The 72,089-nt window shown below is 36.6% G+C and overlaps 4 protein-coding genes and 2 pseudogenes across 4 annotated transcripts; 1 reads left to right on the top strand and 5 right to left on the bottom strand.

The window, feature by feature from the left end:
- Positions 1–25,382: 25,382 nt before the first annotated feature.
- Positions 25,383–25,775, bottom strand: LOC143554008 (ethylene-responsive transcription factor 13-like). Its single transcript, XM_077043876.1, has one exon. The coding sequence runs from the start codon at positions 25,773–25,775 to the stop codon at positions 25,383–25,385; it is 393 nt and encodes a 130-aa protein (XP_076899991.1).
- Positions 25,776–27,804: 2,029 nt separating this feature from the next.
- Positions 27,805–28,290, top strand: LOC143554007 (uncharacterized). The gene has a single exon (XM_077043875.1). The coding sequence runs from the start codon at positions 27,805–27,807 to the stop codon at positions 28,288–28,290; it is 486 nt and encodes a 161-aa protein (XP_076899990.1).
- Positions 28,291–34,288: 5,998 nt separating this feature from the next.
- Positions 34,289–37,042, bottom strand: LOC143554005 (protein ARABIDILLO 1-like). Its single transcript, XM_077043874.1, has 10 exons — positions 36,947–37,042; positions 36,799–36,879; positions 36,597–36,728; positions 36,385–36,512; positions 36,219–36,306; positions 35,991–36,088; positions 35,712–35,775; positions 35,207–35,379; positions 34,540–34,840; positions 34,289–34,465 (listed from the first exon to the last, which is right to left on the bottom strand). Exons 1-10 carry the CDS (start codon positions 37,040–37,042, stop codon positions 34,289–34,291), a joined length of 1,338 nt encoding a protein of 445 aa, XP_076899989.1.
- LOC143553988 (protein ARABIDILLO 1 pseudogene) lies at positions 36,830–38,433 on the bottom strand (annotated as a pseudogene).
- Positions 38,434–43,424: 4,991 nt separating this feature from the next.
- Positions 43,425–45,094, bottom strand: LOC143554004 (protein ARABIDILLO 1 pseudogene; annotated as a pseudogene).
- Positions 45,095–49,400: 4,306 nt separating this feature from the next.
- Positions 49,401–69,907, bottom strand: LOC143554003 (protein ARABIDILLO 2-like). The gene is made up of 12 exons (XM_077043873.1): positions 68,828–69,907; positions 65,907–67,280; positions 51,671–52,978; positions 51,425–51,583; positions 51,261–51,338; positions 51,058–51,189; positions 50,900–50,980; positions 50,660–50,754; positions 50,395–50,458; positions 50,121–50,293; positions 49,760–50,033; positions 49,401–49,687 (listed from the first exon to the last, which is right to left on the bottom strand). Exons 1-12 carry the CDS (start codon positions 69,905–69,907, stop codon positions 49,514–49,516), a joined length of 4,992 nt encoding a protein of 1,663 aa, XP_076899988.1. The 3' UTR covers positions 49,401–49,513.
- Positions 69,908–72,089: the final 2,182 nt, after the last annotated feature.

The following is a 72,089-nucleotide window of genomic DNA, read 5'->3' as shown; positions in this document are numbered from 1 at the left end:
AGTCGCCTCTCGCGCGCAGGCATTATTATTCTCAAAGCTCATAAGACGCCTCTCGCGCGCAGGCTTTATTATTCTTAGCTCGTAAGACGCCTCACGCGCAGGCTTTATTATGCTACAGCTCGTAAGACGCCTCTCGCGCGCAGGCTTTATTATTCTTAGCTCGTAAGTCGCCTCTCGCGCGCAGGCATTATTATTCTTAGCTCGTAAGTCGCCTCTCGCGCGCAGGCATTATTATTCTTAGCTCGTAAGTCGCCACTCGCGCAGGCTCTATTATTATAGCTCGTAAGTCGCCTCACGCGCAGGCTTCATTATTTTTACAGCTTGTCACCATCATGGGAAAAACCTCCCAAAACTCAGACAATAAAGACAAGGCCAAAGAAAAGGGAAAAAACCGCCTCACACCTTATAAAGTCCAGCGCTCCACCTAGACGCTTGCGCGCCCAGGAGCAACACTGGACTTGGGGGGCTTGTAGGGGTATGGTACTAAAACCCGGTTCTACGACCCTAAATCTATTATGTTTGGCTTATTTTATTACATGGACTAATACAACGTTATTGGGCTGAGGGGTTTTGTGGAGGTAACCCTAATTGGGCTAGGCCCATTAGGGTACCATGATGGTGGCCATGAGACTCTCTATATAAGGAGGTCTCCACCTCCTTATTAGGGGTCATGCTCAATAAGAGCCACCACCACTTTTTGTGTCTGTGAACAAGAAATCCTCAGGATATCTTAGCAGTCACCTCCACACCCCCGAAACCATTGCAGGTTTCAACATTGCAGGTCACAGGCGCAGCCGCAGAAGAAGAAGATCAAGACGTGGTTCGTTCATCTCGAAAATCCGTGGAAACATCGTCATGGATCAGGTAAGATTCATTTCGTGCTTCGACAGTAACTAAACACGAGAAAATGTGTCTTAAAAACCAACACACATTTATTTCATTTGCATTTGACACTTTTGGTTTCTTATGCTTGAGGTTGTGAAGCTACTCAGTCATTTCAAACACTGCTAAACCATACTCATTTAAATTTAAAAAAAATCTTATAATCAAACTTTAAAACACAAAAAAAACTGTGATCAATTACAAAAGGAAAAGTATTTACTATTCAATTCTACAATTCTAATACCACAATATTTGTACATATAAATAATATATTTCTTGGAAAAAAATTGAAATATAAGAGTTGTCTTTTTATGATGATGGTGATATTACAATTAGAACATGGGGGGAAACGTAAACAATTATTTTATTCTTGGAATCATAAAGTTGGCGACTGTGGAGTCAGCCAGACAAAAGAATTTGTATTAGTTAACCCACATGGGTTTTAATTTTTGTTTTAGGAAAATAACAGCAACACATGGTACGTATAATTTATTAAATAAATTCGGGTGGCAGACACAAACCGAAATCAATCATTTTAAAGTTAATACATTTCACTGTTACCTGAGTTTGTCCGAAAACACCGAACATATGTTGTTACCCCCAGAGGTGTACATTCAAACCGGTTCCTGGAACCGAACCGGTGGACCCGAACCGGTTCCTACCCGATTTTTGTAGGAACCGGACCCTATCTGATTCAACCCGATGATTCGTGACCGGTTCTTGCATTTCTGAGTGTGGGCGGGTAGGAACCGGAAACGGTTCTGGAACCGAACCATCCGGAACCGGTTCCTAACCGGTTCTAGCCGTTGGATCGAATATAGCCGTTGGAAATCGTTTTTTTGGCCATTTTTTGACCGTTGGGGTCAAAAATAGCCGTTTTTTTGGCTCCCCCAAGCACCCCACTACTAGTATAAATAGGTATTTGGTGTCCTGGGTTCATCACAACACTCAAAACGCAAACCCGAACGCAAAAAAATACAAAAAAAACGCTATTACAACGTTTTGAGTTCTCTAATCTCTTGTTTTCTCTTCTTCTATATTCATATTTGTTGTTATGGCTACCTCACAATCATTGGTTGGTCAAGGTTCCAACGCCGAACCAAGTTTCGTTCGTATTGTACCTCATAATCGTAATCAAGAGATTTGGTGCAATTGGGATTTTGTTGAATTGAGTGACCATTCATTCAAGGCTCGGTGCAAGTTTTGTGGGATTTATTTAAACACACTTTCGAATTCAAATTTGAAGAAACACATCGAAAAACCGCATTGCAAGGCGTTGAAAATGAACGTCGATTCGCAACAAACGCAAATGGATAGTGAAGGCGGAATATTTACATACCAAATTGATCGAGTTCAAGATCGTATGGCGAAGTTTGTGATTCAAGAAGCTTTTCCGTTTAGCCACTTCGACAACCCTCGCTTAACCGCCATGATTCGAGATACGCTTCAACCACAATACACTCACGTAAGTCGTCATACTCTTAAACGTTATTGTTTAAAATTGTGGAAGAAGGCCAAAGAGGTACTAATTGCATATTTTGAAAATATAAATACGGGAATAAACTTAACTATTGATGTTTGGTCGGCTCCACATGGTCTACCCGAATCTTATCTTTGTGTCACCGCTCATTGGGTAGACCCGTCATCGTGGGAAATGATGAAACGTACCATTGCTTTCGAACTCTTTGAGTATCCACATACGGGAGATAATTTGTTTGAAATTTTAGATTATGTTATAAAAACTTATAAACTAGAAAATAAAATATTTTCAATGGCATTTGATAACGCGTCGAATAATACATCGGCGGTTGATAAATTAAAATTAAAATATACGCCGATTTGCAATGGTGTATTTTTTCACTCAAGGTGTGTTGCACATATCATTAATTTAATCGTGCAAGACGGACTTGCTTCGGATGAGGTTACATCGGTTATAAACGATTTTAGACTAATGATACATGAAGTTTTTAAGAAAAGTACAAAAAGACAAATGGAATATAGAAAATTTTGTAAAGATACGGGAAGAAAAGCTTTGGGAGCTAATTGGGATGTACCTCATCGATGGAATTCCACTTGCATAATGTTTCAAAGTGCTTTGAAACAAAGAGAAACTTTACAAATGTTTCATTCTAGTCTTGCCGAGAATGATTTGACAATCCCCTTTTCAAATGAGAAATGGGAAATTATCAATGACTTATCGACTTTTCTTGAAGTTTTTAAAACATCAACTACGAAACTATCGGGAACGTATTATCCGACAAGTCCCTTGGTTCTTTCGGAGTTATTTTTAATCGTTAACAATCTTAAAGAATTTGAAAATAAAAGTCCAATGTTTTCAAACATCATATTACCAATGAAGTTTAAATTAAAAAAATACTTTCTTGAATTGCCACCGGTTTTTACTTGCGCCGCCGCTTTAAACCCAATGTTAAATGTTACGGGGGTTGAATGTGTGATAGACGAAATTTTTTCAGCCTTAGATATGCATGAAGTTGACCCAAACTTTTCAACAGAGGCAAAAAATGATTTTAACTTGAATTTTAAATTTATGTATGACTTTTATTTAAATAAATATGGGTCAAACATACACATGCCTATGCCGGGGGGTCTTCATCAAGTTCAAGTGCTACTAGAGTACGAGATCCCATTATTAGCCTTATGAACACCGTTCGCAACGTAACGGCTAAAAAACAAAGGGGTAACACCCCTTCAAGCGAACTAGGAAGGTATAGTGCAAATGATTACTCTACCGGTTTATCCGAAGAGGAATATGACACTTTTGATGTTTTGGCTTGGTGGAAGGTAAAGGAAACCGAGTTTCCGATTCTTGCCACCATGGCCCGTGATTTACTAACCGTCCAAGCTTCTACGGTAGCTTCGGAATCCGCTTTTTCTCTTAGTGGCAGGGTAATATCGGTGAGAATAACAAGACTAAATTCGGAGTCGGTGGAGATGTGCATTTGCTTAAAGGATCACTTGGACTCAATCGATCGTATTCAACACGTAACCACTCTCGAAGATGAAACACCACTTGATGTTCGAGTGCACGACGAACAAGAAGGCATTTCTACAAGTAATTCCGAGGAAGAAGTCGCCGCTCAATAATTACGACGAACAAGAAGGCTTTTCTAGAAATAATATGTCACAACTTTATATTTATAAGTTTAATGTTTTGTTAATTTGTTTTTGAAGATTTTAAAACATGTCACAACTTTATATTTATTTTTATGTTAATTGTTTTTTTTTTATTTTTCATGTTATACAAATACGAATCGTAGTTTAGAATCCAAATCGCAAAGGAAAAACGAAAAAAAAATAAAATTTTACACTGTAACCGGTTGGAACCGGTTACGGTACAGGAACCGGTTTAGGAACCGGTAAGAACCGGTTAGATAGGTTAGGGGTCCGAGGGTGGGAGAACCGGTTCGGTTCCCTAACCGGTTCGAGCCTGGAACCGGTTTAATTGAGGGTTTTGAATATAGGAACCGGTTAGGAACCGGTTCCGGTTCCTAGTCCCAAACCGTTTTGAACATGTCTAGTTACCCCTTTAAAAGAAATAGTGATCGATCACACTAGCCTATCATCTTGGTCAGCTTGCGAATTCATCCCGATCAAAAAAAAAAATATATGGATGAACGGTTTTTGCGTTATTTTGTGAATTATAGCTGTAACTTAACTTGCAATAAAAAAACGGATGACTGGTTTTTGTGTTATTGTCAGTTTTGAAGTAAACTCAATTCGGACATTTGTGAATTATAACTATAACTTTTCATTTAATTATTTAAGAGATGATGATAAGCGGTTTTAGACAAGGCAACATAAGAGATGCCCCTTGGGTGGATATCCCAAATCCAAGACTGACTAGCTAGGGGAAGTAATAGCTTTACCGAGCATGATGATACAAATACTAATGCATATCCAGGTGCGAGCCATACCTAGCTAGATCCTGGTTCTGACTCCGTTCACATAGCTTTAGTGTTGGGGAGTGGTCCTAATACTATAGAGTTCCCAAGAAACTGGTAAGTTTAGTTGGTGTTTATTTGTTTACATGTTTAGTGTTATATTTGTAATTTAATGATTAGCGTATTTGACAAACTTTTGTAAATTATTTGTACCCACAAGTCACCTCTATATCTAAGGCCTCATTCCATGGTCCTTGGATGGTTGAAAGGAGCCCCTAAACTGTTGAGCACCAACACATATTCAGTCTTTTTTGTAAGAATATAATTAATTTGATTTTTTTATTATTGCATGCCTAGTTTTTATACTTTATCAATGATTGGTTGCATGTGTAGGGAGTAGGGACTAATTTATCGATTAGTTTTGCATATCATGGCCAAAAGGTGGTTGTACGATTTTCATTTTTTCCTACTTTGTACTCTTACATTTGTATTTGATTAATAACCAACAAGTTAACGTGATGATTTTCCTCCACTTCCATTGAGCTCTATTAAAGAACCCACTTTAGAAATAGGTGGGGATTAATCTTTGGCATTGCCTATGGATTCTCCTCATTACGTTTATTTGAAATCGGTTAGGTTATATGTAATAGAGAGATAAAAAATAGGAGGGTTTTAATGTGTGACGTCACATCAGCAGAGGGCAATTTTAATTTTAGGGATTTGTAGCTCAAAAATTGCCTCACTTATTTTATTATTATTTCATTTCTACAACCGGTGACAAATCTTATCACCCCCACTTATCGCCCACATATCGCCCGAGAGGTGGGGGTGATTGTAGACTAATTTCGCCCAAAATAACTTCCCACATATCGTTCACTACACAGTCTTAGAGGGGAGATACATTTTATCTTGTGTGCGTTACTTGATGTTAACCATAGTATTAATATGTATTCCAATGCATTCTTTCAAACCATGAGAGAGGTATTCTAATATTTATGAAGAAACATATATAGAGACCAAACCCTACCGCTAGCGCTAGACCTACAAAGGGCGCAAATTGTTGTAATATGAAGGAAATGAGCTCGCTTTTTTGTGTTTAGGACCACTCATGGTCCCACTATGGCATTAGTGTTGACTCCAAGTTGTAGCACTATGAGATCTTAGGCTCATAGTTCTTCTTCGAATGTTTGTTTAATTTAAGTTCATTATTATTTTGTTGTCAACAAAAATAATATAATGCTTGTGTATTACTTCATGATTAGTTTGCAATGTCAGTTGTTGAACCCAAGGCCGTCTCAACTCTGTTGGAGGCCTAAACTAAACAAGAATAGGGGGCTTTTTTCGAATTTTATTGTTACAAAAGCAAAATAACCAACCAAGAATATTTTGTCTTTTCAAATAAATTAAGGGTCATTTTAATTATTTAGTATGTTATTGTTCTAACTTGAACACTTATCCATCACCTTTATATAACCAACATAAATATTGGAGGCCTTATTCATGTGGTGCCTAAAGCCCTAGCTTGTTTTTACTCCACTTATAGACGACCCTGTTGAACCTTTTTCAAGAGGACTCTTACTAACAGACGTCATCCTTCTACAAGGATCCAAGGAATTGTCAGTTGACGGATCTCTCAGTTGCTCAAAATTTCTTTGAAGTGATGTACTATTCGACGAATAATCTTTTTTGGAGCTTTATTGTTGTTTTATGTGTTAGATAGCTCGTTTATTGCCAACATATTATAGATGTCATAGCGAATTAACTGGAGTTTTTTTTACCAAAATGGGTGGATGGAAAAAACTATTTACAAAATAGGTGATTTTAGAAATATTTACCAAAATAGGTTTTTTTATTCTCCTTTTAACTCATATCTCAAGGAAACTTGGCCCATCGTTTAGTTCTGTTTATAATTCAAAATCCATCGTTACAGTCATTTGCTGTTTAATCGCATGATTGATTTCGTTTTCAATAGCTGGTGCATCATTCGCAGGTTCATTGTTTGGTTTTGTTCAACTTACGTGTTTCTGTCTATTTTCACACACGACGTCACTCGATTCTGTGGTGTGTTTCTGTCTATTTTCACACACGACGTCACTCGATTATGTGGTGTTTCAATCAAATTTCATGCACATCTTCAATCGAATTCTTTTTCTTAAATGATTGCCGAAGCAGGTGTCCGACATCTAAAGTTCTGTTAACCACCATGACATAGTTATGTTCCGATTCACAGGTCCGATTGAAAGTTTTTCATACACGAAATTGGTTGTTCTTGCTGTTGGTTTGATTCTTGTTGATTCACAATGCTTAAGAATTAAGGTTTCTATCATCTTTCTTTTATCAGAATGCATCAGATCATGGTTCCGTACCCGATAAACAAACCCGACTCGAAGCTACGGGAACACCGATTTTTAAGAATAAATATATTTTATATATTTATTTATATGGCCATCATTATCATTTATATAATAATAGATCAAAATAATTAATTATACCTTATTATATATTAGCTTGGTAATTGTTGATGGACCATATTACTCTTGATAGCTAATAAAGGGTTTCCCCTTGGGTGTATATATAGAGAGAAAATAAATTAACATCATAACCTAATCACACACATATAACAATTTTGTGTGCCTCCTCTCTCATAAAACCGGGTTCCTCTCAAGAACCCTAACACCATCCTTAACTATACATCCTAAAGGGGAACTCGACCAAGCTGACAGCCATGTCATCTACATCCTTCTCTGTTGCGGTTACTACTCTTCATGCTGTAACAAGTTCATAGGTTTAATATTTATCATGTTTTATATTACTTACATGAAGAACTGATCAACATGTGGTATCAGAGCGATGTTGATTAATCAGTTCTTCATGTTTTCCGTAAATCTGGAATTGAATCAGAAGACATGGACTAAAACTTGATAAATCCTAATTTTTTAGGTTTCTTTTTTTTCATGTTCTATTATGAAAACAATACATGAAACTGTTTAAAATCGCTAAAATTCATATTTAGTAAACTCTAAATTTTTGAAATCTGTTAATTTCATGTTTAAAGATTTCGATTCCAAGTTTTTTTTATGTTTAATTATTAAAATTTTCGATGATGTTCATCGTGTTCATCATTATTGTCGAAAATTATACATATGTTGGTTCAAAATCTAGATTAAAATTTGTTAATGATTATTTAAGGAAATATTTTTTTCAAATCTTGGATAACTTAGAAGTTTTAATATTTTCTTAAAAGATTTGAATCCCCTTTAAATAGGAACCAAATATAATTGTTAATCATTAAAAAGATTTGAATCAAATCTTATCATTATTAATTAAGTTAATAAAGATCATGGGTTAAGGGCTTAAACCAGTTTACGGGTTCACGGACTATATAAAAATCATGTATTATGGGCTTAAAATAGTTTGTGTTCTAAGAGTTTATAAGTTTCTAAAATGGTTTGGGGTCATAACCCATAAACCCGAAAACTCACTAATACCGCAATAAACATTTTCCATAAAACTCCATAAAATCATGTAAACACCCAAATACTAAGAAACCCACTAAAAGCTGGAAACTGGCAATTCTCGGGAACCCAAAATTTCCGAGAACTAATTCCGCAAAATAAGGTCTTACCGGAAACTTAAAAATCCTTAATCTAAACATTTTCCACTATTAACTAATTAAATGTTTTGTAAACCTTAAATATTATAAAATTTTACAAAACATAAAGGCTTAACTTGAATGAACTTTTGATGTAACACTTCTGCCCAAAGGTGATGAGTTACATTTACCCTATTATTCAAGTATAACTGAAAAGCTTTGTTAGTTTTGCCTAACATGATACAAATGTCTCACTTCTGCCCAAAGGTGATGAGTTACATTTTTATTTAGCAAAACTAGCCCGTGCATAATTTAAATAATTGTCTCACTTCTGCCCAAAGGTGACGTGTTACAATTGTTTTGCACATATACTTAAATAAATTTTAATTATGCCCAAAGGTGATTGATTTTTTGTTTAAGTAGAACTATTAATTATAGTCTATTAGTTTGATGTTAATAATAGGCATATCACATCTTCAATAAAATATAGTGATCCTCATATTAATGATCCTTCATTAATCTAATGATCATAAACTTTAATCTATATTATTTTAATATCCCATAATATTACTCACTATACTTTCTTCCATAAATAACGATCTCATCCAAATCATCCACTCTAATCTTAATATACAAATGAATTTTGTCTCATAAAGAGTTTTAATAACATTTAGCTCTTCTCAATTTTAATTATTCATTAAGACATGATATGACTATCCTACTGCTCTTTCTAATAACAATCATTATATTAAAAACTAGAGCATAACAAATGGGATGCGTCAATCATAATGTCTCTTATAATAATGATAATCAATAATTTATTTAAATAAATGCTATCACTAGAGTTATTCTTGATTTAGTTTTTCCTAAGAATAATCAAAATAACTCATAAGATGCATGCATTCTTTCTTGAAAATTCTAACTATAAGGTTAAATGACATTACCGAATACATCATAATGTAAAATACCATGACCCATAAAATTAAGGGCTTACACATAGAAATAAATACATTTTTTAGTACCTTACATACTAAAATTTTTAGCTGTACAATTTGGTGGCTTACGAATCAACTATAACACTCAGAAGTAACAAAGGAAAATGAGTGTGTTGATCAGCAACATATGTACACGAAAAGAAATGTCTGGTGCTAGAAATAAGATGTTATTCAACTCACTACCACTAAAACCTAAAAGAGGATAATTCTAAGGTTCATAGACAAAATACAAGTATTACTTCCAGCTTTAGGTTTCTTAAGGAGAAGTCCCATTGTAAAAATATGCCATTAGATTAGGCATAGACATTACAAGACTATCCATAATTCAAAAGAACAACTGGCTAAAATTGATAGTTGCATAATAATGATATATAAGTCTGCTAATCCTAATATTCCCATTAACACATGATTTGTTGAGTCTAGTTCTATATGTTTACCCGAAATCAACAAATAACTAACATGAGTGTTAGTGACAAATTTAAATGTTAAGGTTATTAGAACCATGATAAACTGTCTTTTAATTACACTTTATGATACCTTAAATATTCTGAAGATTAATCAGAATTTAGTATCAATACTTAAGTTACATTATGACAGTTATAAGTTTTGCATAGCCAACATAAAGTCACTCTTACCTTAAACTCTTATATTATTTGTTATCAATATCTGGATTGAAACATTTATAAAATAGAACTAGATGATAATGTATACTTTCACAACTTTTGTTATAATGCAAATAAAAATTTAACGAAAGAAAAATGAGACCTATAATACTCATCTATTAAAACCAAATTTCATGAGAAATCATGACATAGTTGATGAAGGTGATTTTTCATATAATCTCATTCTTAGTGATTTTAAATCATGTGTTAAATGCCCTAAACATTACTTGGCTTAAGGAATAAGTATGGGTCCACCATAAGTTATACTTCACTGACATTCGTGAAACTTATTCAAACGGAATATTCAGACATAATTCTTTTATCATTTAAAATGTTATTTACTTGTATCTAATCAGTATTTTATGGTCCGCGGTCTTAAAGAGATCTGTTTATATATACTTAATGCGATTTCTTCTAAATATGTCCTTTAAGTTTATTATGACATCTGGACGTTAATGGAATCAAATCAAGTCTAACATATATATGATAGATTCCCACGTCATGTACATCATTGAAACTTCTCTTGTATTTTTCCTAGAGATATTAAAGATCAGCGGGAGCCTTAAGTGCCCCAATCATAACTTATAAGATTTGCAAGAGGTGGGGAAGTGAAAGCTTGATATTATCTCAAATACACCTCTTGTACAAGACACTGCTCTATCATAACACTATTCCATCAAAACTTATATCTTTAGAATTTACTACTACTCTTACAAAAGTTTCATTGTTGCTTAAACGTGGAAAAATTCAGATTTCTTACTAAATTAATTCTCACAAAGAGAAACTGCAACAACTTATATTATTAACTTGTTTCTCTGTTAGAATCTATTGGTTTTTAAATACTGACCCTAAGTATGCTAATTTCCTAAAGGTTTCTAAGGTCAGTGGGAGCAGTAAAAGTCTTTATAATGACTTGTTAGAAGTACAAGAGGCAGGGGGAAGAGAGATATTAAATTTTACTCCAATTACACCTCTTGTACACCATACTGCGCCAAATCTTACACACTTAGAATCCTGAAAATGATAGAAACCTAACTAAGAGCTAATCCATAAAACTGAGACTTTTAAAATTACCCAATAATCAACTTAGGAGGCCATCTAGGTTTTAAAACCTACTAAATTTGATGCTTAAGTAACCTCCCTAACTAAAGTTGAATTAGATGTTGGAAAGTTTAATGATCATACCCCTTATAATTAAACCATTATCATCAATCATAATTGACTCCATAAGTCGCTAACGTTTTGAGATTTGGTAGAATCACCTAAAGGTGTTCATTATTAAACTAAATCCTAACACAAACGTTAAGACACTAAGAAGCATATTTGATTATTAAAGGTTAGATTCAAAAGGGAATAAATCATCAAAGAATCTTATAACCTATATTATAAAACATTTCTTTGAGGATCATCACTGTTCAAGTAGCTTATAATAGTTAAAGAGCTACGTTAGAAGAACATTAAAACAACTTTCCCTAATAACTGACTTACATATCTACATGCTCATAAAACAACGTAAATGTTATAAACTGAAGGTTAATGAACATTTAGTCTATAAGTCAATAAAATCCATATATGGGTTAATGCAAACATCAAAATTTGATGAAATATTTATACAATTATTTTCATCAAAAACCAAGTGGATTAATGTACCTACCTCAAGATGAGTGGGAGCAACTAAAAACAAACTTGTCCTTATATAGATGACATTCTTCTGACAAGTATATGTTACATAAGTCAAAGCATTGTTCACACACTTTGATATGAAATATCTCAAAGATATCCCTTACATAATAGATATCATAACATTCTAAGATAGACCCAAAGGGACATTAGTTTTGTTCTATAAGTTTTATCTTAAATGGGTCCTTACACATGTAACAAACAATATTGCTCTATTTAGAGGATAATAGGATCATTGAGATTATTACCTTATGCTTCATTAAGTAGAAGCCTTATGTAGGTTCAAGTCTATACTCGTTCAGATATTACTCAAAATTGTAACACACTAGATATGCCTAGATTAATGTAAAATATCTAAAATATTAAAATATCTTTAAAAGAAACGAAAGACTATAATTTAAAAGAAGAAGTGAGAATTCAAACCGGTATATTACTCTAAACTTTGTCATATTCAGAGATAAGAAAATGTAATTTTCGGGATATATTCTTATGTCTGTAGATAAATCTATCTCATGGAGGAGTCATAATGAACTGATAACAACATCCTAAGTCATAACAACATAATATGTTGATTAATTACAACATTGTTGTCAATAAATGTTGTTGAATATTTATTGGTGGACTAATAAGTTTTATTAAACTCCAAATAACTTATATATTGAAGACTAATTGTGATAACGTCAGCTACCATATTTTCTCAAACAGTAACAGTTTGATAGGTGCTGCATTAAATTTTGATATGAAATTAATTATTCGTTTATGAACGAATTGAGGAATCTAAATTTTCATATCTAATACATTCATGATATGCTTAAGGATCCTATAACTAAAGGTCTATTACCCATAAGTATTATGAAAGCGCTTACAATCATGAGGGGTTTATTAATGACCACGTGCAACTGCATATCGTACTATGAATGATTAACTATTAAATTTCCTCATCAGTTTTGATTTTGTACGTCTCTTAATATGTTCTGCATGCATAATGACATATAGACAAATTAAATATACAAATCAAACGTTCTGAATGACTTACTTGAAAATTTTGATCATAACTACTTAGGTTTTAAATAAGGACTGCAGCATGATTAATGGGGGTCTTGAGCTGATGTTCAATTCAATGACTGTATTTCTCTGCTCCAGTTTGAGTTTAAAACTAAAATGAGTGTTAACTCCTGATCAGGCTTATCTAATACTCATAATAAATGATTACTCGGCCAAGTAGGAGAATGTAAGAATAAATATATTTTATATATTTATTTATATGGTCATCATTATCATTTATATAATAATAGATCAAAATAATTAATTATACTTTATTATATATTAGCTTAATTGTTGATGGGTCATATTACTCTTAATAGCTAATAAAGGGTTTCCCCTTGGGTGTATATATATATAGAAAATAAATTAACATCATAACCTAATCACGCACATATAACAATTTTGTGTGCCCCTCTCTCATAAAACCGGGTTTCTCTCAAGAACCCTAACACCATCCTTAACTATACATTCTAAAGGGGAACTCAACCAAGCTGACAACCATGTCATCTACATCCTTCTCTGTTGCGGTTACTACTCTTCATGCTGTAACATGTTCAAATGTTTAATATTTATCATGTTTTATATTACTTACATGAAGAACTGATCAACACGATTACGCAGTATCTAAATTACCAAGCCCGGCTAACAACAATAACTCGGTTAGACCCATAATTGACACCGTACATGAATAAATCAGAAGATCTAGAATAACTCAGACCCATTTTCCCATAATCATCTCCTGCAAATGTATGATCCAAATTTATCTCCTGCAAATCCAAATGTTAGTCATACTATTAATTAAATTTGTGAGGCTTGGAACCTTCTGCCAATCCCAATTTTAGTGAAAGAAGAATATTTGAAAAGTTTAATTACTTGTTAAACCCAAATATCGATCACCAACATTGGGTCGGTATTCAGAGAATATGTTAAAATCAAAAGGCCTCAATTGGATAAAAAAAAAGAATAATAAAAAATGATAGTAGTAAATATTTTGTTGAGAAAAAAAAAACTATTTTGGTACATATTTCTAAAATCAACTATTTTAGTAAATAGTTTTTCCCATCCACCTATTTTGGTAAAAAACTCAATTGATTGAATGAACTTTATTCTCTCAAATGAATTGTTTATTCCACCACACAATATTTTGAGGAAAACTTTTTTTTTTGTTTGAAAAGCCAAATATATTAAAAAACCAAAGAGAACCACTTACAAGAGGCAAGTAGCCAGCAAATAAAGGAAAATAAACCGAAAAAACTAAAGAACAATACAACAAAGGCAAGCGACGACCCACTATAATGGGAAGTTAACGAAATTGAACATACACCACTTCTCCCAATCCAAGCTTTGCCTCTTGCTCCTTTGTTTAACCCATAAGAAAGACGCCGATTTGATCTCAAATACCATCTTAGACATTGAGAATGAGATGTTATTAAAAATTCTATCATTCCTCGACAACCATATCATCCAACATGTTGTTGCCAAAATACACTGAACCGCCAAACAAGTTTCATTGCACTTGATGATTTTACTTTGAAATTCCATGATTTCTTCAACCGACTCAAAATTCGTTCGCCTAGGAAGCTTCACCCAATCAAAGATTATTGCCCAAATATTATTGAAGCCTTTACAATGTATAAATAAATGTCGTGTGGTCTCCGGAACTGAACCACACAATGCACAACACAAATCCCCCACATTAATACCCATTGTGCTTAAAGCGTGTTTGGTAGCAATACGATCCAACAATAGGCGCCATATGAAACAGTTTATTTTAATGGGTAACCACTTGAGCCAGAAGGTGTTTTGTCCTTGTTGATCCGCATTATCTAGTTCCCACCGCAACGATTTTACCGCGTAGTTTGAACACGTACCGTCCGACTCCTTCCATAACCAACAATCCGGATTCAAAGAAACAGCAACCGAAGATATAAGCCTGATGCAGTTTCGTAAATCTACCTTGCGGAAAGTTGCTGTTGAGAACTAGGGTTGTTGAGGACTCAAAGAATCAGCAACCGAATATATCTTGTTATTCAAAGAAACAGCAACCGAAGATATTGAGGAAAGTTGCTGTCGAGGACTAGGGTTTTGTCCTTTGGACCACTCTTTGGTTGATGACTTTGATGATGAAGTATTCAATTATAATATATCTTGTTATATTCCGTTAATCTTTTCTTTTAACAATGTTTAGAATTATCTTAATACCTGAGTGATTATAAGTCTTCATGAAACGGGATGTCAACCGTTCATATTATTTTAATCTAACAAACAAACAGTTTGTACGCCATTCACTCGAGCATGCATGACAACTAGGTTTAGGCATGCTTTTAACCAAATGAACAATTATACACCTAGCTGAGTGACATAATTAATGCTGATGGTGAGATATAAGTTACTGTCATCTTTTTCGCCATGCTTAATTGGTATTTGCATCTCTTACATGGTGTCATCATCTAAGTATATACAACTGTATCCAGTATATCCCATGCACAAATAGCACAAAGTTATTGGTAGGGTATATGAAGGGTGAGATGTAAGCAAACCTTACCTCTATCCATAATGATTGAGAGACGGCTTTCAGAGAGACCCCACGATCCCAAAAACCAACCCATACGAACATGTACCAATAACAAAACAAATTATGCAAGGGTGACATGGTAAATGCAAACACATACAACATTGTGAGACACATATAGACAAAAATACAGGAATTCACATGCCAAAATATATAATATGTTAAATTTTGATCATCTAAGTATATATACATGCCAAAATAGACGTTTTGCTTCTATATAATTCTTATGTTTGGATTTTGAAGATTTCACACTCTATTGTTAGGATTAAGATTTCACCATATTATATAGTATTGGTGTAGAAAGAAAGTACTTATTAGTGAGATTATATAAAGTGACATATATATAACGCTAATGCATATATTGATGTCTAGCTTTTTACATAATGTATACGTATGGAAACTTAGATATTACATATACCCACGTACTTTAACAAAAGCCTTTATTGATATTATCGTCTCGTGAACATTATCTTTAAGCTAACGTAACATATAATTCGGTCTATGTTAATTGATGTTGATTATGTTGTTTCATCGATTTCTTTGTTGGTATATTCATGCTACAACTTTATGACCGTTATCTTGTGCATTCCCATCTGATTGATAGGGGTGTGCACAAAACCGATAAAACAACCGAAAAAACCAAACCGAATTAGAAACCGATGGATCGGTTTTGAACTTTAGCAAATACCGAAATATCATGATTCGGTATTGTATTTTGTTAAGAACCGAAAAACCCCGCTAATAGAAAACAGTCGATTTCCCACAAAAATTTCCTAAAATTTTCCAATGACAAGTAGTTCCAACAGATTTCTAACAAAAAAAATAAACTCTAACTTTGCTACAATGTTATCTAATAGACATTATGTTAAGTAGAAATAATTATTGTAGGAAAATTGTAGGAAGTTTACAACTACATGTTTTTGTAGCAATTTTGTAAGAAAAGTTTTATCGGATAACTGTTGAAAACAATTTTCAAACATATGTTTTTTCAACGTAACTTTTTGTTGGAAAATTGTTAGAAACTAGATTTTCCGACAAATTACCTACGAATTCAGTTGTAGTAAAAAATCTCTTTTTCTAGTAGTGCCCGAGCCGAACCGAATTAACCCAAAAATTGAAATAACCATAATATCTTATCCGTAACCATTAAAACAAAATCTACCCGCTATCCGAATTTCAATATCTTAGATAAATTTTTTTTTGTCCAAAATGTTTTGACTCGATGAGCAAAACCGAAAAATCGCATCCAAAACCGAACCCAAAACCGAAAACCAAAAAACCGAAACCGAATATTTTTAAAAAATCATAAAACCAAAAGTTTTGTTTTTATTTCGGTTATAATGAAAAACCGCACCAGACACATTAAGTCATTAAGTGAGCGGTTAATTAAAGCAGCCAAACTAAAAAAAACAAAAAAAAAACGGGAAACTGACAAGCTAGCAACACTGAAAACTATAGAAATGTCGGCTTGATACGCATAATTCGCTTTTTATTATTAAATTGTAAAAGGGACACACATTTTTAATGAATATTAAGCATGACTTAGGCTGAGGGGTGTGGGGGGCTCCAACGGGGGCGCGAGTGGGGGCTCCAGCCAATAATATTGTGACGTGTGGCAGAGAGAGAAACTGGATAAGGTGGGTGTTGGAGCCCCCGCTGGAGCCCCTGGCCCTGGTGTGGAGGGGCTCCAGCAGGGGCTCCAGCGGATTTTTTTTTTATTTTTTTATAAATATATTCAAAAAACATATTATTAAAAAAACTCATAAATTATTAAAAAAAACACACATTTTTTTTTAAAATTCAAATTACAAAAAAAAACATACTAAAAATTAAACAAACAATAATACTTAATAATAACACTAATCTAATACAAGATCATCGGGTCGCCCCGCCCATAAATGTTCAACCAACTCATGTCGAAGATCCCCGTGTATCTCACGGCTCTTGATATTTGCTATGTTATGAAGTTTTTGTTGATCACTGATTGTGGACGGTTGTGGCGGAATGTCACCTTGGTAGTTTTGGCAGATAGCTTTGCCCTCGTCTTCTAACGTCATGTTGTGTAGGATCAGACACGTGTAGACGACGTCCGTTATCCTCTCCCGAGTCCAATAACGTATCGGGTTCGCCAGAACATAATATTGTTTTTTTATAGCTCCAAAAGCTCTTTCAATATCTTTTCTAGCAGACTCTTGCTTCTTCGTAAAATACTTCCGTTTGTCGGCGATTGGATCTGTAAAAGCTTGAACTAGCAGCCGTGCATTTTTGAAGAGGGGTAAAACCGGGGAGACCCCTAGCATCCTCCATTTGTTGAAAAAAGGGATACCGTGCCTCTAAATCACTTGCTATACGCATGAACAATTGCCTGCTCATTCGGAAACGAGTTCGAAAATCCGACTCCGCATATACCGGTTGAGGGCTAAAATAATGCCTAATCAAAGTATCGTTAGCACCCGATCGATCACGATCACGAGGTGGTGCTCTAACCCTCGGGAGTCGAGGTTGATGGGCTTGATTTTGCAAGAGATTGACCACGGTTGCGGTCAAAACTCCCCCTACATGAAGAAGCAAATCATCCTCTTCGGAGGAGTCGGAATCAGACGAGTACGACGACATTATTTTTAAAAAAAAAAATTGGGAAGATGGGTTGATTTTGGGTTTTTTTTTGAAGTTGTGGTAATTGATTTATATGAAATTGGTTATATATAGGAAGAAAAAACTTTTTTTTTTTATTAAATTATGAGCCCAACGGCTCAATTAAATGGTCCAACGGCTCTTTCACGTCTCCCAAAGACCCTTTACGCCATATGCCTCCCGCTAGCAGGCTTGCGCCCGCCTTGTTTTTCGCGCTCGCGCCTCGGTGGTGTGGTGCTCGCCCCTCCGCTCGCGCCCCCGCTGAAGCCCCACACCCCTCAGCCTTATTATTATATTGGTATATAGAATTATTCTCCTTTATTGAAATCTACTTCGAGATCCCCAATCACATTAGAAAAGGAAACAAAGTAATAAAATAATTGTCTCTAATGTTTTTGTTGGGTGCATAGGTGCTCATGAGTGGCAGTTGGAGTTGAGCATGTGTTATAATTAAAAATAAAAGAACATGGGCTATGATTAATACCAAATACTATCTAAGCATTTAAAATGTTCTTGAAAACCATATTAATATCTATTATCTAACGTGTCATCTTTGTAACAATCAATGTTAATTATTTGAACTTTTGAGTCATTATAAGTATCCATTGATTGATAGATCATGCTAATTAACTCGCTGGTAAACATACAATATATTGAGATAAAAAGACACATGAATGATACGAGATATATAAAAGTGGTCATGTCACTCACAAACAGAAAATTGGTCCTTCCATGTTTAGCCATGCATGTAGCAATATGATTTGTTGCGACATATTCTCTGATATCGTTTTTAACCACGTTATAAAGGTAAAACATTATCTAACACTTTGATATTACTAGGCAAATGACCATTTTTTGATACAATGATATGAATCACAAACATTTGTATAATCAAAATTCCATCATTGTTTACTACTTTTTCATTCAATGACTTTGTTTTCTCCATTCTAGTTAATTAACAATGTTTCAAAGTAGATTTTTTATTGTATATATGGACATTCGATTTTCAATTCAATTTTTCCGGTGTTTACGTTTGTTTTAAAAACTTTAGTAATAATCTATGGTAGTGAAATACATAAATGCGTTGCCTCACGCTAACACAAATTCTAGTCTCTTATTAAAAGAAAAAAAACGTATCACAGACAGCAGGGTCGACCCATAGGGAAGGCGACCACCGAAGGCCCGGTCTCCCATGGGGACCATTGTTTATATATATCGCATGAATCATCGCCTATATGTATGTAATTTTTGTTTTTCTAAACATACACTTCAGTAAACAATATTTTAGGTCCATTTAAAAATTAAACCCGCTTTGAGTTTTTGATTAAATTAAGTTCATTGATTGATTTAGGCCCAATACCTAGTATTTAGCAAAATAAAAAAGAAAAAAAGACAACCCTTTATTACTTACGTAAATTGTACGATTGCAGAACCCATGGATTACAAAAATTTGACCGAGAGTTTTGCTTTGAAACATACTAGATCGAAATGCTTCACGTTTCGTTTAAGTATTTTAATTAGATTATTGTGTTAAATACCTTTGTCTGGTTTATTGTTATCATAATGATTTGAATTATATATGAGTTATTAAATTTGTATTTCTAGGTTTGTTTTTTTTATATATCCTAGACTCCAGATTTTTTTTAGGAACAAACATGTTAATAGTTTAGTTCTGTATACGGTGTTATTGTTTATGGAGGAACACCATATAATACATATGACATATAAATTAGTATTCACAATTTTAATTTCAAATAAATTTAACATGCAATAAATATATATATATATATATATATATATATATATATATATATATATATATATATATATAATCTATTATCGTCTTAATATTTGTGTTGATAACAAAAAAGATGTGTCATAATGTTTACAGGTATATATAATTGAACCATGCAGCATGCATGCAACCGTTTATTTATTAACAATATGAACTTTTTACTATCTGGCCTCCAATTTTAAAACAAGTAGGTAGGACAAAAAGCTTGTAATGATAACTAATAAAATATAATATCACTCAGCTTTACTGAAATAATATTTGAAATATAAAGCCTAACAGTGTATAATACATATATTGAGTTTTGAGAGACGTCATGATTTAGGTACGAAAAAGATGTACAAAGATTTAATCCGCACAGTGTATAACATTTAACCGTTAAGATTGTAGGTCCCTAGCTATATCATATTTCACAACGTGTTTTTGAATCAATCTCGGTTGTAGGCTAGTGAAAATCACATACAATAACCGAGATCTCGAATCTTGAAGGGTATAAGTTATTTTCTATATATGGTTACACTTCGAAAAACACAAAACAAGACCAAAATCCAAGGTTGTGATCCAAGAACCTCAACTAGTAGAGCCGAAAGTTCTGATACCAATTGTAGGTCTTATAACCGAGATCAAACAACGTGTTCTTGAATCACTCTCAATTGTAAACTAGCGGAAATTGATTACAACTTAACAAAAATCTCGGATCTTGTTTTTGTTTGGTTATTTTCAAATATGGAAAGTAAAGAAGATAAGATAGAGAGAGTACGTGAAAGTTGGTGATTTTACAAAATGTTACTTTTGCATGAGAAGCATGCACTATTTATAGTGCATGTCTCATGCACCATACTTATTTCCATTGGCCCAATGGGTGTGTTTACAAGAGGCTTCCGACTCAAACATTACATAAACTAAAAGAAAGCTAACGTAATACTTCATGAAATAAACGAACAAATACAAAAGACTTAAATAAACTAAATGGCCTCTACATATGTATATGTATGTATGTATGTATGAAAGTATGAAACTATGTTTGGTCAAAAAGAGTTATCTTTGACGACTCTAAATATACATTAAATAGGTGATAGATAATAAAATATTAAGAAATTCTTAAGACTTCGTAAAAAAAGCATGCTTAAGGATTTCTTTTATGAACGTAAGCATTTATATTAACCAAAATCATAACAATATGAATATATAATTGTTGTGATATTTTAAAGAACAAATCTAAAATAACAAAATTATGTCTATAATTGTTTATGGTTAATAATGAAGATTCTATGAAGTTTATTATATAAATTCAAAACCAATTGTATATTAAAAGCAAGAATTTAAAGTATGTTAGATGATAAATAAATTCAAATAATTTATTGCATGCATGTTTAAACTAAAAGAAACTTGATTGATGGTTAATATGAATAGCAAGGTTTACAAAATATCAATTTGATTTATCAATTTATAAATCCCCAATTAGCTATAAATTTTAAAATTAAAAAGAAGAAGAAGATGAAGAACAAGATGGAATTAAAATAATCTAACACAAAAATGATAATTCTTCTTCTTAATTGAGGAGAGACCTTACAAGCGTTATAACAACTCCAAAATTCTTGATTATAAGTGCAAAGTGTGTGTGTTTAAGTGGAATTCTTGTCTAAGCAATGAAACAAGTTCCTCCATTTATAGGATGAGCTGGTAGCCTGACATGACCCCGTGATTCACAAACACGGCCCCGTGATTTGAGATTTTCATGTTCATTTAATGCTTGCCAGGAAGTACATTCATGGACTAAGCATGGGGTGTGTGGAAAGGGAAGCACGGCCCCGTGTTTCATGTGTTAATTAGGACCAATTTTTTGTCCTATCTATGACAGCTGGACTCGGGAGTGTGGAAAGGGAAGCACAGTCCCCTCCCGTTTCGACTGTGGCGGTATAATAGAATGGAAACACTATCATTATCCTTGTATAGATTATTTTTTAGTTATTATTATGATTCTAGCCTCAAACAGATAATTCTTTATTGTAATTATATATACTATGTTTTGTATTTGTAATGAGAAAGTCATAGGATTGTGAATATCTTACAGACGGTCTTCTTACCATTGGCATGATAATCAAGATCAAATAGTCGTCAACTCTTAAGCAAATATTAGAAAAAAAATGGATTTTCTTTTATGAACGTAAACAAAATTAATTTTATTTTTTTACGTCCTCTCACATTCTACTCTTAAATTTACTATAATCACTCCCCATTAAAATTCATCTGAGGGTATGGTCCAATTAGCGCTCAAATTTATAGTGTATCACGTCGAAAGTGCATGTTAGCTTACAAGACAAGCTCGAACCACCATAATCATGATTCATGAGATTGCTAATAACCATGGGGTATGTGATATTTTTTTAGATAACCCATATTTGATAAAACTATGAGGTGTGATTTTCGCATGAGTCGACAACTATCGCACGATTGGTGATTTCGAGTGAGAGTTTCAAATTCTAACCGTTAGTGCATGATTTGTTATCCATAGCTGATCGAATAGGCTAGGGATAGTTTAGTCACTAGGTTACAATGTGATATGGTTCATTCGCTATGCATTGTGTAGCGAATGGGGTCTGTTCGTTATAGACTAAGCTCATTTGTTAGCCTAGGAGCCCATACGACAAGGATGTAGCATATGTGGCTCATTCGTTTAGTTAGAGAGCTCATTCGCTATTGGATTCAGCGAATAAATGCTCATTCGTTAAAGTAATGCTCATTCACTAAGGGTGTTAGCGAATGAGAGGCCATTCGCTAGTGGAGATGCTCATTCTTTAGTCATGTTCACTAATGAGGCCTAGCAGATGAGGATGGTCTATAAATAGGTTAAGTAAGAAAATGTGTAAAGTGATATGCGCTTATTTATACCTCAAGTAACGTTATGCTGCCGGATTCTCTCTAAGCTTAATCATATATATGTGTTAATGTATAAATCCTTAACATTATCAATAACGTAATCATTGATGTATCCATTTGCGACTAGATCTTTGCTCGAATAACGTTTCTACACTCACAACAAAGGTACGTACAAATGTTATAGGTAAACTAGCTTTTACCATTTTACAAAGTGTATGTCCGTAATTCATCAAATTGTGTATGGCTCTACCACTGACTCATGAGATGAATAATTAAAGATGTTAGAAAAGAATCTCACGGATAGTCTTCTCCACGCATGGAATACGTTTGGTATTTTTTGTAAGCTCTAAGATTGATTAACATCATATGACATAATGTAGTGTGGCTAGATGGGTGCGGGTATTGTTTTTGTATGGGTAAAATTTCCCGGGGGGGGGGGGGGGGTATAGAATGTTGATCACGCAAAGGAGCTCTTTGAATGTCATATGAAGTTGAAAAAGAACAAGTTGGAAGCTGAGGCGATTCAAGCTATTTTGTTGACAACACGTTGCGGGATTTGGCTAACAAGGAATGACATGATATTCAATAACTAGAAATTCTCGGTTGCTAAGAATTAGCGGCATTAAGGCCATGTTGTTTATGTGGGTTAGTCAACGGAGTAAGATAATGGGTCTAGAGTGGGAGAAATGCTGTCGGTTCAAATTTATTAATTTTCTGTTATATGGCAGCGTGTTGTTCTATTAGTTGTCTTGTATTTCTTCTATTTTTAGACTTTTGGGGTGTGTATGTTTTGTTTTTTTTTTAAATATATTTTATATTTAGCCTTTAAAAAGAATGACATAATTAAGTATATCTAGAAATGTAATGCGACACATTAATTAATACCTAGATGATTGTTTAACTTGAGTTGGTCCCACTGTTTTATATACCGGTTCATACCGGCCGATTGAATCGGTAATATCAGGTTTTGCATATCAAGTCAGTATTTTGAGCCCGATATATTTAGGTGGTTTGCTAAAACATTGAACCGGCGATTTTTTTTTTAAATAACGGTTTAAACTGGCAACCGATTTAAAGCCCAAGAGATTTTGGATATTTTGTGGCCTACATTTTTAAAGTTACTTTTAACCTAGTGATTAACATTGAAATGAATATACTTTTGGATTATTTAAAAAAAAACAAAATGGTGCTGTTTATTTTTTTAATTATGGATTGACTCTGGATTATATTATATTATGGAATCTTATATTTTTTGGTTATTTTTTGAATTGAAGTTGCAATTATATAGTACAAGGTAAACTACGCAACCCAGTTGAAGCTTCCGATACAACCTGTGATGTACCATTTTCTAGCCAATCCGATACGAGTAAAAAAACGGGTTTTAAAACATTGGTTGGTCCAACCTGATTAAAACAGCCCATTAACACAATAAAGGGCCCGCTATGACCCATTAACGTTAGTGGACTTGTCACAAAATTATTAAAATCACACACTAATCAATTCATCATCAATGACTGAATGTTGCAAAGATTTTGGATCCATGATCCCTACTATGTCATTACCAATGATCTCGATATTTCTAGGTATGGAGGTATTGTTAGTGAAGTTATCATTATTTTCTTTTGCCCTCTCACGTCGATGATGCTTCCATTGGTGATGGATACCGGTTTCACCAAGGGAAAATCCAGGGCCGGTTCCAAGAAAGTGAAACATATATTGAGTCGAAGGCGAAAATTTTTTTTGGGTCTTAACTGTTAAGTATAAGAAGTATTTTGTTGGGTTTAAACAATTTAGTTTTTAGATATGCTTACATGGTTATGTTTTGAGTTGTGTAAACAAATTATGTATAAAAATAGGCTTAAACATTTATTTAATAAGATTAGAACCCACAATCTTTTGATTGAGAGTCATACCTATTTGTCATCAGACCAAACTAGTGGTTATGTAATTGAGTTTAAACAATAAACATACATATATTTCTTTTCATAAAAATCATATAAAATTTTGTTTAAAAAAGTTCAAGCCTAAGCGGGGTGTCAGGCCAGGGGCGTTTACCACCATGCCCCCCTTCTCTTTTTCTCGGGCCAGCCCTGGGAAAATCAACGACTTCATACATTGCTAAAGGTCATATATATGATTTGTAGTGATGGTTGCGTTCATTGTTGTACCCGCAAACCTTACAAGCACTCTAAGACTATGCGTAGTGGATGGGCTATAAATGAATGCGAATTATGACACGTGACGCCCAGTCAGCAAGGGGTGGTAATTTGTTTTTGGAGTGTAATGGTGTTGTAGCCTATATATACACATATATATCTCTCTCACAATCAGTTATAATAATAATATAATTATAAGGAACATCGCCCCAAGTTGACGCCCATTACGGATGGCCTAATGTTATAGTGATATGTATGACCAAACTAAACTATCATCTAAACCACAATATGAAAAAACCCTAGCAAGTCAGGTTTCAAATTTTAGATCATTAACTAGAATTTAAGACTTGAACATCACTGCATAATATTAGCATTGAATTTACTTTAAAGTGAAACTAAATAATATAATAACTGTTGGAAGAACTATAAAGTAAAAACAAATTGCTTCCACAAATAATTATTCAAATAATATTATTTTTTATTATTATTTTTTTTTAATGTAATTTTTTATTTTGTAAACATATTTTCAAGGTGCATGCATGTTATTCAATATGTTCTTTTACAGGAGTCATCAAAGTAGAACAATTACCACTACTTATCACCGATGGATCGCTTTAAACCACCATCATCAGACGACAAGGACCTCCGCCGCGGAGCCACCCTCACCGGCTCTTCGACGTTGGCTCCAATCAAATGAGGGAAATTAAGCAAAGCTCTAGACCCACGTATCTTAAAAGCAGCTTGATCATAAGCCAAAGCTGCATCCTCTGGTGACTCATAACTCCCTAGCCATATCCGAGCACCACGCCTTGTCGGATCTCTTATCTCCGTGGCAAACTTTCCCCATGCCCGCCGCCTTACACCGCTAAACTTCCTCCATTGCGATGGGATCGACTGAGACTCATCTACCACCTCTTGTACTGCTTTCTTATGGGGAAGATGGTTTTGAATTGAGGTAATAAGAGAGATATTAGAATATGACATAGATAACTAGTTGTATTTGCAACTTTAGTGATGTTTATTTAAATCTATGTGGATTGGATTTACGGTTCTTGGGAAAACTTTATATTAATATAAGACAGATGTATAGTTATAAAGTTTTATGTGTGTGTGGTTATATGGTTAAAGAATCTTTAGTTTTTAGAAGTCAAGAAGTGGCGTACAAGAACTAATAAAAAATCATGATGTTAAACTTTATAAGAATTTATTGAAATTTAGTGGTTAAAAATCCTGACTAGGCACCGAGTAATCGCTACAAGATATGGTGCCGAGTCGACTTTCTTTAACTCCGCATAGTTACTCGGAGTCGATCAAAAGTGGTCAACCTTCGTCACAGTTGGATCTAGCGGGTCAACTCGGCCGATTTTGACTTAAAACAGTTAAACATAATTCATATTTCGATAACATCAAAGAACGACTATCATTTTTTTAATTAGTCGTTTTCCAATTTTAGATACATTAGTATTTAAAGATGTTTCTTTTTTTATTTATATTGATATTCACGTATATTGTTATAAATATTAGTAGATTTATAATATTTGACATATATATAAGTTCCTAAAAATTAGTTTCTTTATAATTTACCACGTCCGAGTACTCCTCGAGTACTCTCCGCCTAGACCGAGTACTCGCAACTCCCCAATCAACCGCCCTGGAAGCGCCTTGCGACTTTTGCAACCATGCTTTGTGGTAAGTAAATAAGTAAGGTTTTGTTTTTTTTTGTTTTTGTTTTTTTTTTGTTTTTGTTTTTTTCTTTTAATAATAGTAGAAACACATGGAAATTAAAATTTTTAAATTGAACGCATATTAGTGACAAACATAGAAGCTTGAATATAGTATAAGCTTGCACCTTATTATTGATTTTAAGAAAAGAAACCATCATGTTATTTTGTTTTATTAGTTATATATAAAAGATATATCCAAACACCAATTAAATATAAGATACCAAATCTTAGTTCACAGGTAAATAACACTAATATGTATAAAAATATTATATTGACTCAAAATAAATAAGTTATCAAATCAAAATGTCCAAATTCCAAAAGCATATCTTTTACTGTATGATTGATTAAGGCACATTAGAAATATTATCTTATTATTATAAATATTAACTATTAATACTATTATATGTGTATATAGATAACTAATGACATATAGACTCACATGTAAAATAAAAGGTGTAAATAAAAATGATAGAAAATCACATGAGGTTGACACGTGACAAAGACTAGAAGGAAAATGACAATAAAATAGAAGACACATGTTACCCCATATTTGTCAAATCGAAAGTGTCCAAATATAGTAAATAATTTTTAGAAAGCACGTGGTGTGATTGTGTGAAAACTAAATGAAAACTAATTTAGCTTTTCCGTATGTTGTTTAGAAATTGGAATACACTAATCAATTTAAAAAAAAAGAAAAAGTTTGGGTTGAAACCGGGGTTGGTCAACAAAAGTCAAAACTGGTTAATTATTAGTTTTGATTTGGGCTGAAATCGGTTTCTTGACTAAGTTTGATCAGTTTCGGTTTGGGTTTTGGCCTGTTTTTGGCTAGTTTTGGCCGGTGCCTGGCAGAAAAAATTACAAACCGGTTCCTTACATACGGTTTAATCGGTTATAAATTGGTTTTTACATAATCTGTTTAAAACCGGTTCAGTTTTGGTTTGGTTTGGTTTTTAGGTTGGTTCGGTTAAACCAATTCTTTTATCCACCTTTACAAAACACTGTCACGTAAGGGCACGACCAGAAAGGGGGGGGGGGGGATTGTCACCTATCTATGGCCGTGGTTTTTTTTCTTCAAGCCTTACCACAATAGTATTAGTAACATATATTTTAGTATTATATATTGTCATTTATATCTTGATTTAGTCTCCTAAAATAGTGCCTAGATTGTTAGGCAACTATTCTATTTATTTGGGTGTAATCTCTCATTTGAAGGCAAGCAATATTGGTTATTTTCATGGTAATCAGAGCCTAGGTTAAACCACCAACAAAATTTTTCCACCACCGCCGCCATGGCTGGAGAAGATGGAGATGACTCGTCATCCTCCGGTAGCAAAAGCAACACCCAAAACAAACCATCCATTCACCCAGCCTACAGCTTCACCAATATCCAATCAAAAATCCATACACTTGATGGCAAAACCACAACCTATTCATCATGGGTGAAACCTTTTAAACTCCACCTTAAAGCCTACAAAGTTCTTCACCATATCGATGGCACACCACCTCCCGCCATCACCGATCCCACATATGCCGAATGGTTGGAGCTAGATGCACTCATCCTTCAATGGATCTTCAGTACCATATCTGATGACATCCTTGATCGTGTTCTTGAAAACGATATCCCGGCACGAGAAGCCTGGACCCAGATCGAAGATGTCTTCTTAAGCAACAAGAAGGCTCGTGCGGCAGCTCTTCTCCACGAGTTCACTCACAACACTCTCAAAGACTGCGCGTCAATGGATGCTTACTGTCAGAAGCTTAAAGACATCAGCTGACAACTTGCGGACGTCGGCAAACTGGTTGACGAATCTTCTCTCATCATTCAACTGGTTAACGGTCTTCCCAAAGAACTAGACACCATTGGTACGATAATTAATTCGGGAACACCATCGTGGAATGAAGCCCGCACCATCATTGACCTGGAGATGCGTAGACTATCGGCCAGAAACGAGCTCTCTGCTAGCACTCATGGTGACTCCGTTTTATACACTGCCCATGGTCAAAGAAAACCGGACCCGACACAATCTAATGCGGGTTTCGGGAAAACCTACCCAGGGAGCAATTATCGCGGCAACAATTATGACCCGAACTTCAACTATCGAATGGGTCGAGGAGGTCAGGGCAACCGGGGGCGCGGGGGCAGAAACAACAACAGCAATGGTCGAGGCTCGTACGGGCACCCTCCACACCAAAATACTTTTCAGCCCAACCATACAACCTACCCTAACCAACAGCCCAATATTCAATCTACATATCCATATAACCAACCCATCCAGTCCCATAACAACACTCACGGTTCAGTCCCGCCTACTCCTTATCCGTCCGCACCTTACCCACCAGCCTCTCCCACCCAATTTAGCCAAAACACAGCCCACTACCAACAACACCCGTCTCAACCGCCCCAATCCCACTTTGCCGGTCCATCGCAACATGCCCCGGCCCCTGCATTTAATGGCCTCAGCCCAAGTGACATCGGTGCGGCTCTAAACAACATGCAATTGAACTCTCGAGACCCCAACTGGTACATGGACACCGGCGCCTCCTCTCATCTCACATCTGATTCGGGTAAAATTTCTTCTCCCTTGTCTGTTTCTTCTAATCCTATCTTTGTTGGTAATGGCTAACGCCTATTAATCAATGGCTCCGGCAACGGCTTTTATACCCTACCGAATAAAACCTACCAACTAAACCAAATCATTCACTCACACCAAGTTATTAAAGACCTTTTATATGTTCGTAAGTTTACTATTGACAATCAAGTTTCTGTTAAATTTGACCCTTTTGGTTTTACTTTGAAGGACCTCAAGGATGGACGCCCCCTTTCCCGTCACAATAGCACCGGTGACCTCTATCCGTTCACCCCCCGGCCTTTGCTTTGCTGTCTTCCTCAATTACCACCCCCTGGCATGACCGGCATGGACATCCCGGCGCGAACGTGCTAGATTATCTTAGTCGTTTTCTTATTATTAATTGTAATAAGACTACAAAGTCATTTTTTTATTCCTCTTGTCATGTTGCGAATAGTAAACGGTTACCTTTTAATGATTCACTTTCCATTACTTTTCGTCCTTTTGACATTATACATTGTGACTTATGGACTTCACCCGTCCTAAGTAATTCTGGTTATAAATACTATATGGTTTTGATCGACAATTACACACAATATGTTTGGGTTTATCCGCTTAAATATAAATCCGACACTTTTCCTACTTTTTGCAAATTTCATAAACTTATCCAAACACAATTTAATACATCGATCAAAACATTCCAGTGTGACCTTGGGGGGGGGGGGGGGGGGAATTTGATAACCATGCATTTAAACAATTTGCCCAGTCCAATGGTCTCGTGTTTCGCTTCTCTTGCCATCAAACCTCGCAACAAAATGGCAAATCCGAGCGCATGATACGCCGCCTAAGTGACATCATTCGTGCACTCCTCGTTCATGCTTACATTCCTTCCGCTTTTTGGGTCGAAGCGTTACACACGGCCACTTACCTTCATAATATTTTACCCTCTAGGCGTCTCCACTTTCAACCTCCCATTTTTGCTCTCTACATTCGCCACCCGACTTATGATCACCTATGGGTGTTCGGGTGCAAGTGCTACCCAACTCTCTCCGCCATTCAACCTCATAGACTTGCCCCAAGATCGGTCCGTTGCATCTTCCTTGGATACCCCGCAGATTTTCGTGGGTATCGGTGCTACGACCCCGTCATCGGTCGCGTCCATATTTCCCGACATGTCACATTCAACGAAACCTCGTTCTCGTTCACTAACCTCACCAACACCTCACCCACCACTTACTCCTTCCTTGACGACTCCCCTCTCACTCATCATACCTTCCATCCCTCTTACAACAAAAACCCAACTCCAAACAGAACCCAACCTTCACCTCACCGACCCACCACCTCCTAACCCGGCCCCTCCAACCACCCCAGCCCCAAACACCAGCCCACACCCACCAACAGACACAACACAGACCGTCCCTCTATTTCAAACACCTACTGACACACCCTCAATCCCACCGCAGACCTCAAACCAACCTCCCACCTCCCAAAATACTCACCCCATGCAAACTCGAGCAAAATCCGGTCTCCATCGTCCTAACCCCAGATACAACCTTGCTGCCACAATGAACATCTTCCCGGTCCCTACCACTTATATAAAAGCCTTGTCGGATCCTAATTGATTACGTGCCATGAACAACGAATTTAGTGCATTAAAAGAAAATAGTACATGGGAAATGGTTCCGCGACCAGCAAATCGGCCGGTTATCCGATCTATGTGTTTATTTAAACACAAGTTCAATCAGGATGGTTCCCTCGACAGATATAAAGCACGACTGGTATGTAACGGAACATCCAAAACCGTCGGCATTGACTGTACCGAAACCTTCAGTCATGTTGTTAAACCGGCTACCATCCGCACGGTTCTTGCTCTTGCCACCACTCGTAAATGGGACATTAGACAACTTGATGTCAAAAATGCTTTTCTTCATGTCTCTCTACAGGAAACCGTATACATGCAACAACCACCGGGTTTTGTTGACCCGGTTAACCCGCACCATGTGTGTCTCCTTCAGAAATCTCTTTATGGTTTAAAACAGGAACCTCGGGCTTGGTACCAGCGGTTCTCCTCATTTGCTCTATCATTGGGATTTCGGGGGAGTCTAACTGATACATCTTTATTTATATATCAACATGGGGTCAAACAGCTTACTTACTCCTATATGTTGATGACATCATTCTTACCGGCTCTCACCCGAATCTGATCGGTAACATTATTTCACGCCTATCCACAGAGTTTGCCATGACGGATCTCGGTCCCTTACACCATTTCTGACCGTGGCGACCTATTTTTGTCTCAAGCACAGTATGCACGTGACATCCTTCATCGAGCTTCCATGACGGCGTGTAAACCGTGCAACACTCCCGTTGATACAAAATCCAAACTTAGTGAGACCGAGGGGGAATTATCGGCTGATGGTTCCTTTTATCGAAGCATGGCCGGGGCTCTTCAGTATTTGACATTCACACGGCCCGACATCTCCTACGCAGTTCAGTAGATTTCTTTATTTATGCATGCTCCCCAGGACTCTCACTTGTTGTTCATGAAACGGGTTTTACGATATATTCATGGGACAGTTGACTATGGAATTCGGATCTCGGCTTCACCAAAATTTTCTCTCGTGGCCTACTCGGATGCTGATTGGGGTGGTTGCCCGGATACACGTCGATCCACCTCGGGCTACTGTATTTACCTCGGGGATAATCTTATCTCATGGTCTTTCAAACGTCAACCGACTATATCCAGATCCAGCGCTGAAGCTGAATACCGGGGGGTAGCAAACGCTGTCGCTTAAGCTACTTGGATCCGCAACTTACTTCTCGAACTTGGAACTCCGGTCACTAGAGCCACAATCGTTTATTGTGACAACGTTTCTGCAGTCTATCTTGCCGAGAATCCTGTTCAACATCAGCGCACCAAACATGTTGAAATGGATATACACTTCGTGAGAGAAAAGGTTCAAATTGGTCACATTCAAGTTCTTCGCGTGCCGTCCGAGTTCCAATATGCGGATATTTTCACTAAGGGCCTTCCAAGAAAATTATTTGAATCGTTTCGAAACAGCTTGAACGTTTCATCTTTTGCACGCTCAAGCTGAGGAGGAATATTAGTAACATATATTTTAGTATTATATATTGTCATTTATATCTTGATTTAGTCTCCTAAAATAGTGCATAGGTTGATAGGCAACTATTCTATTTATTTGGGTGTAATCTCTCATTTGAAGGCAAGCAATATTGATTACTTTCAAATAGATGGCTTTATATATGTTTTTAAGATTATAATTAAAAACAATACATTTAAAACTTTTGGTCTAAAATAAATCGGATCAAATATGAAATTGCAACGAACTATAAAAGTTGTGTGAGGTATTTTGTAGTTTATTCCCGAACCCGAGCTATGGGTCGGGAAGGTGCGGTCGGTTCTAGTTGTTGGGTCAATCTTATTAATTAAGGAAGACTGTGATCTTTGTGATCTCCAGTTCGATACTGAGGCTGTCCGGGTTTTATCACCGGTGGGCTTTCGGGCGTGTGGGGTTTCCCATGAACTGGAGATAACTTAGAGGCATTTAAGGGCTTCTTATGGCTAGGTTAAGTCAGCTGACGGTAACTTTTTGCCGTTAGATCACCACATACAGAATAACTAGACAATTAAATGTTTGTTGGTGCTCCAGGTTCCTAAGCACAATCCATGCAATTATCTTAGCTTCTAGTGGACTGCATTTGCGGCCATGGCATCCCTAACAACACGTGGGGCATCCAATTCTTGCAACTATAAAGTTTATAGTCATAATTCATTAAAATCTAGTTTTTTTATATTATTTATTTATTATAACTAAAAATAGAAAAAGTCGAGTCTGACCTGAAGAAGAGCAAATGCAGCTCGCGATCTGAGCACCGAACACTTACTACGCAACATGGATACAAACCGTCTAATTTCAGATTGGTTGCATCACAATATACCGGCCTACTTCAACAATACTGGCTGATTTGGCTGCTTGCGCCAATGCCCAAAAGTGCAGAATTAGCCGATGTTAAAGGAGCAGAAAACGCTTTTAGGTCAACAAAAGTCAACACAAAAGTTTCAATGTACTTCAAGCTAATATAGAAACTTTTACCACAAAAGTTAACAAGAAATATATAAGTTAATTCAACATAATTCCTTAATAATTCACCTACCATCAAACATGTACGCGAAAGCTAAAGCATCTATGACACAGCCATTTTCGACGCAGATGATGAAAGATTAAACAAGACCATTATGCCTCTATCTTCCACTATTTGTAGAGCCTTCTGGGGCCGGTTGAGCGCTAGACTCCAAAGGGCCCAACAGCAGTCGCATGAACAGTCTCCTGATGTTTTATAGCAATATTTAAATAATTAAATGACTTGTTATAAACTGTGCTAAGATATATCATAATGCATTTGAAGGATATAATCTTGATAGAACCAAGAAGTACAATGGAAGAATCAAATATAAAGTTTGAAGGTTGAGAAGATAAAGCCCACCAATGTCCTTATTAGCCACCAATCTATTCATAAATTTAATTTACTAATCTTGCAAGAATATATGGTGATGCGGACATGTTGAAATTGCTAAGCAATTGCTAGTCATGTAAGGATATGTCGTCATTGTTTTTCTTAGTTGTCGTTGCATGCTATAACACGAAAGTTGGTTGTCTTCTCATTCGATAACTCTTGTTCTGTTGAATACAATAACTATGTGTCTACATGAATGTTTATACAAACATTGATGGTCTCGCTAAATTTGGAATAAAAAGAAAATAACATTAAACACCTTCAACTTTTGAATTTTTTACCAAATTATGAAATTTGTTGTTAAACTTTTTTTTAAGAAAAAAGATCATTTAACTAAAAAAAAGGATCCAATTACAACAGAGAGGCACATAAGCGGGCAACAAGCTGCGCTGCCACCCCCTTTTGAATGGCAAAACCGATCCTACTGAAAACAAAGGTATCGTTATGTATAATTTGAAAGTATCTGTCGTTAAAATTAGATAAAGTACACATCAATTATTAATCATTCATCAAGAAATTGGATTAATTTTTTGCTAAAAGATTATGATGTTCATGTATAACAAAACTCAAAACAAACAGACTATGAAAGAAGCATTCAGAACATAAAAACTGTATTAACTGTTGGCATTCAATTCAGATTGCCAATTTATTACTTTCTAAGTTTGATCTATGCTGAAGACTCTGTGTCTTGGTGTTCCAGGTTCCTGAGCACTAGCTTTGAAAATATCTTCGCTTCCAGTGGACCCGCAGCTGCAGCGGCAGCATGCCTAAGAACACGTAGTGCACCCAAGTCTCGCAACAGGTTCACATGTTCGCGTGCATATCGCCCACCCGGAACAGTAAACTGTAAAATTTATAACTAGAATATGTTTAAAAAAAATATATTTGTTATTAAAAGAGAGTAAACTCGAGTTGGACCTGGAAAAGAGCGAACGCAGCACATGATATGAGCGCCGGACGCTTATTACGCAACATGGACAGAATCCGTTCAATTTCAGCTTGGTTACATCGCAAATCACACGCTTCAGCAATATGGGCAGATTTCGCTATTTGTGCCACCTGTGCAGAAGCTGTGGATAAAGAGATACCTGAAAACGCTCGTCGGTCAACAAAGGTCCACATGAAAACTGGTGAAATGTAACTCGAGGCTGCTATCTTTGCCATTTCTAAGTCAGAACTGTTTGGAGCACCTTCTGCTACCCGAGCATATTCATCCATTCTATGTACAAGATAGCAAAACAATATAGAATATTTGAGAACAAATTAAAATTAACAAAAAAAAATATATACTCCCTCCGTCCCGGTCATAGTGTCTTAGTTTGAAAACACAAAGTTTAAGGTAGATTAAATTATTGTTTTCTTTGCATACCAAATGACAATAATGCCCTTGAAAATTGGGTCCATCAATATTGTTTATTAACGTTAGTTGTGTTTATTTAAGGGTAAACTTGGAAATTGACTAATAAATTTTGAAAGTGGACATCTGTAGTGAGACAAATAAAAAATGAAATGTGGACAGTCTTAATGGGACGGAGGGAGTATATATATAGCTCAATTCAAGATAATTAATTAGTTAAAGATTTACCTCCCATCACACATGTATGCGCAAACTAAAGCAATCATGAAACGAGCCTTCTCAGACTCGCATGATTTAAGTTTATACAAGTCCATAACGCTCCCATCTTCCACTATTCGCAGAGCGTTTCTCGGGTTGAATGTTAGACGCAGAAGGGCCTCAGCTGCAGCCTCTTCGACATCCTGATATTTTATAACAATATTTTATTAATTTATAATTAAGATGATGAATTGAACTCCTCGTTATTGCAAAAACCCGAGACAACTACTTCAAACAGGATTTCTTTTGCAATATTCTTTTCATTTCTTTAAATAAAAGGTTAGCGTGCGTGCGTTTAAGTAGCTCCCAAGGTTACATACATGTAATCTCGCTAACTACATATATTTTTTTGGTATTGCCAATGAATAACAAAACATAAAAAGAATGAAAGCTAAAGTGTAACAGAATTTCAAAAAATAACGATATAAAGCATCGAAAGCGTTAATTGAAACCAAAAATAGAAACAGCCACTTACTTCTGTCGTAGATCGTGCAAGTCTTATGAGCGCTGTAACGCCCCCCTCTCGTCCAATTGTAATGCTAGTAGAAATAAAACAGAATATGGTTTAATAGATTTTCTGTAACTGAAATATAAATCTAAAGATCATACAGAAAGTTGCATATTGTTTAATAGAGAGTTATGTTATAGTTTCAAAGGGGAAAATGGATTGATGCTTTAACTGAAAGTAATAGTTCGATCATAAGTGAGTTTTTAAGATTTTATAGGAGTGTGAAGAGTTAATGTTTGCATGTACCTGTTAGCTTCTGAAGCCGATAAGGTCCATAGAGTTCTAGCCACTATCTTTTGAAGATATGCATTAGCGGACGTTGTACACCTTCGTGCAAGAGAAACCTGTAATGATAATGTTGTTTATTTAATAACCATATTCATCGAAAAGGCTAAATGAATGTAGGATTTTGCATATAATGTTCAATACAAGTTACAACCGTAATGTGCAATAAACAAAGATAAAACGTCATACCAACGCTTCAACACCCTCAACTAATACAATCTGCTCTAGGTTTCTGTCATCAGATAATAAATTCGACAATGCTGAAAGCGCTTCTTGGCTGTGGAGAAACAGATTAAAAAGTTTATATTAATATTTAATAATCAAAACTCGATAACTGTAATAATCAAAAACCAACCAGACAGCTTCGTTTTCAGAACGAATAAGTAGAACGAGTGCATCAATAGCTCCATCTTCTTGTCCCACTGCAGCATTTAAAGTGTTGCTATCGCCATAAGCCGTTAAATTAGCCAATGCCGCAGCCACCTTTACCATAATAACCACAAAATAAGATATAACATAACATATTAAATAATATCGCTCAAATCAGGTAAAATATCATATCATTACCTGTACTTGTACACGTTCGTCCTTGCTAACACGAGCAAGCATTACTAAAGCCTTGATACCACCCACTGCTGCAACTTCAATGGCACACTTATCATTGCTTGCCATATGGGCAAGTGCACCCGCCGCTCGTTCCTAAAAAAAAAAAACTTTTGATAAATAATTTTCTCATTTGTAACACGTGACATAAAATCAAGACGATTACCATAAGTTCATCACCGCCTCTAGGCCATTTGAAGATTAAGTCGACTAAAGTTATGATGGCACCGGATTCAGCAATAGCCCCCTTAATCAAGATTATTTGTATTAGTAGATATAAAATTGAAAATCAAAAGCTTTGAAAATTGAGAAACCTTATGCTCATCCCATTCAGCAAGATTCTGAAGCCCAAAAGCTGCCTCTTCAGCTACCCATCTGTTCCTAGATTTTGCTAAGCTTGCAAAAATCATGATGCCGCCACTTGCTGCCACCGAGTTTGCAAAATCCGGATTTCCTGAAAGGTTTGCGAGTGCCTACAAGAAACAATTATTTGATTAGATTGCCATAATTCCATAAATACTCTTTTTTATGATTACTAAATCAAGAAATCACAAAATACTCAACCTTTATTGCTGCGCATTGAATCCCATCTTTCCAAGACGTTGCAAGTCGTAAAAGAAGCTCAACTACGCGACCATACATGACAGCACCAGCGCGCGCCACATCAACATTTGCAAGCCCGATAGCTGCACATTCTTGAACATCTTCTTGAGAACTCTGCAATAGATTTAGTAAAAGAACCACCAACTCATCGAGCCTGGTTGGGTTAACCTCAGCTAACCGTAAAAGTGCCTGTGAAAGATTCCATTCAGCCCAAGTCATAAACTCAGCCAAAATCTCGTCTTTCTTCGACCTATTTCTCAAATGCGATAGTTCTATAAACTTGTTGTTAAAGAAACCGAGCATCGTTATACCAAGACGATCAGCCTTGGTATGAAGAGCGGTGTCTTCCTCCAATGACGGGCAAAGAAACGCACACAAAAGTTTCAAACTTTTTAATGAAGAAATTAACTTCGTAGCAGCCTCCGAAGCCACATCAGTTCTTGAAACATCTAAACCTTTTAAATACCGAAGATTGCACCAAGTATCACACGCCGAATCCCAGTTTATGTTTGTAGTCCCCGCAACCGACAGAAAACGAAGTGACAAGACCTTTCCTAACGCCACTTCATCGATATTTGCACAATCAACAAACGCAATTTCTTGAAGGTCCTTGCACTGATCAGCTAATGCAGTTATGGCCTCAGTAGTGACATTGGAGACCCCAGAAAGCCTAAGGCTTTTTAGCTTATGGCAGCGATCAGCTATTATAGCTATTCCATCGCCTGTAATCCTTTCACAAAAGTCAGGACCGAGTTGGATGCTTTCAAGAAGCTTGTGACGGTCCACGACTATGGCAAGAGTTAAATCGGTTATTACTTGACAGTTTTCACCACTTAATCCTCTCAAGTTTTCTGCCTCAAGGTTACTTAGGAGATAGGTATCAACCGACCCCTTAAACCGAAGTTCTTGGATATGTGAGCAACGAGCACCTTGAGGCTGCACTTTGCTCCAACGGAGATCTAATGATTTCCATAGACCTCGTGATGATCCAAGACATCTCCAGCTTTTGCATGTTGATGACAAATTGGCTCGATCACGATAATTCAAGCAAGCAAAAACCTTAATTATAATATCATCTGGCAATCTATTCCAGTTAACAAGTCCATCTTCATTCACTTTTAAACATTCTGCACCCTCCGTTTCGGGTTGATCTGATAAATCCAACTTTTGGGGTCTTTTTCTGACCCTACGATTCATCTTACAACAGAAATATACAAACCCTTGAACCAGTTTACAAAAAACACCCAAAATTGAACCTCAAAATCGTCAACAATTCACAACATACAATGGCACCAAATTATGCATAAAATAATGCCATATGATTGAACTGAACTAACACAGGTACACAACACCATAAGCGCGTTCATTAAGCCGATATCAGATCTTACGACACATCGCAAACCTGATTAGGGTTTTCAATCAACACTTATAATTTGCAACACCGATTGAGAATCAAAAGCTTTGGAAGATCGGACTGATTTCAAAAGCTGAAAATGGTGTGAAACCTGAAGAGGATTTTCGATCAAAACCTATAACTTACAGCACCAATCAAGAATCAAAAACATTAGAAGATCGGATTCGCTCAAGAAGCTGATTATGGTGTGAAACCTGATGAGGGTTTTAGATCAAAACCTATAAACTTAAGCCTTTAGAAGATCGAATCGAGTTCAAGAAGCTGAAAATGGTGTGGTTTAGAGAGAAAGAGAATGAATACAACAACATCAAACGAAAGCTGGAGAATTTAGCAAACTTTTGATGAGGGTTTCGATCAAAACATATAACTTGCAACACCGATCTAGAAACCAGAAGTCATTAGATGATCGAATTGAGTTAAAGAAGCTGAAAATGGTGTAGTTTAGAGAGAGAAAGAGCTGTGAGAATGAAAGAGGTGGAAACGGTGTAGAGAGAGAGAATGAAAATGAAAGTGTGAGGTAGGGTAGGAGAGAATGTAGGTTATTTAATATTGTATGAGAATTAGAACCAACGTGGGCTTTTGTACTTTCAATCATAACAAAACATTCGTTTTGTTTTCCAACTTTGTTCTTTTTTGATGAAAACAATTTGTAAATTTGTTTTTTTAATGGATTATAAATTTGTAATGTATATATTTTTGGAATGGATCTTATTCATATATGGTTTTGTTTATTGAAATGAGAAACAAAAGCCTAAAAGGTTCTTGTCTAGAAATTAGTCCAAACCGGCCGGTTCCTAACCGTAGGTTTCAAACGACAACTCGAACGGTTTTGCTCTTGATACAAACTGTCGAGACGGGTGCGGTAAATTAAACGACCGAACAGAAGATAATATATAGATATAATATAAGTGAACGATCTCGTTGTCGGTTAAAATGTTAATAACATTAAACAAGAACCGACCCACCCAAGGTGAGCTCTCCTTGAGTGGATGATTTACACCATACAAACACACAATCAAATAGAAAACAAGTTTCCTATTTATAGCTGAATACAAAATCCTAACATTCTAGAAGTTTTCCCGTTGAAGTTAAACACGTGTCGAAGATCTCGTCTCGGATCCGGAATTCACGTCCACTTTAATTATTTACTTAACCAATTATATTTAACGAGTTTCATCATATTGATATCGCAAGTCACATAATTTGGCCCTACAGAGTGTTTCCACAGTTTCACCTTAAATGTGATTGAACATGTTGAACTCTCCTTTTAACATTTCCTTTTGACTATTTCTCATTTTAAGGTTCCTTCAAACTTTCAACCATAGCGTCCCAGATTCCTTTGGCGGAGGTTTCTTCTCTTAAAGTTTGGGCAATTTCAGCTGACAGACAGACACTGGGAATTCCATAAGCTTTTTCATCTTCTTGAATGAGCTTCTTGTCCTCATCCTCGTAGGCTTCAACGGGAGTGTCAATAGGTCCATCGGGGGTTTGAGTAAATGAGGTCCAATTTGAATTGACCTGAGGAGAGTAGTATCATCATTCTTATGTAGTTTTTAAACCTCCACTTGAATAAGATAGTTGTTTTGTAAAAGGTTGTCTCTAGTATGTGCATGTCTCACTTTATATAGGTGAGAACATGCCATACTAGGTTTCCATTAAAACGGCTCAATGGGCTTAAACATATGACATCGGACCCAAATATACAAATAAGCAAATTATTACAAACACGCTTATGTTTCTGGAATAATACATGACTAAATACACAAAATTGGCTCTACACTAGGCCATAAGTGAAGGATATACAAATTATTTTTTAATAATTAATTATATTTTTTTCTAAATATTATAGTTTTTAAAAATAAAATATAAGTAAAAACATATTAATACAACAAATATAAAAAAAGAAAAATAAGACACTGGAGTTAATCAAAAGGCAATATGGCAAATAATGTTCACACTTGCCACTTGAAATGGCGGATATCCTGGTGACACTTGTCATTTCGAATGACAAATGTTTGTCTAAAGGCATTTTGACATACAGGGGCAAACTACTTTTGGGTATCGTGAACCGCCAGACAAAGTGGCATCCGCCATTTAACATGGCGGAACACACAGAAAATGTACCACATTCATCAATTTCAAATGGCGAAACACCAGCTAATTTTCCAACTCACCAGACATAAACTAACATACCCTATATATAATTTGAGATCCGCCATTTCAAATAGTGAATCTCCTAGAAACGATTACAACCATTTCTCTCTCCTAGAAACCATTTCACTCTTCTAAAATTTCCTATATTGAAAAAGAATTCACCGTAACTTGATGCACTTCTCTCTACATACTTAACCACATCAATAATGTCACTATTGCACTATACGGCTTCCATCAACTAGTTATGTTTGTTTATGCATACCACAAGAAATTCAAAGCTTAAAATGTAGTCTAAGTCAAACCCAAAACATTACAACTTCACAAGACTAAAACCCATGCAACTATGATCTTGAACACTAAGCAGTTTAGAAAAAGATGAAGTTTTTCAAAAACAAACAACACTCAAAACAAGCACAATTTTTGCCAATACCCTCGCTTCTAGCGGACCAGAAGTTGCAGCAGCGGTGACCCTAAGAATACGCGATGCACCCAACTCTTCCAACAGGTTCACATGGTGGTGTGCATACCGCCCACCCGGAACAGTAAACTGTAATTTTATTTATAATCAGAATCTGCTAAAATTTAGTTTTCTTACAATAAGAGGAATGTTGAGTTTGACCTGAAAAAGAGCAAATGCAGCCCACGATTTTAGCACTGGAGACTTGTGACGCAACATCGATACAAACCGTTCAATTTGGGCTTGCTTGCATTGCAGTTGACCTACTTCAATTCAACAATGTGAGCAGATTCCGCTACTTGTGCCAACTGAGCAGCAGCCGATGATAAAGAGACACCGGTAAATACATGTAGGTCAAAATGGTACTTCAGAACAAGTTCAGTGTCCTCCAAGATTGGTATCATTCTAGTTCTTAGAAATTCAATAGTCCTTAAACCGCCTTCTGCTACCCGAGAATATTCTTCCAGTCTGTGTACAAGATGAAACAAACAATAAAGAAATTTGACAAAAAAAAAATCCTCAAGAAATATATAACATCAGGATTTTACCTGCCATCAAACATGTATGCAAAAGCTAAAGCAGCCGTGAAACGATCCCTTTTGCACCCTGTGAAACAAATATGAAGCAAGAACCCAGTGCCCCGATATTCGTTCACTATTCGCATAGCGTTTCCTGGGTTGAATGCTAGACTCCAAAGAGCCCCAGCAGCCATCGATTGGACGTCCTAATATTTTATAGCAATATTTAAATGCTTATATTTATAAAATGACAAATTATTTTTCATATCAAACTTAAACAAGAAGTGAGTTTCTTAAAGAGTAAAAGTAACAAAAACATAAGCCTTTACAGAATCTAAAAAGAGAAACCGCGACTCACTTCTCTTTGAGATATCATTGCCATCCTAACGAGCGAGGTGATGCCCCCCTGTCGTCCAATTGCAATACTAGTAGAAATGAAACAAATTATAATTTAATAGATTTTTCTGCAATTGTGAGATCATATACAAATCTAAACATAGTATATAGTTTTTTAATCATTTTTTGGATACTTGTAGGATACAAATGGTTACTTAAATACTTAGTGAGTTAAGGTATATATAGTTACATCAAAAGTTGTCATTGTAAGTTTTATATAGAAATGTGAAGGGTTAATACTTGCATATACCTATTGGCTTCTGAAGCGGCCGACAGGGCACATAGAGCATCCGCCACTCTCACTTGAAGATCTGGATAATTATATATACGCGTTTTCGCAAGAGCAACCTGTAATGAAACAATAAATCATACTAATAATGATACAACCGATTTCGGTCAAATTTAAACGAATGAAGTGTAGGATTTTGCATATATCTTCAATACAACCAAAATGTTCAATAAACAAAGGTACCAGGAGTCAAAGTGATCAATGGATAAAATATCATACCAAGGATTCAACACCACCAGCTAACGCAACGTGTTCTCGATTTGTATCATCCTCTAATAAATTAGCCAATACTCGAATTGCCTATACCAAAATAAGATATCATGTTTTGTTACTTATTTCACTTTAGACATTAATTAACTTGTTCTTTTACCAGCAGACTTAATATTATTCTGATATTACCTGTTCTCGCGCGTTCACGCGATCGCTATAGCGAACGATCGTATCTAAAGCATTTATACCACCAGCTGCAGCAATTTCTATGGCACACTTATGATCGGTTGCCAAAGTGGCAAGTGCGCCCGTCACCAGTTCCTAAAAAGCAAAATATTTTGTAACATACAATTTCCTCATATGTAACACGCGACACAAATTCAGGACACGTACCAGAGTTCAACTACTGTAGGAACCACGCCAGTTCAAGATTAAGCCAACTAAACCTTTAATGGCACCAGTATCAGCAATCTCTCCCTTAATCAAGATTACCCGTATTAGTAAAGATTTTAACCGAATCAAAGTTTTGAAACTTGACTAACAAATGATAAAACCAAAAACCTTATACTCATCATAGACAGAAAGATTCCGCAGCCCTCCAGCAGCCTCTTTAGCCACCCACAGGTGCATAGATTTTGTTAATCATGCAAGAATGCTGATTCCACCACGCCCCACAACAGACATTGCGAAAGCCGGATCCACCAAAAGATTTGATATTGTCTGTAGTAAACAATTATATTATTAAGTTGCCCTAAGAAATAAACCAAGAAAACACAAAAGATTCAACCTTTGTTGCTTCATATTGGATCTGTTCTGTCAATGATGTTGCAAGGCCTACTAGAAGCTCAACACCACCACCTTTCATGATGGCTTCAACAATTACCGCATCAACCCTCGCTACATTATTAACCACCACCGTGAATTCACCAAGCCCGGTGGCTGCATATTCTTGAACATCTTCTTGAGAACTCCGCAACAAATTGAGCAGGAGATCTATCCCTTGATTGACCCAAAAATCCTCGAACCCAGGTGGTCTAATCCCGGCTATCTCTAAAAACACATGTGCGAGAATCCATTCAATCCACATCATAAACTCATCTAAAATCCCGTCTTTCTTCCCCGACTGGTTTCTCCATTCAGACAAAGTGCCGGGAAATATACGAGATAGTTCTTTCAATGTGTCGTTAAAGTAACCAAGCATCGTTATACCGAGACGTTTAGCCTTGGTATGAAGATCAGCAACAAGCTCTAATGAAGGACATTCAATTGCACACAAAAGTTTCAACCTTTGTAAGGACATAATCAACCTCATAACAGCCCCTGGAGCCACATTGGTTCTAGAAACATCTAAGCCTTCTAAATGAGGAAGGTTGCACCAAGATTTACTAGCCAAATCCCAGTCTAAGCGTAAGGCCCCCGCAACCGAAAGAAAATGAAGTGACACGACACTTCCTAACGCCGCTGCTCCATCGATAGTTGCACAATTGATAAACCCAATTTCTTGAATAATCGGGCAATGAGTAGCCAAAGCAGTTATGGCCGCAGTATTTATATGTCTTACCCCCAAAAGCCGAAGTTTCTTTAGCTTTGGGCAGCCTAAGGCTATAGCGACTATACCCTCGCTTGTTATGTTATCACATAGAGTAGGCCCGAGTTCGATGCTTTCAAGAAGCCTGTGATGGGACACAATGTGTGCAAGATTTGAATCGGTCATCGTCCGACAATAACCAACTCTTAAATCTCTCAAAGCTTTGGCTCTAAGATTACTTAGTGAATCCATAGTATCGCATCCATTAAACCTAAGTTTCTTTAGACTTGAGCACCTTGAAGACAGAAAATTCATTAGCCCCGACTGGATTTTGTGAGCACGGAGATCTAATGATTGCCATAAATCCGACGAAGATCCAAGTGATTTCCAGGTTTTGCAACTTGACGACAAATTTGCTTGATCACGATAACTTAAATGAGTAAAAACCTTAACTAATACATCATCAGGCAACCTAAACCAATTAACACCTCCAGCGTCTTCACTCACTATATCACAATCTGCACTCTCCGTTTCGGGATGATCTGATAAATCCAACTTTTGGGTTCTTTTCCTAACCCTATGATTCATCTTACGACAAAGATTCTACACAGAAGTATACACTAAATACTTATAACAAAATCACAAAAAACACCCAAAATCGAACCTCAAAATCTCATCACCATTTCACAACATTAATCGAGCTTTAATCACAATTTCTGCAAGCATAAAAGAACGCCCTATACTCGAACTGAACTAACGCAGGTACACAACAACATAAGCGCATACATTGAGCAGATTTCAGATCTTACAACACATCAAACCTGATGAGGATTTCAGATCTAATGATTGCCAGAAGCCTTTAGATGATCGAATTGAGTTTAAGAAGTTGAAAATGGTGTAGAGAGAGAGAGAGAGAGAGAATGAATACAACAACATCAAACGAAACCTGGCGAATCCCGCAAACCTGATGAGGGTTTTCGATCAGAACCTATAATGTGCAACACCGATCTAGAAACTAGAAGCTTTTAGATGATGGAATCGAGTTCAAGAGGCTATAAATGGTGTGGTTTAGAGAGAGAATGAATACAACACCGATGAGGGTTTTCGATCAAAACCTATATATAATTTGCAACACCGATCTAGAAACCAGAAGCCTTTAGATGATCGAATCTGATCGAATCGAGTTCAAGAAGCTGAAAATGGTGTAGTTTAGAGAGAGATTGAACGGTGCGAATGAAAGAGGTGGATACGATGTAGAGAGAGAGAGAGAGAGAGAATGAAAGTGGACACAAATGTGAGCTAGGGTAGGAGAATATCTAGGTATTTAATTTATTGTGTCAGATGAGAATGAGAAGAAAACGAAAAAAAAAACTAAAAAGACCCACATAGGCTTTTGTACTTTCAATCATAAGAACACTTGTTGTCGAGATTTGTGTTCCACCTTGTTCATTTCAATGAAAATGATATATTCTAAATTTCTAATATATATGTTTTCTTAATATATATTTATTATTTATATATTTTTAGAAACTAAACTAAACAACCAAATCACTATTTTAAATTATATCAATCTTTCCACACAATGCTTTTGAGAAGATCAGTTTTTGATCCACTATAGTCTTGGACAAGCAAACCGATTTTTTTCAAAAATGACATCCTTTCTTGTTTTCTATGACCCAAGTTACTATATTCTTGAATTTTTAGCAAATCAGGAACGGAGTAATGCATAGATTGGAGGTAAATGGCACTAATTAAATTGTCAAACTAAGGTAGCAAAGTGACAACCCGCAAGAATATGGTCGCAGTTTCCTTGTAATCACTGCAAAGCCTACAAGTCACCGAAACCACCTAAATATTTCTTGAAAGGGCAACAAGAGTTGAGATTCTATCCATCTCTACCTGCCACATATTAACTTTTTAGGAACCCAATCTACTTCACCTCTAAAAAAAGAGACCGATGGATTTGAGACTTTATATAATAGCTTTTAACCGAAACTTGATGCAACAATGATAAACAGCTCGATAATTCCCTTGACCGGCATTGAATCAAGTTAGCCCTTTTCCAACACTATTTCCAAAATCAGCAATCACTTGCTTTATCATGCACAATAACACCAAACAGGTTTTATCCTTTTCATTTTCAAAGAGGTAGGGAAGTAATTAAGGCTCTTAGCAGTTACTTGGTTTCGTTTTCATTTCATCATTTTATATATTTACATGGTTTCATTTATGGAAATGGAGCCTTTTAGAGTAAGGGGTGTTTGAGTGAGCTTATAATTTTACTTTTTTGCTTATTTTCTTTTCGAAAAGCAAAATCAACTTTTGAAAAGCAAAATCAACTTTTGAAAAGCTTCACTTTGAAGCTTTTGAGTTGCTTTACCCAACACCTTTTGCTTTTCAATAAACAAATAGCAAATAAGCAAGTTTTAGAAGCCCACCCAAACACCCCTAAGGATTCGTCTTAAGAGCGTTTCTAACGCACTGGGAGTGGGGCTGTTCACGAACCGAACCGAACGCAGACATGCTCATACTTGGTTTGGTTTGAAAGCGAGCCGAACCGAGCGGATTGAATTTAAATAAACGAGCAATATCTTTATGCTTGAACTTGGTTTGGTTTTGAAACCGAGCGGCTTGGTTAGGTTTGGTTTTGCTTGATTTCATACAAAGTTTCCAATTTTAAATTTTTAAAACTTCAAAATATCATTAATTCAAGAATTTTAACTCTAAATCATCTAAACTTTCACCTTTAAAATGTATAAAACTCAAAGTTAACAACAAAACATATATAAAACGAGCAGCTATGGTTTAAAATTGAACTTTGAATTCAACACAAAATAGGGAAATCTTAAAAACTTTAAAAAACTATTATACTTCTATATATATACATAAAGTTTATATATAAAACTAATAAATAAAAATAATTCGAGCAAAACGAACCGAACCAAACCGAGCGAGGCTTTGCTCGTGCTTGAATTGTTTTTAAACCGAACCGAGCCAAACGGCTCACTTCCAAACCGAGCCTAAATCGAATGAGCATTTTTCGAGCGGACGACGAACGAGCGGCGAGCAGTTTGGACAGCCCTAACTGGGAGTCACAAACTTAATTTTCTGTTGGTCTTTAGAAACGTATAACTCATGGACCCAACCCAGATCATGAATCGATCTCCTTTCTCTATCTTCTAAGAAAACATTCATGGAAGTCTTTGGTAATGGACCTTGGACTTGGAAGTCATCAAAGTTTTTCAACTTTTCTATTTCACAATTGTCTTGGTGTCTATGGAGTCAAACTTTGTAATGAGCGTTAGAGAACTTTATTTGAATTTATGTTTTTTTATCATTATTAGATACTAATAGCGGCATGTTCAGATCTATTATAGGTATCTTAGAACGCTTGTTACTGACTTGAGATTTTGTGTTATCTATCCTCATGAAAGAGAAGCGTATGTTTGTTTTATTCGTTTCTTATGCATCTATCATATAGTCACTGCAAACTAGAAACTAATATCTTCATATGGGTTGATATGTTGAAAATTTCTTTTAAATTTACGAGAGTGATGATTTGAAAATGGATGATTATGTAGATAAATGTGTAGACTTATGTAGCATTTGAGATCGAAACTGAGTGAGAATAATAACTTAAAATTACGTATTCTTAACCAAAGTGGACGTTGTTGACGAGGTTGTTCCCTTCGTTTAACCCATAAATACAAACAAACTTGAGCCTTGGTGTATACTTAGGTACTTAGGTAGTCAGATATTGGAATATGTTACGACACGCTCAGCCCAAGGTGTAGGGGCCCGTTTTGTAATTTAGTCTTTTGCATTTGTTTGCTTTAATTACGATATATCAAGGTAGCTTATATGGTTTGCTTGTTGTATGTTTGGGCCGAGACCATGTAATATTGAGCCAATTGGGCCGTGAATAATAGAAACAAGCATGGCATAGCTTCACCTATAAAAGGTGAAGCATGCACATGCTACAAACAACCTTTTGAAAAACAATAACTTTTTCATTTCACCAACTCTCTCCCCCTACTCTTCCTTTCTATCCATTTCGGGTAATAACAAACACTCACAAGATCCAAGATCTCGGTTGCTTACTAGTGATTTTCGCTAGCTGGTAAGTGAGATTGATTCAAAAACTTTGTTGTTTGATCCATTCTTATGACCTACACAAGGGACAGTGAAGTGAAACTAAGGCTTTAGGCCCCCAGTTGTCTAGAAGCGGACCTACCCTTGTGGTATATGGGTCGGCTTCCATGTGACTTTTTTTTACTAATATAGGGTAAAATTCATGACTGACCATGTGAGTAAATAGCGGTAGTCTACTGAAGTGAGAAATTTACTACGCCCGTCACTGCAATTGACCTTAATATTTCATCACCAAGGTAATGCATGCATATTGGGTTTAAGCAAATGAAAACAAAAGGAGATAGAAGCGTGAATCACCCAATTGAACAATGAAGCAGCAGAATTCATAAACCACATGGAGAATTCCCTTAGAGTAAGGTTTCGACTAGTCAGTGTTAGATTAATGGTGTGAAGTGAAGTTCTATCATGCTCGAGGTTGGGGTCTCAGTTATAATTTACACTCATTTAGTGATTATTGGTATCGAGAATCCCTTTCTGTCCTTTTGTTTTGGTCCACTCATGTGTTCGTTGCTGTTACGTTTTGGTGTCTCCTCCTAATTTTGTTGGCTGATCCTTGTCTTGTGCTCCTATTGGGTTGAAGGTTTAGGTTGTTATCATTCTGTCACTTTTGTTTCTGATGTCCTAGATTGTTAGGCGGTTTCCGTGTTGTACAATTGGGTGTTTATTATTCAGCTCCTTGCTGAGAATTCGTTCGAATTTGTTTGTTTTAATAAGAAAGTGTGCTTTTCTGAAGAAATCATCCCAAGTATTTCTAGATATTATCATTTGTCACAATCGACATCGCAATGTTCTTCACCTATTCATTGGTGTGTTTTAAATTGCCTATGATTGATTTAGTTCGTCTTTTCATTGTGATTTGGATTCGTTTTCATCAAATCCTAAGAAAGTCACAAAGTTTTGTTTTGAATGCGCACGTACCACACGATTTCAAACCTCAAAATGTAATCTAGAGCAAAGCCAAAATATTGTGAGACTCAAACCCAAAGATATGCAAATTGACTTTCGAAACAGATCTTGAAAACTAACCAGTTTAGAAGAAGAAAAAGAGTTTCTGGTACAAACAAAACTCAAACAAATACATCAAAATATAAAAGAGTATATATAACTGTTGACATTCAGGTTGACTTATTGCTATCTAACTTGATCTGCTGTATGCCTTGCTATGCTGAAGACATCTCTTGGTGCTCCAGGTTCCTGAGCACAATTTTTGCGCATATCTTCGCTACAAATGGACCAGCAGCTGCCGCGGAAGTTACCCTTAGAACACGTGATGCACCCGCCTCTTGCAACAGGTTCACATGGTGGCGTGCATTTCGTCCACCAGGAACAGTAAACTGTAATTCTAGTTATAATCAAAAACTGTTAAAATCTAGTTTTGTTAAAATAAGAGGAATGATGAGTTTGACCTGAAGAAGAGCAAATGCGGCCAAGGATTTCAGCACCGGAGATTTATTACGCAGCATGGATACAAACCGTCTAATATCACTTGGGCTGCATAGTAATTGACCTGTCTCAACAATACAGACAGCTTCTGTTGCTTGTGCCAACGAAGCAGAAACCGATGATAAAGAGACGCCAGTAAACATATGTGGGTCAACAAAAATCGACACAAAATCTTCAATGCACTTCAAGTTTGTTATTCTTGCACTTTCAAAGTCTACCGGAGCGTAATCTTCCACTCTATACAAGATAAAAGAAAAAATATATATAATTAAGCAATATAGTAATTGGACAAAAATAACAAGACATAAAACTTCAAATTATAACCTGCCATCAAACACGTATGCCAAAGCTAAAGCCGCCATGAAACGACCCATTTGGGACCCTGTTGAACAAATACCAACCAAGACCGGAATCCCCCCATCTTCGACTATGCGCAGAGCGTTTTCTGGGCTGGATGCTAGACACCAAAGGGCTCCAGCAGCCATTGATTGGGCATCCTAATATTTTATAGCAACATTTTAATAACTTTATATCAAACTTAACAAATTAACAAGAAGTGAATTTCTTAAAATAAGTAAATAAATAAATAAGCCTTTACTTGTATGTTCGTTGTTGCCAGCCTTATAAGAGCCGCGACGCCTCCCTCTCGTCCAATTGTAATTCTAGTAGAAATGGAACAAATAATGATTAATCGATTTCCTGTAACCATAAGATCGTATACAAAATCGAAAAATCATATAGAAAGTTACATGTTTTTTAATCATCTTTGGATACAAAAGGTAATTACTTTGTGAGTTAGGATATATATATATATATATATATATATAGATAGATTAATGTAAATGGTTAATATTTGCATGTACTTATTGAATTCTGAAGCCGACAACGACCATAGAGTAACAGCCACTCTCGCCTGAAGACTTGGAGAAGCGGTAATACACGTTTCTGCAAGAGCAACCTGTAATGAAACAATAAATCATACAACTACTTTTGTCAAATTTATAATAAATGAAGTGCATGATTTTGCATATATCATCAATAAAATCTCAGTGTGCAATAAACAAAGGTACCAGAAGTCAATGTCAATAGATAAATTATCATACCAATGGTTCCAAACCGCCTGCTAATGCAACATATTCTCGGTTTCTATCGTCAAGTGCTAAATTACCCAATGCTCGGACAGCCTATACCATAATAAGATATCACATTTCTTGATAATTAGATATTTCACTTTACACGTTAATTAATATCATATTATTACCTCTTTTTGCACGTCCTCGCACTCGCAGATGCAAGCAAGTGTTATTAAAGCATTAATGCCACCAAGTGCCGCCATTTCCATGCTGCACATATCATCAAATGCCAAATTGCCAAGTACACCCGCCACCCGTTCCTAAAAAGAAAAATATATTGTATTATACAATTTCCGCATTTGTAAGACGTGGCACAAATCAAGAGACATACCAGAAGTTTGTCGAACCCTGGCCACTTAACGGTTAAGTCAACTAAAGATTTAATAACACTAGCTTCACCAATAGCTCCCTTAATCAAGATTAACCAAATTAGTAACAATTTTAACCAAGAGCCAAAGTTTCGAAATTTGACAAACAAATAATAAAACCAAAAACCTTATGCTCATCAAAGGAAGAAAGGTTCCAAAGCCCTCCAACGGCCTCTCCAGCCACCCATCGGTTCAGAGACTTCGTTAAGCTTGCAAGAATGGTGATCCCACCACGCCCCGCCACAGTTTTTGCAAAAACCGGATCTACAGAAAGATTTGCAATTGCCTACAATAAACAATTATTTTATTAAACTGCCCCAAGAAGTACTCTTTTGTGATAAATAAATCTAGAAATCATAAAAGATAATTCAACCTTTGTGGCTTCTTTTTGGATACCTTCTTGCACAGATGTTGCAAGACCCAACAGAAGCTCAACACCGCCACTTATTATGACGGCGTCAGCAAGTATCGCATTAACCATCGGTACACCATCAACCACCACCGTGAAAGCCGCAAGCCCCATGGCTGCATATTCTTGGACATCTTCTTGAGAACTTTGTAATAAATTAAGCAAGAGACACACCCCTTGATTGACCCAAAACTCCTCGAACCCGGCTGTGTTAAGCCAATCGGCTATATGTAAAAGCGCAAATGAGAGAATCCATTCAACCCAACTCATAAACTCATCCAAATTCCCTTCTTTCTTCCCTAACCGGTTTCTCCATTCAGAGAAAGTGCAGGGAAACATACGAGACAGTTCTTTAAAAGTATCATTAAAGAAACCGAGCATCATTATACCAAGGCGATTAGCCGTGTCATGAAGATCGGCGTCAGCATCTAATAAAGGACTATTAAATGCACACAAAAGTTTCAAACTGTTTAATGACCTAAACAACCTCCTAACAACAGATGGAACCGCGTCGGTTCTAGAAACATCTAAACCTTCTAAATTTCGTAGGTTACCCCAAGAATTACCAGCCAAATTCCAGTCTATATGTGTGGTACCAGCAACCGAAAGAAATTGAAGTGACACCACATTTCCTAACGCCGCTTCATCGATTATTAAACAATTGACAAATGCAAGTTCTTGAAGATGCGGGCAGTTATTAGCTAAAGAACTAATGGCTGCAGAATTTACATTTGATATGCCCGAAAGCCTAAGTTTCTTGAGCCTAGGGCAGCCTAAGGCTATAGCGACTACTGCCTCGCTAGTAATCCCTTCACAGAAATCAGGCCCAAGTTCGATGCTTTCAAGAAGCGAATGATGGGCCACGATGTGTGCAAGATTTGCATCAGTTATTTCCCTACAGTAACTACCTCTTAATTCTCTCAAACCTTCAGCTCTAAGATTAACTAGTGAATCCATACTGTCAGATCCACTAAACCTAAGTTTTCTTAGATTCGAGCACCTTGAGGACAACACATTCATTAAACCTGACTCACATTTGTGAGGACGAAGATCTATCGATTGCCATAAACTTGATGAAGATCCAGCTGATCTCCAGGTTTTGCAAGTCGATGACAAATTTGCTCGATCACGGTAACTTAAATGAGTAAAAATCTTAACTACTAAATCATCATGCAATCTAATCCAATCAACTATATGACAATCTTCACTCTCCATTTCGGGTTGATCCGACAAATCCGACTTTTGGGTTCTATTCCTAACCCTACGATTCATCTTACAACAAAGATTTTACAAAGAAATATACACTAAAGATTATAACAACAAACACCCTTCAATCAATCACCAAATTATGCATATAAGAATGCCATGTAATCAAACTAAACTAAACCAGATGCACAAGAACATAAGCTCAGATATCAGATCTTATATATATTTAGCTACTTCACATCAAGTCTGATGAGGGTTTAGATCAAAACCTATAGCTTACAACACCGATCAAGAAACCAGAAGTCTTAAGAAGATCAAAATGATATCAAGAAGCTGAAAATTGTGTGGTTTAGAGAGAGAATGAGCGGTGCAAAGAGGTGTAGAGAGAGAGAAAATGAAAGAGGACACAAGTGTCAGGTAGGGTAGGCGATAATCTAGGTATTAAGTATATATAGTGCTAATGAATCGAGTGGAGTAGCAAAACCCTAAAAGGACCCACTTGGGCTTTTCATAACAACATTCGTTTGTTTTATTTTTCAATGAAAATGATTGTTAATTAATTTGTTTTATTAATGGACTATTAATTTGTAATACTTATTTTAATTTATTATATTGGTATAAATTAATATACATACTTGGTTTGTTTATTGAGGTGTTTTAGTCAAGTATTTTTTCCTTAATTAAGAGCATTTCAAACAAATTTGTATGTTGGTTATTTCGAACGAAAAACTCATAGACTAAGTTTAGGTCATGAACCGATCTCTCACTATTGTTTAATTCTGATGGAGATCGTTCATAGAAGTTTTGGTCATGGAGTTGGACTTGGAAACCAGCAAGCTTTTTTGGCTTCTCACACACCTGCCTTTGTCTCCCGGCCATCATAATTAAGAGCACTTCAAACAAATTTGTATGTTGGTTATTTCGAACGAAAAACTCATAGACTAAGTTTAGGTCATGAACCGATCTCTCTCTATCGTTCACAGAAGTTTTGATCATGTAGTTGGACTTAGAAACCAGCAAGCTTTTTCGGATTCTCTCTCCTCCGTCTTTGTCTCCCCTTTTTACATCAGATCTTCGTGGAGTTGAACCTTGTTATGAGTATTTTATAACTTTTGTTTCTATCATTAATTATTCATAGTGACGAGTAACTACATCAGATCTCCGTGAAGTAGAACCTACATACCTTTTACAAGCATAAAAAATGAAAATTGAAGATTTGGGTGTTACCTCCACCGTAACTTATGGTGGCTCCATCGTAGCTTACGATGGTGGCTGGGCAAAAAATGTCGTAGCAGGCACCGTAACGCAGAATGTTGACATCGTTGGAGCTGGGCCCACGTAAGCTACGGTGGCCCTATCGTATCTTGCGTTACACGGGACGCGAAAAGGCAATTTTTGATTATTTGTTTCCATATTTAAGCCCGGGTTTAACCCTAAGTCGAGTTATCTTCATACCCTAGCAGCTTTGGACGATCTTGGAGCAAGGACTCACCAAACTAACACCCTAATTAAATCACTAAATCATCCATTAATTCATCCTTCCAAACGATAATCGACCTACTCAAGATGCAAAGGCAAGGCTAACCCCTTCTTGACCACTTCAGGTGTATGGTTTCTATGTGTGGATTAATTTTTTATTAAGATTTTGTTGATTGAATCTTTACGTTTGCTGAATTTATTAAAACATCTATTTATATTTTTTCTGGGATTCTATCTCATTAAATCAATTGATTTGTGTTCATTGACATTTTAGATTAAGATCTTATAGTCGTTGAACCGTTTACCTTTGATCGTTAAACCTTGAGGAGTTTTATACTAATAAGCTGGTAGTTAGGTAGACTAAGTTCAGTTGTGTCAATTCGTCGGATTAGGTTATGTGAATTATCACAATCAAACTGTTGTGTATAGTAAATATTTATCAATTTAAACTTCCATTTGACAGGAGTTATAATTATTCAGTTTGTTATATTTCCTGAACCTGAGGTGTATCAATATTTTCTCGAAACATTTTACAACCAAATTAATTCAAATTGCTTGACATCGTCTGTCTGCCTAGAGTTAATTAATTGGTCACTGATTCCTCGTGAAGACGACATTACTTACCCGTACTAGTTAAAGGTATTTAACTTTTCAAAATACTTTTTTTACTAGAGCACGACATCTACATCAAATAAACGTGTTGTAATATAGAAAACCAACAATTAGATCACACCTATCTCATTACAGTTGTAGCAACGAAGCTTGTTTTTGTCAAACCCAACGTGTTTGCCATCAGAATCCTAGAAGTTGTTCTTCCCATGCTTCTTCATTAAGTTTGTGGCCCTGTGAACAGTCATGGCCATATGATACTTGATATCCATCTTCTCAAGGTCTTTCTCATTGATTTCTGGAATGTCTCATTGTTGAAAAGACGGAGGCAACAGATTTCCTTGTAGCGGTTGCTTATGACTAGCCAGAAAGGCATTGAACAGTGCAATTTGAGAGTCATCAACTTGAGTGGTGGAGTTACTCAAGCTGCTTGTCTTGTTTCTTGAAGGTTTATTGATCCCATGGGCCTTGAGAGCTTTCTCAACAACTTGGTTTACTGCATCTTGAAAGGAGTTAGTTTTTGACGATCTTGATTGACCCACGGATGACTTGAAGGAATTGTTCTGTTCTACATTTTCACCCTGTTAACTGATGAACAGTTGGATGAGATTGACTTAGAAAAGAAGTGTTGATTCCTAACCTGTAGAAACCCCAGCATGGTTGAGAGAAATGACATGGTTTTTCAATATGAGATTTTCATCCATCTCAAATAACTTGTGGTGGAGGTCAAGTAAGATAAGGTTGTAATGTTCAGATTAGTTGTTCTCTTAATGTTGGTCACACTATTGTTGAGAGAAATGACATGGTTTTTCAATCTGAGCTTTTCATCCATCTCAAATGACTTGTGGTGGAGGTCAAGTAAGATAAGGTTGTAGTGTTCAGATTATTTGTTCTCTTAATGTTAGTCACACTATTGTTTCACATGTAAGGCAGTGAATTCAACAACTTGTTGATTTCTGACATTTCATAAATAATTCCGGAACTTCTTATTTTGGTAATCAATTTCTCAAATCTGCTGATGAGGTTTGCAACCGATTCTCCTTGAATGTGAATAAATATGTTAACTTTCCTCTCAAAATTTCCATCCGGCTATTTCTCATGTCTATATTGTCTTCAAACTTCTCAACCAAGGCATCCCAAAGCCCTTTAGTGGTTGTGCATTCTCTTAAAGTTAGAGAAGGCCTTTTTGTCATCAAGTATTATCTTTTTATCTTCATTAGTGTAGCTCTCAATAGGAATATCAACTTGTCCATTTTCAGTGTCTGTAGTAGGCCTATGAGGTCCCCTTTCAGTGGATCTAAAAAATGCAAAGTCAGTTATTCTCATATAATTTTTAAATCTCCATTTGAATTCTTTAAAGTTACTTTCAAATATCAACAGCTTAGGAGGTTTTGTTGTGATTTCGGTCTCATTTTCAAGCATTATGTAACTTTTCAACAACTCAGGATCATGTGTCATCTTGACAAACAGATTATCAAACCATACAATCCTCAAAAAGCAGCAAAATATGTCTAGGAACATTAAGTACAAACGAATCGCACAGGAGATGCGATTAGATTCGTTTCTAGAAATGCGCTTCGATTCGTTTTCAGAAATACGATTCGATTTGCTTCTAAAAATGTGATTCGATTTGTTTTCATAAATGTGATTCGAATATAATTTTCAAATGCGATGCGATTGGAATCTCCAAATTCGATTCGATTGGAATTTTCAAATGCGATTCGATTGGAATTTTCAAATGCGGTTCGATTGGAATTTCCAAATGCGATTCGATTGGAATTTCAAATGCGATTCAACTGGAATTTCCACATGTGATTCGATTGGAATTTCAAAAAGGCACAAATCCAAATTTTTATGTACGGTCCTTTAAACGAACACACTTTTACCCTGTTTTTCAGCTTCACACCCCACAAGTGACCCGAAGAACACTTGAATACTCTTGAGTATAACTTTTAACCGATCTTGAAGCTAACAAACACACTTTCCAACTTGAAAAACACTTGTAGCACAACATACCTTTCAGACACTTAAACAAGACTAAAATCCAATGTTGTGACCCAAGAACCTCAACTAGTATAGCCAAAAGCTCTGATACTAATTGTAAGTCATTAAGATACGGATCAAACAACAATGTTCTTGGATCAATCTCACACCAAGCTAGCAGAAATCACTTGTGTGTAACCGAGATCTCGGATCTTGAGTGTGTTTGGTTTATTGCCGAGAAATGAAAGAAAGAGAGACAGGGAGAGAGAGTTGGTAGGAAAATAGATAAGATTTTGCAAAAAGGTTTGGTGATGCATGTCCATGCTTCACTATTTATAGGTGAAACATGACATGCATACTCTTCATTATTTACGGCCCAATTGGCTCAACATTACAAGGTCTCGGACTCAAACATACATAAACAAACCAAAACCTAACAACATATATCATGAACAAAAATAATAATACAAAAGACTACATTACATAAATGGGCCTTACAAATATAATATCACATATAGTATCATAATATTTAAGTTAATTAAACAAGTTTGACCATATTGGTTTTATTTTATATTCAAACTGAGTTTGATTAATCCCATTTATAAACTTAAATCCATTCAAACTAAATTAAAGAAGGTTAGTCTTATGGTCTAATGACATTGGTGTGATGGTTATATCTTGGGATTTATGATCTTAGGTTTAAAACCTGACTCGATTTAGTTTTTCCATGATGCTGGTTGTAAGGCCAAAAAGTGTGGCTTGCGATATCAAATTACGAAAACTGTTAATTATATTATGGTCAAGAAAATAATTAAAGCCGATGAGAAAACTGGACACGAAACGAGAGCTTTGGGAACGCGCGTTTAGCTTCAACGGGATTAGACTTCTAGAATGTTTGTATTTGGCTATATATGTGCCTTATGTATTTCATTTTAGTGTGTGTTTGTTTAATGTAAAACACCACCCAATGGGAGCTCACCTTGGGTGGGTGATGTTCGGGAAAAAGTCGTGTATATTATTATATTATTTGTTTAATTTTAGTTTAAATATTATATGAAATTTGGTACTTCAAGCGTGTTTATGTGTTTCAGGATACTTGACGTTAAGGACACTTATCGGGATGAATTACGAGCTTGGAACGAAGATATAGAAGACTCATAATGATTGGCACGCTTTCCTATGCAAAATAAATGAAGAAAATAAAGAAAATTCTGTGAGACGCCTTTAGCGCGGTGCTAAAGGGTCCTGATGATGATGTCAGCGTATCCCTAAGATCATCAGAATTTTGAGTCTTTAGCGTGGCGCGAAAATCACACCCCTGGGATGTTAGCGACGCGCTAAGATCCTCCTGATGGGAAAATAACCCTAACTTTGATATAATCAGTTTTTCAGCCCCCATTCGACCTATCCTTCATTCCTTCAACCAAGTACAAGCCCTAGGACAATTTTCCACCATCCCGAAGCCTCCGGTTCGTCCGTTCATCGCATGCTTTCATCCTCTCATCAGATAAGCGAATCCTTCGTGATGCCGATGTCAGGCTAAACCACTGTATTTACTTTAGGCTAGGGTTTTGAGTAAACTAACTTTGATCAGATTCTATGTTTTGAATGAGTATGAACTTGTTTGATTGTTTTTAATCTTGTTTTACATTAAGAATTGATTGTTTAAACAGTTTATGATTTTGATTGTCAAACTTTGCATCACTTTTCTAGTTGTGTTCATCACATGTAGGGTTAGCTCTTATGTCATTGAACCAATAATCGTTAGTCATTGCTTATAACTGATTTTCATATTTTAAACTGGTAATTGGTTAAACCGGAGTTCAGTTGTGTCAACTGAAAAAACCCTAAATTTAAATATATATATATATATATATATATATATATACACGATAAATCATGTAAAAAAATAATAATAATAATATAGGAATCTAATAAATAAACTTTCTTAGAAACACATAACATGTAAACCTAAGAATGAAAATTCTAAAATAATATTAACATAAAAAAAAATGAATGAACAGAAGGTATACTCGATGCATAATAATAATAATAATAATAATAATAATAATAATAATAATAATAATAATAATAATAAAATAAATAATAATAATAATAATAATAATAATAATAATAATTTAACCTGTTATGTTTTGTTTTTTTGAACATATCCATGAGTGCATATAAACAAAATACGAAGAAGTCACTATTCATAGAAAGATAGAAAGATATGGATAAGTAAATGGAAAAAAAAATGATGACAAATATGTTCAACATATTTAAATTGGTTGAAAGAGATGACAGTCTATGAAAATATTTGACCAACACTTTCTAAAACCTCTTCCTTCCTTTCACGCAAACACAAATGGTTCAGAGGTCATCACGATTCCACAGCACCACTCCTCAAATATCATTTCTTTCAGGATCACCATTCCTTCAACATCATCCATTCACTGTTTAAGCACGATATTTTCTTGTATTCTTGGTTATATAAACCTCATCATGCATGGCATCATCAAGTAACCCAACTCCCTCTTAGCCACACTTCCGAAAGCCTAACTGATTTCCAACATTCCTATAGCCATTAACGACCAACCCATTTCCATACACGAAGCACACCACCAGACACACCTGCGGTTGTCTCCATTCTGCACCGCGGTCCGCCGCCACAAGGACCATCGTAACTACTGTCGCCATCGCTACAAGTATTTCTGGTGACGAACCGTTCTTTGTCTCTCGGAACCGCGCGATATGGGAACTCAGGTAACAAGCATTTGAAATCCTAAATTAAATCGTACATGGTTCCTGTTGTTTACGTAATCAAGTTTGAACCGTGTTTGTGGAATAAAATAAAATAAAATAAAAAATTAAGTATACCACATTACCACCTTAATTGTTCTTAAGTTGAATACTAACATAAGAAGACAAGTGAAAATGAATACAAAAATATTAGTAATATGTAAACATCAATATTATGTTAACTCGGTTCCGATATGTTACACCGATCTTTTGTTATTCAGGCGGTTTCAAGCTCGAAAAATCGTAGCCGCCGAATATTTTGGTGATATGCTTTAGCCCATATTACTAATATGCTAAAATACATTTTAACCCAACAAAACAAGACTGTTTACGTGTGTTTTGTTATGAACTCATATAAAGTAGTATATTATATATGTTGTTACAAGCATGGCTTAATGGAAGTTTGTTAATATTAAAATGATATAGTAAACGAAAGTACAACACAAACAAAAATACATAAATAAATGCTATATATAAATATTAACTATATAAAGTCAAATGGCTAAGTAATAACAAGAGGTTATACAAGATGAGTTGTGGACATTCTGTATTAGACATTTCATACTTAAGTTATAAACTTGTAAGATCTATTTTATTAATTTTGGTTATAATTATAAGAAAAGAAGTTATATAACAAAATAATATCTGATGATTCATAACAAAAAAAAATAGTAATATTATCTACGAACTCACTAAATGAACTTACAACACGGAAAGAAAAATATATATATATATATAGAAGAGTGTGTGTATATATATATACATATATATATAACACTAAATACAAATTATTTGTAGGTTTTCACGGCCCCTAAAAAGAAAGTCTGACTCTAATGTAAATTGCTATTTAAGGTACGGATCCTAACCCCTTTCTTATTGTTATTATATTCGTTTGTTATAAACCCTGTTGATATTATATATATATATACCTTTGGAACTCCTTAGCCCTGCTTGCGGTGCGCACATATGATGTATATATGTGTGAACCCTCGGGTGGGCAAAAGTGAAATTGCACTAATTTTGACGTTATTTTACTAATCTCGTGAAAATAACGTTAAAAGTGACGGACGGTTAATCAGGCATCATGTAGTGGCGTTGATAGCCGAAAGACAAGGGTACATGCACCGATCAGCCGGTCCCGATGATTGAGTGCTATGTGCCTTATGTCCAAGGCTTGATGCAAAACTACTATCGAGCCGGGGGTCTCACCGGAAGCAGCCTCTCTATCCTTATGGGGTAGAGGTAAGGCTGTCTACATCTTACCCTCCTCAGACCCTACCATAGCTTTGCTATTGGTGGGATATACTGAGTACGATGATGATGATGATACCTTTGGAACTCCTAGCGTTCTTTGACAACTCGATTCATTTGTCCGTAGCTGCATTCTTCCTAAGCCCAAGTAGCTGCATTCTTCCTAAGCCCAAAACACTGGTCTAGCCCACTGCTCCAGCCTCATAGGCCATAGCTCACTCAATATATAACACAAAACATAAGAATAAACCAAATTAGACAAAATGATATAAAGAATTAAATAGGTTAAACAAGTCAACTCAATATAGACAGTTCAACTAAACGAATTAGACTATAACCAAAAAGTAACAATTCCCGTTTCGTGTTAGAGGACCCCTTTCGGCAAACGTAACCGGGCTGCCATATCACCACCCTCTGCCCGCTTCTCTCTCTTCTCTCCTACTCCCTCACAAAGCTCATCTGCAGAAACAGACCTTGTCCGTAGACTTCACCTCCATAATGATAAGGAGTGCTGGGTTGGTCTGTTTGATTTCACATAGATTCAGATAAGGGTGTGCACAGTTCGGTTCGGTTCGGTTATATTAGCATTAACCCAACCAAACCTATCGGTTATCGGTTCGGTTTGGTTGATTTCGGTTAATAACCTATATAAAACTTGGGCTAAAATTTGCTTAAAAATACATGAAATTAATGCTTAAATACATGAAATGAAGGTATAACTACATGAAATGAAGGTATAAATATATGAAATTGAGATATTAGTACATGAAATAGATATATAAATACATGAAAATGATAGTATTAAACAATTAATACATATAATGCATGAAATAGAGGGAAAAAAGCTTGAAAATATGGAAAAAAATGAAGAGTTCGGTACGGTTCGGTTAATTTGGTTTTCGGTCCTGTTTCATCGGTTTTCGGTTCGGTTTCGATTAACAATTTGGTTATTGTTCATCCCAAGGTTCAGACGTTGGGATAAGGAGCGTATAAAAAGTAAAAAAATTAATAAAGGTGGGTAGATGTGGGTTGAAATGAGTGTGGATGGGTAGAAGTGTAATTTCACAATGAAATAATATTATGATGGAGAAGTATCCTATGTTGAAACCAATGATTAGTGAAGATTGAATATGAGGATATTCATGTCTTACGTTAATTATTAGGATCTCTTCATGCACGTGATTAGCACGGATGAAACCTCGTTGCACGTGAACATTCTCATGATTTCCGTGCATCAACTCAAACCTCACGTGATTCCACTAAAAACACAACATTTGCTATTTGCAACACCCTCCTTGACCAAGCTTTTGTTCTAATGGTCATTTGGGTTATTGACGGGCGACTGGTCCATCCTATCATATCTATTTTATTTTTAAAAGAAAATTCATCATAGATGAGAAAACATCTTAGTCTAACCTCGAACTCCCTATTTATTTGTCGTATATAAGACTTGAACCCAACACTTCTTTCTTCTTAAATTGAAGTTTTTTTTGTCTCACGTCAAGCATTTGGGCTAGAGATCATTGGCCATACAAACTCTATTATGGAAGGCAAATGAGCAACCCTAAACTTCAAGGGCAACTCACAAGTCGCAAGAAACCCAAAAGTATAAAAGGAACAACAGTTTAAAGAAATCAATATTAGGCTGTTCATATGGTGAGTTAATGGCCACCACCATATCGGTATCTTTTTGGGGCCAAATACTGCGTTGTGGGCCCCATAGAGGGGTGGCAAGGGTGTGGGTGGCTTAAACGACCATGAAAGGGATAGGAGGTGTGGCATGTGTGGCAACCAATTAGAACTCTTCATTTGGAGGAGGCGCCAGCCCACAACGACATTATGGCATCATGAGAGGTGCGCTAAATTGCCACTCCGGCAGAATGGGAGACCATTGAACCACCACATACACGAAACTGGGTGAGAACGGCCAACTGCAAGTAGCTTGGCTGGCGTGAAGCATGGTTGGGATCGTTTTTAATTAATAACTAGCATTTAGGACCCGCGCGTTGCGCGGGTCATTGTATAGCAATTTGACAAAGAGCGCATATTCGTTTATCGATATAGGCTCCCATTTTTATGTTAACTTTACGTTTACACTTGTCTAATGTGCAAATATGTTGTCAAAGTCCTACCTTTTGCAGTCAAAAGTTACTAAAATCATTTGCAACATGAAATACAAAGCGTTTATTTTTGCAAGTTAACAGGGGGCAAATGTCATTTTGTTGATTGGTATTTCATCATCACCTTCTACGTGACCATATAATGGACGTGATTCCCTTTGCAGGTTATGTTCATCATCTTGGTCACAACTTTGCTGATGCCATTTTGAAAGAAATAATGAAACCATATATTTACTTTGCGGAGTTGATGTACAGGTCTTTCATGTCACTCTTGAACTCTTGATGTGTGTTTTCCAAATCAAACAATGCCTGCTGTGACATAAATATATAAACAAAATGGATACTAAACGTGGATGATAAAAAAATAAACAGAATGTGACCTGGGCAGCACTCTGTTCAAATTCAAGGATTTGACATCCTCGTCCTTTTGGATCTTCATCATAGAGGTATACATCTTGATGATCTGGATTGTAAATAACAAACGATTTAAACTAATGTTGAATCGTTCATTTAATAAGGTTATCATAATGAATTTCTTATATATTCATTAGCCAAAAATGTGGCTTTTAAGTATTAATATAAAAATACAACAATGGTAGAAATTATATCCACATAATGCAAAGCATATATACACACAATTCATGTTTCTGATGACTAAGTTTATCTTAGTGCAACCCATTTGAAGGGAACTCATCTTGTAAGACAATCCATTTTTACTCGTTTGTTTCTTTTTAGTGTGTTACCTGGTGACATGTTTCTGGGAATTGTGGATTGATGAAAACAGTTGTTGCAGACATTGTTTCCATTAGTGCTAATCCTATTTAAACAAAGTGGCAAATGAGATGATGATTAATAATGGTGTTTATGTGAAATGTCATATTGAGTTTACGCAACATGTCTTCTACAGTAAATTAAAAAGTCAAAAAAGGAATGATTTGTATTGAGTCAATTTCTGAATTCCAAATATTAATAAAAATTATAATACTTTGAATATGAATATGATCAGATTAAGCCATAACCTTCACATCTTTTTCTTTAAATCAAGAATCAGAAATTGATTCAATCAAACCAAAAAAAAAATAAATTTTAATAATGAAACTGACCCATTTCAGTATCGCTAGGCTGAGAACATCATAAGGCTGAGGGGTGTGGAGCGCTAGAAAGGGCGCAAGAGGACAGCCGCTCGCGCCCCGGGGCGCGAGCACCACACCACCGAGGCGCGAGAGGGGCGCGAGCGCGGAAAAAGAGGCAGGCGCAAGAGGGGTAGCGGCTGGGGGGAGCGTGAAGGCATCTTGGGTTCCGTAAATAGAGCCGTTGGCTCATAATGTGTATTAAAAAAAAAAAAATTTTAGTTGGGAAGAGATTTCATCACCTGTTGAATCTGAAAGAGATGATGAAAGAGATTTCACATGGTTGAGAGTTGGGAATGATGTGAAGTTTATGATGTGGGTTTTTTGTACAACTACAACTCTCTCTCTCTCTCTCTCTCTCTCTCTCTCTCTCTGGGTGTCTCTCTCTCTCTACTGTGTGTTGATGAAGATCAGAAGATTTATGGGTTAGGGTTAGGGTTAGGGTTAGGGTTAGGGTTAGATTTGGATTCAGAAAGTGGATAGCTAGTTAGATGGGGTTGAGAGATCATTTATTTCCAAATTTTATGTTTGACAATATATGTGTAGTTTATAAATATTTGAGTAAATCACATTTCTAAAATTGTTATTAAATATTATTAATAAAATTTATTAATGTAAAACAAAAGAGGCAAAAGTAATTCATGCAATTTTCGGTTTGCTGGTGTATTAGGAAAACGAGGAAAGATACAATTTTCGTCGGTAAGAACATTTTGGTGTAAGAACTTATGAAAATCAATAAAATTCTGGGCTATCTTATCAAGTTTATAAAAATTATGAAAATTAATACATTTATAAAAAAATTAAAAAAAAACCGCTCGCGCCCCCTCTCGCGCCCCTCCACACCATGTCCCGGGGCGCGAGCACCACAACCAACACCCATCTTATCAAGTTTCTCTCTCTGCCACACGTCACAATATTATTGGCTGGCGCCCCCACTCGCGCCCCCTCTCGCGCCCCCCACACCCCTCAGCCTAATGTGGGTCTGCTGGTGGCGCCTTCTTTTTTGCAAGTTTATCCTTAGTATCAAACAGTTAAAAGTGATATCTGAAATATACAAATACAATTTAATAGAATCCCTAATAGAATTGTAATCCAAGTCTCATACCTACAATCTCATATTTTTTGTTCCTCTTTCTCAACGAAAAATAAAATGAGTCTCTACTTTACTCATTGTAAAGACATGGTGTGTATATTGATTGATGATAAACAACTAGATAGTACACCTATATATACAAGTAACAAACCCTAATTGTAATCCAAACTGGGCCCATGGGCTTTCTAGCTAGTTACATGATGAATGGGCTTTTAACCTAATACATAAAATACCATTAACACTCCTCCTCAAGTTGGAGCATAGATGTTAATCATGCTCAACTTGTTACAAATAAAATCTATCTGAGTTTTCCGGAGTGGTTTAGTTAGAATGTCTGCTAGCTAAAAGTTTGTCTTCACATGAACTGGTTGAATGGATGGAGGATTTGTTTGAGTGCCTACTACTCGATCTCTGATAAGGTGGCAGTCGACCTCAATATGTTTTGTCCTCTCATGAAATACTTGATTCTTGGCTATGTGAATGGCTGATTGACTATCACAGTATAACCGCATCAAGTCATTAGAAACAACCCCGAGCTCTATGAGAAGACGACGTGCCCATGTCATCTCTGATGTCACATCTGCCATGGCTCTATACTCTAATGCTGCACTCGATCGGGATACCGTCTGTTGCTTCTTACTTTTCCATGATACAAGATTTCCTTCAACAAACACACAATATCCAGTAGTATATCGTCGAGATATTGGACAACCTGCCCAATCTGCGTCTGAAAAACCTGATATCCGACCATCTCCTTCTTCTGTGAAGGCACCCACCTGATAATGACCCTGATCTGAATATAATATACTCAAACCTGGTGATGTCTTAAGATATCTTAAGACTCGAAGGGCAGCATCCCAGTGACTGGTGTGTGGTGCCGCCATAAATTGACTCAGAACACTGACAGTAAAGGAAATATCCGGTCGTGTGACAGTCAAATTATTTAGTTTACCAACCAAACGTCTGTATCGTTCTGGATCCTTCATCGGATCCCCTTCCTCTGGGAGGAGCTTCCTTGTAGGAAGCATCGGAGTATCAACTGGCTTGCAACCTAGTAAGCCATATTCAGTCAGCATATCAAGGACATACTTTCGTTGAGAAAGAAGTATTCCTTGTGAAGACCGAGATACCTCTATGCCCAAAAAGTACTTCAGTCGATCTAAATCGCTGACCTGAAACTGAGTCTGAAGAAACTGTTTGAGTTCGGTAATCCCAACAGCATCATCATCCGTGATTATGATATCGTCCACATAAACAACAACAATAATTCGTTTCCCTCTTTGGTGTATAAAGAAAACAGAGTGATCATAAGCACTACGAGTCATCCCAAATTGTTCCATAACATTAGAAAATCGGCCAAACCATGCCCTGGGAGACTGTTTAAGGCCATACAGGGAACGTCGTAACCTGCAAACTTCCGAGGCCGCCTCCTCGATGATAAAACCCGGTGGCTGCTCCATATAAACCTCCTCCTCAAGAACACCATTAAGAAAGGTGTTCTTGATATCTAGCTGATGGAGCGGCCAATGATTAATGGCAGCTAAGGCAATACAGATACGAACAGATGGCATTTTAGCAACCGGGGAGAAAGTTTCCTCATAGTCAATGCCATATGCCTGAGAATACCCCTTAGCAACCAACCTCGCCTTCAAGCGATGTAACGAACCATCCGGGTGTAGATTAACCGTGAACACCCAACGACAACCAACAATACGCTTCCCCACAGGAAGCGTCACAAGATCCCATGTATGATTAGATCTGAGGGCCCCAAGTTCCTCTTCGATAGCCTGTCGCCATCCTGGGTGAGCGAGAGCTGTTGTGACATTCTTGGGAATCGGGTAGGAATCAAGGGTAGCGGAGTAGGCATGAGCCTCAGGAGATAAGTGAGAGTAGCCAACATAATCCTGAATAGAGTAACGGGTGCAGTGTCATGGTTCTTTGCGTAAGGCAATAGGTATATCGGGAAAGGGGGCACCGGGAGGGTCATAATGAGAAGTGGTGGTGGTAGTGGGTTCGGGAATGGTGGGGGCAGGTGGAGTAGGTAGAGGGACGGTTGAGCCAGAAGGTAGCGAAGTAGAGGATGGTTGAGAATCAGAAGAGTCTAAAGTCTGATTCTGCCTTCGCCGACTATATGTAAAAAGTAAAGGTGGAGATCCGGTCGGTGGGTCTATGGTGGGAGAATCAGAAGCAGTGGAGACAAGAGGATCAGATGATACGCTCGGCATAGGAAAAGTGGGAATAAGTGTAGATGTGGGTAGATCAGGGTCGGGGAATGGCTCAGCAACGGGAGTGGGCTGTGTAAGAAAGTAAGGACATGACTCATCAAAAGTGACGTCGGCACAGGTAAAGTATCGATGAAGTGAAGGACTATAGCACCGATACCCCTTTCGAACTCGAGAATAACCAACAAAGACACAACGAATTGCTCTAGGATCGAGTTTAGTAACTTTCGGACAGTGGTCATGAACATAGGCAACACAACCAAAAACTTTAGGTTCGAGTAGAAAAGGAGTGCCATTAGGAAACAAGATCGAGAATGGTATTTTACCATGAAGGACAGGTGTGGGCATGCGGTTAATCAGATAAGAGGCAGTAAGAACGGCGTCCCCCCAGAATCTGTGAGGAACATGGGACTGGAACATGAGTGTGCGAGCAACATCCAGTAGGTGTCGATTTTTGCGTTCAAAAACACCATTTTGTTGCGACGTATATGCACACGAGGATTCATGAACAATTCCGTGGGATTTTAAATATGAAGAGAAGTCTGTGGAAAAATACTCTTTTGCATTATCGGATCGTAAAGTCTTAATTGATGTATTAAATTGATTATTAACATAAGCATTAAATTCACAAAAGGTGGAAAACACCTCACTACGAGATTTTAACAAATAAACCCAAGTAGCATGAGAATAATCATCAATAAAGGTAATAAAGTACTGAAAACCCAAAGTAGTCTTCGTAGGGCAAGGGCCCCATACATCATAATGCAAAAGTTTAAAAGGAAAACAGACTCAATTAGACACTCTAGGGGGAGACGCATGGTATGTTTACCAAGTTGACATGACTCACAATGAAAATTAAAAGACGAAAAAGGTAAATCTGGTCTCATTTGCTTCAAAACCGCTATAGAGGGGTGTCCCAACCTACAGTGCTCCTCCTTGATTCTTGAATCACATATATTTGCTGTAGGTTGTGACGGAAAAGATAAGCGGTAGAGACCTCCTGATTCAAAACCTGTGCCAATCAGACGGTTCGTCCCTTGTTCCTGAAAAATACAGTGAGTAGGATAAAATTTAGCCGAACAATTATTTTGTTTTGTGAGTTGGTTAACAGAACAGAGGCTATCGGGAAATTTAGGGACAAACAAAACAAATGAGAGGTTTAGGTTTGTGGAATTATTGATGGATCCAACGCCAAGGACAGGACATGAAGAACCGTCAGCGAGGCGTACTGGTTGGTGGGAAACGTTATGGAGGTTGGAAAGGATACCCGAGTTCCCAGTCATGTGATCAGTAGCTCCAGAATCGATAACCCAAGATGAGGAGAGACTAGGAAACGTACCTGAATTGGCAGCTTTGGCGCTTGGAGCAGGGGGAGTTGTCTGAGAAGCTAGAAGATGCTGGAGTCGGCAATAATCTTCTTCGCTAAACGTGTAGGCTGGGGTAGCATTTGGATCAGAAGCCTCACTGGTAGTAGCTATGCGAGCTTTGGGTCTAGGAGGTGGCTGACTTCCAGGAGGACGATTAGGACAATCCCATTTCGTATGACCGGGTTCCTTACAATAGTGACAGATAGGACCACTACCTCGTCCGATTCCCTTTTTGTGAGTTTTATGAGAGCCTCGGCCAATACCCTTACTAGTGGGTGTATGCATAGCGGATGTATCAGTAGAAGGGCGAGTTTCATTAGGACCATACATCTCACGTAGTAAATGGTACATTGATGCAATAGAAGAGGTAGCCGCAGGGTTATTCAACAATAAAGGGCGAGCACTTGAGTACTTAGGTGATATACCGGCAATGAATGTCATGATATCCATCTTAGCGTTTCGCTCCTCCTGGACCTTCAAATCGGTAGTGGGTGGAAACATGGAGCGAAGTTCATCTCGGATTGTTGAAAAACGTGTAAAGTAATCAGTAAAAGAAGAGTCTCCTTGTTCAGCCCTGATGTAGGACTGGACCACCGAGTATGCATGGGAGAGAGATTCCTTATCAGAAAATGATGAGGAAAGGTGTTCCCACATATCTTTTACGATGGGGAAATTTTGGGTAATGGTGAGTATTTGTGGCTCCATGGCATTCCACAATGCCATCTGTATTCCGCTATCATCAATGAGCCATTCTCGGGAGATTGGATCAGCGAGTCGTGTAGTGATATGGTCTTCTTTGCCAACACTTGTAAGACCCTTCCGAACAAAGAGGCTCCATGAACCCCAATTACTTGAATCAAGTTTGACCGGAATGCGAAGAACAGCTGAATAATTAATAATACCTGGAGCAATCTGATTTTCTGAAGCCTTTTTTTCTGTCATTGGATCTGATAGTTTCTTGATCGAATGAATACAAACACTCGTACCGAAACAGAAAACAGAAAGTTGCCGGATCGAAAAACCAACAGCATAGGAAGGTCGGGAAAGTAATAAAGAAATAACTTGGAAGAAAAACGGTGACCGGAGGTGGTGTCACGCGCCGTCACGCGGTGGCGCGTGGGTGGCAGCGGTGGACTTCGGGTGGCGCGTGGGGGCGCGTGCGGCAGCGGATCGGCGTCGGATTTTCAGGGTTTGCTAATCGGAGGGTGGTGGTGACAGTGGAAGAGGCGGTGACGGCGGAATATATCTCGAAAAAGGATTACGAGATCTGGACAGGAGGTAGACGGGTTTGTTTCAGATCTAGGGCCGGCTGGTTCGGTTCAGATTAAGTGGCGGCTAGGGTTTGAATCGAGAGCCGTAGCTTTGATACCATGTAAAGAAATGGTGTGTATATTGATTGATGATAAACAACTAGATAGTACACCTATATATACAAGTAACAAACCCTAATTGTAACCCAAACTGGGGCCATGGTCTTTCTAGCTAGTTACATGATGAATGGGCTTTTAACCTAATACATAAAATACCATTAACACTCATCAACAATCGCTATGAATCTGTGAACAATATAAAATTATAGCGTAAGAAAATAGCAATGTATATATGTTAATGAATGACAATATTAAATTAGGGCGGTGGGCACACCTTGTGGAACTGAAAAACATCTATAAAGAAGCTAGAAAGTGGAAGCCGGCAACATTCGTAATCGGAGCCACATACGGCGTCATAGCAAGCGCCATAAACAACCGGAAACGGAAGCTAACAACAGTCGAAATTAAACCTACAGACATGGCACAACATGAGCGTCTTACTTCTGCCACAATAATAGACAACCGGAAACGACCAATAGTTGGAAGAAGTCGATAATGAAACCAAAAAAGCCACCCAATACAACAGCAAACATTTAACCATCAATGGTTAAAATCTAAATCAAGTGGTGTAAAGCCGATGGTGACGATGGCGGGAGATGCGAGAATAGTTTTGTGATGACGGTAGTGGTTTGTGATCGAAGGCGGTATGCTGGTGATGGTAGACGGCGACGATGATATCAACAGAGAGTGGTAAGCCATGATGAAATGAAATGAAATGAAAGAGGTAAGCTAAGATGAAATGAAAGAGCTTCAACGTTTAGGCCGTCGTTAGGACTAATAATAACTAACAAAAGGCTTAGATTTTTCCATCGCATCCTTTTAACATACTGATAGAACAACCTCATATCTAGACATAGGCTCAGATGAGTCCGTTCAACACAAATGGCTGCAAAAGAAGTTTGTTCTCTAGTCATGCCACGGCAAGATGTGATTCTTTTATCAATCATCATCACAGCCTCATAAGGTAATACATATAAGTCTCAAATCAACATAATTGGGGCTTTGATGATAAGTGATAACCAATCCTCGTGTAGAAGACTCATAAGCTAGTCATCCACAGAGGAAAACCCCAAACTGTATAAACATTGTTGAATTACCAAATTGATCGACACCAGAACTTAAAGTGCCAAATTGAATAACTTTCAATTTCAAAGGTGAAATAAAATCAAACTATAGTGCTTCAAATGTAGTTTATTACTTCAAAGAATGCATAATAAACTGAATTGAAGAACTGCGGATTCGCCGCCGCCATGGAGCAGCCGATGGTCGATAGGCCCCGATCTCCGCCACCGCCATCGCCTAGGGTTCCACATGGAACCCGACAACAGTCACAACATCGCCATCGCCTAGGGTTTCCAAAATGGAACCCGACAATAGACGAATCGGAAACATCGCCATCTTACTCTTCCGCGACCGCCGCCTAGGATTCCAAAGTGGAAGCCGGCAACAGCCAAGATGGGAAGAGATCGAATTTGTAGAAATGACATGCTAGAAAAAAGATAAAGAGATCAGAGAAGCCTTTGTTAAATGGTAGCAGGGAACACTTTTTAAAATGTCGGCAGAGAACAGAGATACGTGTAAAGTGTAGATATACGTGTAAGCCAAATAGAGAAGTACAAAACACAATGCAATACATATAACTTTTAAAGCAACAGACACGACCTCTGAAGCATCATTTAAAGCACACTTTTGGTGAAGAAAGTTGTCTTTTAAATAGATACAGGTTTTTGTAACCCGCGCGTTGCAGCGCGAGA

Source organism: Bidens hawaiensis, unplaced genomic scaffold, assembly GCF_021521415.1.
Source record: "Bidens hawaiensis isolate Kalapana, Puna unplaced genomic scaffold, B.hawaiensis_p1.1 tig00017468_1, whole genome shotgun sequence".
Lineage (NCBI taxonomy): Eukaryota > Viridiplantae > Streptophyta > Magnoliopsida > Asterales > Asteraceae > Bidens > Bidens hawaiensis.
Note: the sequence above shows the minus strand (reverse complement) of the source record. Positions and strands in the feature narration are given on the sequence as shown.

Coding starts and splice junctions, on each gene's coding strand:
- LOC143554008 (XM_077043876.1), bottom strand. CDS start 25,775: ATGTCATATTCTAATATCTCTCTTATTACCTCAATTCAAAACCATCTT.
- LOC143554007 (XM_077043875.1), top strand. CDS start 27,805: ATGGCTGGAGAAGATGGAGATGACTCGTCATCCTCCGGTAGCAAAAGC.
- LOC143554005 (XM_077043874.1), bottom strand. CDS start 37,042: ATGATTTTTGCAAGCTTAGCAAAATCTAGGAACAGATGGGTAGCTGAA. Junction 36,729..36,798: donor GAGGCGGTGATGAACTTATG/GTAATCGTCTTG, acceptor TTTTTTTTTTAG/GAACGAGCGGCGGGTGCACT. Junction 36,307..36,384: donor TCTGAAAACGAAGCTGTCTG/GTTGGTTTTTGA, acceptor GTTTCTCCACAG/CCAAGAAGCGCTTTCAGCAT.
- LOC143554003 (XM_077043873.1), bottom strand. CDS start 69,907: ATGACAGAAAAAAAGGCTTCAGAAAATCAGATTGCTCCAGGTATTATT. Junction 51,339..51,424: donor CTTCCTTTGATGAGCATAAG/GTTTTTGGTTTT, acceptor ATCTTGATTAAG/GGAGCTATTGGTGAAGCTAG. Junction 50,981..51,057: donor GCGAGGACGTGCAAAAAGAG/GTAATAATATGA, acceptor ATTATGGTATAG/GCTGTCCGAGCATTGGGTAA.